This window comes from Leucoraja erinacea, chromosome 10 (assembly GCF_028641065.1).
Source record: "Leucoraja erinacea ecotype New England chromosome 10, Leri_hhj_1, whole genome shotgun sequence".
Lineage (NCBI taxonomy): Eukaryota > Metazoa > Chordata > Chondrichthyes > Rajiformes > Rajidae > Leucoraja > Leucoraja erinaceus.
This window is the reverse complement of record NC_073386.1, coordinates 5684679-5756767: the sequence shown is the minus strand read 5'-3', so window position 1 is coordinate 5756767 and position 72089 is coordinate 5684679. Positions and strand designations below refer to the sequence as shown.

At 47.8% G+C, this 72089-nt stretch overlaps 1 protein-coding gene across 3 annotated transcripts; it reads right to left on the bottom strand.

The window, feature by feature from the left end:
- Positions 1–20311: 20311 nt before the first annotated feature.
- On the bottom strand, positions 20312–46246 carry LOC129700727 (LIM domain transcription factor LMO4.2). 3 transcript variants are annotated; one of them, XM_055641349.1, is made up of 5 exons: positions 45500–46236; positions 44117–44412; positions 34738–34834; positions 30416–30571; positions 20312–21059 (listed from the first exon to the last, which is right to left on the bottom strand). In XM_055641349.1, exons 2-5 carry the CDS (start codon positions 44353–44355, stop codon positions 21051–21053), a joined length of 501 nt encoding a protein of 166 aa, XP_055497324.1. In that variant the 5' UTR covers positions 44356–44412; positions 45500–46236; the 3' UTR covers positions 20312–21050. The 3 variants fall into 3 exon arrangements, with proteins under 3 accessions (XP_055497324.1, XP_055497322.1, XP_055497323.1); XM_055641347.1 differs by lacking the exon at positions 20312–21059 and adding an exon at positions 23559–27558 and having other exon boundaries at positions 45500–46246; XM_055641348.1 differs by lacking the exons at positions 20312–21059; positions 45500–46236 and adding exons at positions 23559–27558; positions 44670–44808.
- Positions 46247–72089: the final 25843 nt, after the last annotated feature.

Genomic DNA, 72089 nt, shown 5'->3' with positions numbered 1-72089 from the left:
ATGCAACCGGTCAGCATGCTCTCTACCGTGCACCTGTAGAAGTTAGAGAGAGTCCTTCTTGAGATGCCGACTCTCCGTAATCTTCTCGGGAAGTAGGGGCGCTGATGAGCCTTCTTTATGATTGCATCAGTGTTCTGGCATCAGGGGATTCGACAGATGCGGCACGGTGCTGTGGTGGTAGAGTTGCTTCCTTTTCAAGGGGTTCAAGAGAGAGCTTCTTTCAAGAGAGAGTTACGGGCCTGTCCCACTTAGGTGATTTTTCAGCAGACTGCCGGGTAATTTTTCTGGTCGAGACCCTTCATCAGTCTGTCTTTAGACTTCCCTCTGAAGACTTTAGTCTGAAGAAGAGTCTCGACCCGAAACGTCACCCATTCCTTCTCTCCAGAGATGCTGCCTGTCCCGCTGAGTTACTCCAGCTTTGTGCGTCTATCTTCGGTGTAAACCAGCATCTGCAGTTCCTTCCTACACAAGGGCCTGTTTCCCCTCGACATGACTCTATGACTCTAACCGCAAGAGGTGGTAGTGGAGGCAGGCACCATTACAACACTCACAGGACACTTGGACAGGTACGTGGATACGACAGGTTTAGAAGGATATGGGCCAAACCCGGGCAGGTGGGACCAGCATGTTGGTCGGCGTGGGCAAGTTGAGCCGAAGGCCCTGTTCCTGAGGAAGGACATTATTGCCATAGAGGGAGTGCAGAGAAGGTTCACCAGACTGATTCCTGGGATGTCAGGACTGTCTTATGAAGAAAGACTGGATAGACTTGGTTTATACTCTCTAGAATTTAGGAGATTGAGAGGGGATCTTATAGAAACTTACAAAATTCTTAGGGGTTGGACAGGCTAGATGCAGGAAGATTGTTCCCGATGTTGGGGAAGTCCAGGACAAGGGGTCACAGCTTAAGGATAAGGGGGAAATCCTTAAAAACCGAGATGAGGAGAACTTTTTTCACACAGAGAGTGGTGAATCTCTGGAACTCTCTGCCACAGAGGGTAGTTGAGGCCAGTTCATTGGCTATATTTAAGAGGGAGTTAGATGTGGCCCTTGTGGCCAAGGGGATCAGAGGGTATGGAGAGAAGGCAGGTACGGGATACTGAGTTGGATGATCAGCCATGATCATATTAAATGGCGGTGCAGGCTCAAAGGGCCGAATGGCCTACTCCTGCACCTAATTTCTATGTTTCTATGTTTCTATGTTTCCTGCACCATATTATAACTCTATGACTAGGTTACCGTGACATACACCTGGGCGTAGTGACCCTACTCAACGGAGGTCACGGGGCCCACCCAACAGCTCTGATTTACATCAGCAAGGTGTGGCGCTTGACGTGCTGCTATTAGTTGCGTGCCTGGTGGCAGAAAAAAACCCACTGAGGGGAACTGCAGGGGTAGTGGGGTGGGGGGGTGGACCCCAGATGTTAATGGATCCAATTTCAAGCCTCCTATTCCTTCATCAGCCATATGCATTACTGATAATGAATGAAGGTGTTCAAAGGCATTGGAAAAAAAGATCAATTATTTTAAGTTATTTTCCTCCTGGGTTGCTTGCAGGAATGTCCCGCAGATTAATCTTTAATGCCTGGAGACTGCGGGGCAAACCTGGAGCGCTCCTGCTACGGCTGGCTGTAAATACCGCTGCTGTTGACCAAAACACGAATAAAGTCTGAATCTCGGCTCATTAGTTTCGTCTCCCTGTCTAATTAAAAAACCAAAACATTGAAGGAAGCAAATATTTATTAAGAAACACCCTACTGTAAATCGCAGTTCTCTCCCCGGAGACGAGTTGATATTTCATTCTGTTGCGGCTATTGTAATTTAAAAAGAAAAATTCAACCTAATTTCTTCGAGAAGAAACGAGCCTGTTCGACTGGATGCTGGAGGTGTGCACAGAATGCTGGAGTGGCTCAGCGGGTCAGACGGCATCTCTGGAGAAAAGGGTTTCGGGTCGAGACCCTACGGGTCTGTCCGATGAAGGGTCTACCACTATGCTGCCACCGATTTAGGATACTATGATGATACAGATTTAGAGGGATTATGGACCAAACACATGGGAGCTCAGGTAGTCAACTTGATGGGCACGTATGATTGGGGATAGTACGCATGGCTTTGTGTGTGGGAAATCATATCTCATGCATGAAGTTAATTGAGTTTTCTGAAGAGGGGACCAAGGAGATTGATAAGGGCAGTGTGGTGGTCATTGGCTAAATGGACTTTAAACAAGGCCGTGACAAGGTACCGCATGTGTAGGAAGCAACTGCAGATGCTGGTTTACACCAAAGTAACACAAATGCTGGAATAATTCAGCGGGTCAGGCAGCATCTCTGAAGAAAAGGGATAGGTGACAATAGACAATAGACAATAGGTGCACTTCGAGGCAGCACCGCCGTTCCATGCGATCATGGCTGATCATCCCCAATCAGTACCCCGTTCCTGCCTTCTCCTCATATCCCCTGACTCCGCTATTTTTAAGAGCCCTATCTGGCTCTCCCTTGAAAGCATCCAGAGAACCGGCCACCACCGACCTCTGAGGCAGAGACTCGCCACTTTCTGTGAGAAAATGTGTTTCCTCGTCTCCGTTCTAAATGGCTTAATCCTTATTCTTAAACTGTGGCCCCTGGTTCTGGACTCCCCCAACATCGGGAACATGTTTCCTGCCTCTAGCGTGTCCAAGCCCTTAACAATCTTATATGATTCAATGAGATATCCTCTCATCCTTCTAAACTCCAGAGTGCACAAGCCCAGCCGCTCCATTCTCTCAGCATATGACAGTCCCGCCATCCTGGGGATTAACCTTGTAAACCTACGCTGCACTCCCTCAATAGCAAAAAAGTCCTTCCTCAAATTAGGGGACCAAAACTGCACACAATACTCCAGGTGTGGTCTCACTAGGGCTCTGTACATCTGCAGAAGGATGTTTCAGGTCGAGACCCTAGACTGATGAATAGTCACCTATCCCTTTTCTCCAGAGATGCTGTCTGACCCGCTGAGTTACTCCAGCACTTTGTGTCGATCTACAAGGCACCGCATGGTATACTGGTCTGGAAGGTTACATCACATGGGATATAGGTTTGAGCTGGCCAATTGGATACAAAGTTGGCTTGAAGGTAGGAAACAGAGGGTGGCGGAGGAGGGAGATTTTTCAGACCAGAGATTGGTAGGTTCTTGATTAGTACGGGTGTCAAACATTATGGGGCAAAGGCAGGAGAATGGGGTCGAGAAGGAGAAATAGATCAGCCATGAGCGATTAGCGGAGTAGACTTGATGGGCCAAATCACCCAATTCTGCTCCCATGTCTAATGAACTCATGAAAAGAACACAACTAATTAGCATTAATGAAACTTCAGTATTCGGAAATTTAGCGGGGGCTAAACAGTCTTTTAGCTCCTGGGGAGAGTCATTAGTTTCAGTTTCAGTTTTAGTTTCGGAGATTAGTTTTACACACTGGGGACAATTTACAGAAGCCAATTAACCGACAAACCTGCACATATTTGGGGTGTGGGAAGAAACTGGAGCACCCGAAGGAAACCCGCATGGTCATAGGGAGAACGTACAAACTCCGTACAGGCAGTACCCGTTGTCAGGATCGAACCTGAATCTCTGGCGCCGTGAGGCAGCAACTCTACCGCTGCGCCACCGTGCTGCCCACTTGGGCTATTGAAACTCATGGTTGGCTGGGCCTAACATCTAGTTTAGTTTAGTTCAGAGAGACGGCACCCATAGGAGGGATCGAACCCGGGTCTCTGGCGCTGTAAGTCCCTTTGTAGTGTAAGGCAGCAACTCTAACATACCATACCAATACCATACCATTTATTGTCATTTCAGCCTCAGTGAGGCTCAAACGAAATTCCGTTTCCACAGCCATACAAACAAAGACAATATCCTACAGACATACACACAATTTAATTCACACAAACATCCATCACAGTGAACCCACTGCGATGGAAGGCAAAGTCTTTTCTCTCCCCTGTTCTCCATGTCTCTCCCGATGTCCAAGCCCCAGGCGGGCGATGATAAGTCCCACGGCCATTTTTAGGCCGTGCCGGGCGATTTAGGGCCCCGCTCCCGGTCTAAAAGTCACAGTGTTGGAGCCTGCGCCTCCGTGCTGCACCTAAGTGGGTGAGAGAGTGGCGAGGCTAGTGAGAGACATGGGAGCGTGTACGGGGGGGGGGAGAGGGAGCACAGGGAAGAGAGTCGCGCTGTTAGTGGCAATGCTAGTGAGCATTGTGTGCCCTTGATGATAATGCATTAATGCATGACTCTTTCATCATGCTGGCACCACCTGCAACTCTTTTTGAAACAATGCACAATTAAAAAAAATGCTGTGCTTTAAAGGTGAATGCAAGCACTCAGCAGGAACAGGGAGAAAAGCAGTTGAACAAAGTTCCCCTGCTGTTCCAACATGCAAGCCTCACCCACTTAAAAGCCTGAGTGATTACTCCACTCATTGTTGGGAGTTGTTGGTCCTATTGTATTGTAACAAGCCACAGTCCCTTTGTAGTGATACCTTCATTAAAAATGCTAATCTACGCTCACAAGTTAGATTTAATGCAAGCCCTCTTTGAAGTTGCTTCCCCTAATTACTTTTCTGCCGTCAGTAATACTGCCGTTGCCCAAAGCTCGGCTCAAGTGCAACTGATAACAACTTGTTAGGGTTTGTGTCACTTTTATCTCAGGATTCTAAGGATTAAGATGAACTTGAGTTGCTGGGTAACTCAGAACAAGGAGCATCATTTTAAATAAAAGCATCTTTTTTTTAAACCGGTCAGCATGGATTCAGCGGGCCGAAGGGCCTGTTTCCAAACTTAGCGTTTGGAAAGAGTTAGCACAGCGGTAGAGTTGCTGCCTTACAGCGCCAGATACCCGGGTTCAATCCTGACTGCGGATGCTGTCTGTACGGAGCTTGTACGCTCTCCCACGTCACCTGCGTAGGTTTTCTCCGGGAGCTCTGGTTTCCTCCCATATTCCAAAGACAATCCAGGTTTTGTAGGCTAATTGGCTTGGTAGAATTGTTCCTAGTGTGTAGGATAGTGTTAGTGTGCAGTGACCCGACTCGCAGTGTAATCAGCGTTGCGGGGGAACAGTTTGTGTTAATAAATTATAATTCTGAAAACGAGGAGAAGATTGTCCCCAAATAACTTTTATTTTTACGAGGATGTTTCCGTAACCGGCTTCCGTCTCCGCACTAGTATCCTATGGGATCTATGGGAAATGGGGCCGAAAATTACCCATCAATCTGCCCATGACCGTACTACGTCTTTTTCGTCGAGTGATCTATCTTGCTCGCCATAGGACCTTTGGTCTGTACTGTGTTTGTACGTTCTCCCCGTGACCTGCGTGGGTCTTCTCTGGGACGTCTGGTTTCCTCCCACACTCCAAAGACACTTACAGGTTTGTAGGTTAATTGGCATTGGTATAAATATAAATTGTCCCTCATGTTGCTGCGCAGACCAGTTCCGCCAAGATGCAGCACAGAACGCCACAGGAGATCATTTTTCCCTGTGGCTAGCAAACCGTACAACTCCTCCCCCTTCTGTCGTGGGGTAGACTGACTCCCCTTCCCCATCACCAATCTTTGCACATCCCAAGTCCCGGATCTTCCACTCGCCACTGTAATTTCATCTTTCATGTGTCTTGTGTTTTGTGACTGGCAGACCAATATCCCTCCTTTTATTTTGTATCAAAAAATAATTTATTTAAATTCCAACACGATACAAAAATCAAAAAAAACCAAAACCGTGATGACGCACCCACCACCACCATGTTACAAAATCATCAAACAACTATTTTACAAGTATTCTAATAACTACTGTACAACCCCCGGTAAAGGGGCAAGCATCTGGCTCGGGCAAAGCCCTCTTCCGCCTGGCCTTGTGACTCGCGGATGGCCAGCTTGGCCAGGCCTAGTAGCAACCTAGGCTAGGCAGCAACCCTGGGATGTCTTCAGCCCTGGCCACTCCCTAGATCCCGTCACCAGTCCTTCGGTCACTGACAGCAGAGCCATTCCTCCCCTACACAATAGACAATAGACAATAGGTGCAGGAGTAGGCCATTTGGCCCTTCGAGCCAGCACCGCCATTCAATGTGATCATGGCTGATCATCCACAATCAGTACCCCGTTCCTGCCTTCTCCCCATATCCCCTGACTCCGCTATATTTTAAAACCCTATCTAGCTCTCTCTTGAAAGCATCCAGAGAACTGGCCTCCACCGCCCTCGGAGGCAGAGAGTATGACCCTAGGTGGAGTGATGGTGCCCCTTGACCTCCGGACCACCAATATCCCTCCTGGGTTAAATGACGTTCCATCGTATCGTATCGTCTCGTATCTTAAGGGGTTGGACAGGCTCGACGCAGGAAGATTGTTCCCGATGTTGGGCAAGTCCAGAACAAGGGGTCACAGTTTAAGGATAAGGGGGAAGTCTTTTAGGACCGAGATGAGAAAAACATTTTTCACACAGAGAGTGGTGAATCTCTGGAATTCTCTGCCACAGAATGTAGTTGAGGCCAGTTCATTGGCTGTAGTTAAGAGGGAGTTAGATGTGGCCCTTGTGGCTAAAGTGATCAGGGGGTATGGAGAGAAGACAGGATACTGAGTTGGATGATCAGCCATGATCATATTGAATGGTGGTGCAGGCTCGAAGGGCCAAATGTCCTACTCCTGCACCTATTTACTATGTTTCTATGTATCGTAGGCTAGTGTTGGTGTGCGGGGATCACTGGTCAGTGCGGTCCCGTTGGGCTGAAGGGCTTTTGTCCGTGCTGAGTCTTAAACTAAACTTGGATGTAAAACCGTGCCATTTAATGCCAGTAGATGCTCAGACAGCTGCATGCTTTACGTCATGGACTCGGCCACATCAGCAGGAGTTTTATTTCTGTGCTTGTTGTGACAAAGAATGTCTTCCTGCCCAGCATTGCCAAAGTAAACGGTGCACAAATCACGGACACTCCGGAATTAATTTCAAGGCTTCGGCCATTGTTATCCTTGTTCACCGTCTGGCTGCCTGGTATCACTGATTATCACAAGTAAGAAGGGTCTCGCCGCGAAACGTCACCCCGTTCCTTCCCTCCAGAGATGCTGCCTGTCCCGCTGAGTTACTCCGGCAATTTGTGTCCATCAGTTTGGTTTGGAGAAGGGGGCGGCACGGTGGCGCAGTGGTAGAGTTACTGCCCTACGGCGCCAGAGACCCGGGTTCGATCCTGACCGTGGGTGCTTGTCTGCACCTGCGCGCTCTCACCGTGACCCGCATGGGTTTTCATCCAAGATCTTCGGTTTCCCTCCCACATTCCAAAGACGTGCAGTGTTGTAGTTTAATTGCCTTTGGTAAAGACGTCTGTGTCTCAAGCTCTTGGGATTACGCCCTTGGAGAGCCAACAATAGATTTACCAGGCACCGCCCTGCCTGAAGTCATTTGTGGCTGGCCTTGGTCTTTTCTCACCTCCAGCACTTTGCCCACAACCCCCCCCCCCCCCCCCCCCCCCCCCCCCCCCCCCCCCCCCCCCCCCCCCCCCCCCCCCCCCCCCACTCCGGGAATACCCAGTCCGGAAAGGTCCCAGTCCGAAACGTCACCCATCCTTCACCTCCAGAGATGCTGCCTGACCCACCACGTTACTCCAGCACTTGCGTGAGAAAGAACTGCAGATGCTGGAGAGACACAAAACGCTGGGGTGACTCAGCGGGAGAGGCAGCATCTACGGAGAGAAGGAATGGGTGACGTTTTGGGTCGAGACCCCTTACTCCAGCGCTTTGTGTCTATCTTTGGTGTAAACCAGCATCCGCAGTTCCTCGTTTCCACAATAACAGAATGGCCTACTCATGCGCCTATTGTCTATTGTATATCGAGCGCGGGAGGAAATCCGGAGTACCCGTGGAAAACCCACGCGGGTCACGGGGAGAACGTACAAACTCCGTACAGGCAGCAGCTGTAGTCGGGATCAAATCTGGGTCTCTGTCGCAGTAAGGCTGCAACTCTACTGCTGGGCCACCGTGACACACTAGTATCTACATCATTGGGATCTATTCTGGGGCCTGTGTCCACGCTGTATGACTCTATGACTCTAAGTAGGAAAGGTGGGGGAGGGATTTTTATCATCTCACTCACATCTACAGTGCCTCTTATGATAATACACTTTTTTCCTGAATCTTAATAACGTGGTACTCCTGTATTTACAGGCATTGGTCTTCAATTTTAATCTTGAAAATGTAGCTTTTATCCAGCTTACCAAATTCAGACTGATACTCCACTGGAATATTAAAGTGGGCAGGTTTATAGTCACACTGTCTAGGGTGGCACGGTGGCGCAGCGGTAGAGTTGCTGCCCTACAGCGCCAGAGGCCCGGGTTTGAACCTGACAACGGGTGCTGTCTGCATGGCGTTTGTGCCTTCTTCCCGAGATCTGCGTGGGTTTTCGGTTTTCGGTGGGCGCTGCGGATTCCTCCCACACCCCAAAGACGTGCAGGTTGGTAAGCTAATTGGCTTGGCAAAATTGTAAGTTGTTCCTAGTGTGTGGAGGGCAGCGCGGACTCGGTGGGCCGAAGGGCCTGTTGCTTGTTCTGCACCTCTGAACTAAACTAAACACTCACCTTGGTACAAAGACAATAGACAATAGACAATAGGTACAGGAGTAGGCCATTCGGCCCTTCGAGCCAGCACCGCCATTCAATGTGATCAAGGCTGATCATCCCTAATCAGTACCCCATTCCTGCCTTCTCCCCATATCCCCTGACTCCGCTATCATTAAGAGTCCTATCTCGTTCTCTCTTGAAAGTATCCAGAGAACGGGCCTCCACCGCCCTCTGAGGCAGAGAATTCCCCAGACTCACAACTCTCTGTGTGAAGAAATGTTTCTTTGTCTCCGTTCTAAATGGCTTACCCCTTATTCTTAAACTGTGGCCCCTGGTTCTGGACCCCCCCCCCCAACATCGGATCGGGACAACATCGGCAACAACAGACACAAAAAGTTGGAGAAACTCAGCGGGACAGGCAGCAGCTCTGGAGGGAGGGAATGGGTGACGTTTCGGGCCGAGACACTTCATCAACTCCATTTTGCTACAATGTCTCTGGGAACCTCGTGAGTTTCACCGATACTCTTCCGAACATGGAACAGTGCCCAGCGATGGACCCTGCACTCCATTTGCGTGGGGAGAAGTTGGGGGGGAACGGGACCACTGTTTAATTGCAAATTCCCACATCCCAGTTACAACCGAATACTCAAGCTGATGGGAAGGCAGCTGGTTTCTAAACAACGCTGCTCTGTATTGCATCTGACAGAGCTCAAATTATTTCAAACAAATTTATTCAAGCTGCTCAGATGCAGTTTTTTCAGATACATTACTATTAGGAGAGGGGGCTGGAGAGCATTGATTAGCAAGCTGCTCCCGTCTGCCTGTGTGGTGCTTTCCGCAACCATCGCAAACAAATTAAGTATTAGGTAAAGATCGGGACGCCTCGGTTTTTTTTTTCCAGGTGTAGGGAATGCCAAATAAAATGTCGCAATTGATTTTCTGTTCAGCTCTCAGTTACCGAGCAGCACAGCTAAAATAAATAACCTGTTAACACAGCGCAAATACCAGAGTCTCAGTGGGAACAGGACTGGGAGAATGGTAACCCGTAGCATCATAGAGTGAGACAGTGTGAAAACAGCCGCTTTGGAAATGAAGGGCCGAAGGGCCTGTTTCTCCCCACTCAAATGAAACAGGCCCTTCGGCCCAACTTGCCGACACCGGCCAACATGTCCCAGCTACACCTGTCCGCGTTTGGTCCCTATCCCTCCAAACCTGTCCTATCCATGTACCTGTCTAAAGTTGGGATAGTCCCTGCCTCGAGGACCTCCTCTGGCAGCTCGTTCCCATCTGATTCCGATTAAATATTTTCGGTGTGGAGTTACACAGCACAAGAGCCAACTGCAGGTATTTTCTCAAACCCTTTATATATTTTTAAAAAACAAATAAAATAAAATGTGAAGATCAAATTCTCGGACGTGCTTGTTTTACACCGAATACCTTTGGTGTAAAGTAGTGAGACGTTCGTTGAAGCCGCAGCTGGAGTACTGTGCACAGTGTTCTGGTTACCATGCTTCAGGAAGGATATGATCACACAGGAGAGGGTGCAGAGGAAATTCGCCAGGATGTTGCCTGGGGTGGAATATTTTAGTTATGCAGAGACTCTAGACACAGAGCGGCACGGTGGCGCAGAGATAGAGTTGCTGCCTCACAGCGCCAGAGTCCCGGGTTCGATCCTGACCACGGGCGCTGTTTGCACGGAGTTTATACGTTCTCCCTGTGACCGCGTGGGTTTTCTCCGGGCGCTCTGGTTTCCTCCCATATTCCAAAGTCGTGCAAGTTTGCAGGTGAATTGGTCTCTGTAAATCTCCCCTAGTGTGCGGCATGCGAGGCAGGGGTAAAATGGACCTCGGGTATCTTGGTCTTGATGGTCGGCGCTGACCCGCTGGGCCAAAGGGCCTGTTTCCAAGCTGTATCTCAAAACTACACAGGGCGGTCTCCACTCCGGTTTCCTCCCACACCCCAATGACGTACAGTTGTAGGTTAATTGGCTTTGGTAAAGATTGTGAATTGTCCCTAGTGCGTAGGATAGTGTTAGCGTGCGGGGATCGCTGGCCGGCGCGGACTCGGTGGGCCGAAAGGCCTGTTTCCGCGCGCTGTATCTCTAAACTAAACTAAACTAAACTAAACTTGTCACCAAAAGAAATGGAAATAAATAAACACATCTGGCCACTTCAGCTCAAGCTACAGAATGAGTTGTTAGTGAATCATAAACTTTGCATTTTATTTCTTTAAACACTGCTTTTTTGTTTACATTAACAGACTAATACATGCTTAAGTCTGGCATTAGCTGCTGCACTGAAATAAAAATTTGTGCAAAGCCTCCAGCAGCACAAAAGCACGCATTATGCCTGGCGGCTCACAACTAAATAAACAGAATGAACTGCAGATTTATGAAAACTAATGCATCCGAGTACTGAAATGACAATACCACTCTGAACAGAATGAGGAATTAAAGCTCTTGAATGAGGCCGTTAGGAAGGCAGATGGATGTGCTGGGACTGGAGGGATATAGATCATTTGTGGGCAGAGGCGCTGTCTGTACAGAGTTTGCACGTTCTCCCCGTGACCGAGTGGGTTTGTTCCGAGATCTTCGGATTCCTCCCACAAAGACGTGCAGGTTTGTAGGTTAATGTGTAAATTGTCTCCAGTATGTGTAGGATAGTGTTAATGTGCGGGGATCGCTGGTTGGCATGGACTTGGTGGGCCGAAGGGCCTGTTTCTCTAAACTAAACTAAAGTGATTAGTTCATCTTGGCATGAGGCTCGGCTCAGACACAGACTAGGTGAATTGAGAAACAGAGGACATAGGTCCCTTCGTCAGACAGGTTTTCTTCAGACAGGGCCTTCAGACACTTCGTCAGACAGGTTTAGGGTGAGGGGGGAAAGATTTAATAGGAATCTGAGGGATAAGATATTCTTGCCATAGAGGGAGTACAGAGAAGGTCACCAGACTGTTTCCTGGGAAGGCAGGACTTTCATATGAAGAAAGACTGGATAGACTCGGCTTGTACTCGCTAGAATTTAGAAGATTGAGGGGGGATCTTATAGAAACTTACAAAATTCTTAAGGGGTTGGACAGGCTGGATGCAGGAAGATTGTTCCCGATGTTGGGGAAGTCCAGAACAAGGGGTGACAGTTTAAGGATAAGGGGGAAGTCTTTTAGGACCGAGATGAGAAAATCATTTTTTACACAGAGTGGTGAATCTGTGGAATTCTCTGCCACAGAAGGTAGTTGAGGCCAGTTCATTGGCTATATTTAAGAGGGAGTTAGATGTGGCCCTTGTGGCTAAAGGGATCAGGGGGTATGGAGAGAAGGCAGGTACAGGATACTGTTGGATGATCAGCCATGATCATATTGAATGGCGGTGCATGCTCGAAGGGCCGAATGGCCTACTCCTGCACCTATTTTCTATGTTTCTAACCCTTTTCACACAAAGGGTGGTGGGTGTATGGAACAAGCTGCCATTGGAGGTAGTTGAGGCCAAACAGTTAAACAGGTACATGGATAGGACAGGTTTGGAGGGATATGGACCAAATACAAGCAGGTGGGACATGTTGGCCGATATGGGCAAGTTGGGTCAACACTGTATCACTCTATGACTCTATGCCATTGTGGGCCGAAGGGACTTTCCCTGCTGTACTTTTAGACTTTAGAGATACAGCATGGAAACACAGAGGCAATGCCAACTAGAGACCACCCTGGCCACTAACACTATCCTACACACTGGGGAAAATTTACCAAAGCCATTGAACCTTCAGACCTGTACATCTTTGGAGTGTGGGAGGAAACCGGAGCACCCGGTGGAGAGCCATGCAGGTCACGGGGAAAACATGCAAACTCCGTACAGACAGCACCCGAGGTCAGGATCGAACCCGAGTCTCTGGCAATGTGAGGCAGCAACTCCAGCATGCTGACCTCGACTGGGCATCACAGAGACTGAAGCATCTGGATAGAGGAGAACAGGGAATCTGTTCCATTGGCATGTGGCCATATAACAGTTAAGGCACAGGCAGCAGCATTATATTTAGTGAATTAACCTTACAATCTAAATTAAATTTAAACCAGAGGACACGTTTAAAGTGATTGGAAAAAGTCACAAGGAGATTTATTTGTCGACTAATGAGTGGCTAAGAAGTGTAGGTTTTCTGATTAAATCATCGCAAGGCTGATCTTCACATTCTGCCCAGGTCTCTTGGCTTCCGCAAAGCACAGGGTGCTGGAGGAACTCAGCGGGCCAGGCAGCATCTATGGAGGATCTCGGCCTGAAACGCCACCTGTCCATGTTCTCCAGGGATCGTGCCTAACCCGATGAGTAACTCCAGCACTTTGTGTTACCCAGAGGGTTGTGAATCTGTGGAATTCTCTGCCACAGAAGGCAGTGAAGGCCAGTTCGCTGGATGTTTTCAAGAGAGTTAGATTTAGCTGTTAGGGTTAACGGAATCACGGGATAAGGGGAGAAAGCCGGAACGGGGTACAGATTCTGGATGATCAGCCGTGATCGTATAGAATGGCGGTCTACTCATCTGTCCCGTTCCGCCCATCGGCTGTTTGCTTTTACTACATTAATTGCCAGAAGATCTATTTTATTTAAATGGACTCTAATCCTCCGACCACACTCCAGTGGTACTCTGAAACGATATCATGTTTTAAATTTAGAAAAAAATTAGGAGTGACATTGTTGAACCCTTGGTTAAATTTGATAGGACTTGGGGAAGCTTTATTCAATATTTTCATACGACATAAATTGTCCCCTCTCCAACCGTTATAATAATTACTTTACCTTTATACGGGGGAACGGACTTGATGGCAAACAGGGACTTAAATTGTTGAAATTCTTTGCAGCCCAGATTCTGGTTTGCTTTTTGTTCTAGTTTAGAGGGGTTTGTTTTTCTGTTTTTTCTTCTTTTTATCGTTTTGTGTTTCTATATACTTTCTCTTTTAAACACTTAACTATATTTACATAGAGACCGGGAGGTCTATACTCAATGTGTTTTTTGACACTGGACTCATATTTAGGTTATACTTGTTATTAATGTAATCCTGATCCCTATGTATCAATATCATTGTTGTGTTTTTCATTATTTTTTTTTGTTGTGTTTTTGTTTTTGAAAAAAACGAATAAAAAGATTTTAAAAGAAAGAAAGAATGGCGGTGATGGCTCAAAGGGCCGAATGGCCTAGTCCTGCACCTATTTTCTATGTTTTGTAAATCAGCATCTGCAAGTGGATCAGACTCATTTATTGTTTCAGCGAGATAATGGCCTAGAGCTAGACCTGTGGGGTCATGGTCCAGGGGTCAGTAGGAGTTGGCAAAGGGTCACGACCCGAAATGTCACCTGTTCCTTTTCTCCCAAGATGCTGCCTGACCCAGCTGAGTTACTTCATGTGTCCATCTCCAGCATCTGCAGTTCCTTGTTTCCACATCTCTGGAGAGAATGGAGGACAGGTGACGTTTCGGGTCGGGACAGTCTGACCCAGAACGTCACCTAACCATTCCGTCTATGGATGTTGCCTGACCCACTGTTCCTCCAGCACTATGTGTTTTTACTCAAGATCCCTTCACCTGCAGTTCCTTTTGTCTACATTAGAGATTAAGATCAAAAGTCCAGCCACCAACAAATTGTAAGCATCACCATGACGCCTTTATCGTGGTAGAACATCTCAAGGCAATTCACAAGAAATGTATCAAACTGAATTTAGCTGCATACAGTAGGGATTTTCCCACCCATTTGAGCCCAGGCATATTTAGCAACAATATCTTCCATACCTTCATCTGACTCATTTATATAAAAGGTTGAAGGCGCATCACTGATCCATATGACAAAACCCTCCTTACATCATGCCAACTTGGAAAACAAAACCCTGTATAGTTTGGAGGTACAGCATGACAACAGGTCCTTCGGCCCACCGAGTCCATACCGACCATCGATCACCTTTCAGTTTAGTTTAGAGATACACCGCTGAAACAGGCCCTTCAGCCCACCGAATCCGCGGCGATCAGTGATCCCTGCACACTAACGCTATCCTACGCACACTCGGGACAATTTACAATTTTACCAAGCCAATTAACCTGCAAACCTGTGCGTCTTTGGAATGTGGGAGGAAACTGGAGATCCCGGAGAAAACGGGGAGAACGTACAAACTCCAGACAGACGTCACCCGTAGTCAGGATCAAACCCAGGTCTCCGGCGCTGTAAGGCAGCAATTCTACCGCTGCGCCACCGTGCTTTGGTTTTCTCCTGTGGCTTGGTAGCTTAAAGGCCTCTGCAAACTGCTCAGACTCGGAGAAATATTCATAATAATTAAGGTTGTGTAGGAAGGAACTGCAGATGCTGGTTTACACCAAAGATAGACACAAAAGGCTGGAGTATGGAGCAACTCACCGGGACAGGCAACATCTCCGGAGAAAAGGAATGGTTGACGTTTTGGGTCGAGGCCCTTCTTCAGACTGAACGCCTCTGATTGCCCCTCAACTCCAGGAACCCAAGTTCAACCCTGATCTGAGGCGCAGTCTATGTGGAGTTTGCAAGTTCTCCCTGTGAACGTATGGGTTTCCTGCCACATCACAAAGCCATGCTGGGCGGTGCATCGACCAAGCGATGCAGGCAAATGGCAACAGTATCGAGGAGTTGTTGATGGGCTTGGAAGAGAACCTAGACTGCGGAGGGGAGATATATAAATACAGCAGGAATAGGATTAATCTGCTGGAGGCTGGCATGGGCTCAATGGGCCAAATGGTCTGCTTCCATATCATAATGGGCTAGTTAAACACACGCTTGTCAGATTCCTGCTACATCAATGTTTCTCTCTGGAAACAAAACATCGGGCGGCCACGGTGGCTCAGTGGTAGAGATGCTGCCTTACAGCATTGGCAGCGCTGGAGGCCCAGGTTCGATCCCGACTACGGGTGCTGTCTGTACGGAGTTTGTACGCTCTCCCCGTGGGGTTTCTTCAAGATATTCAGTTTCCTCCCACACTCCAACGACGTGCAGGTTTGCAGGTTAATTGACTTGGTGCGTATGTAAATTGTCCCTAATGTGTGTGGGATAGTGTCAGTGTGCGGGGGTCGCTGGTCGGTGCCGACTCGGTGGGCCGAGGCGCCTGTTTCCGCACTGTATCTCTAAGCCAAACTAAACATTATTATTTATGGGAATCATACCAATAGATAAGCAACAGCTAAGGTAGACAAAATTGCTGGAGAAACTCAGCGAGTGCCGCAGCATCTATGGAGCAAAGGAAATAGGCAACGTTTCGGGCCGAAAACCCTTCTTCAGACTTCAGTCATGAATGAATGGCGGAATAGACTCGATGGGCCGAATGGCCTAATTCTGCTCTCAATTCTGAAGAAGGGTTCTGGCACGAAAAATTGCCTATTTCCTTCGCTCCATAGATGCTGCCGCACCCGCTGAGTTTCTCCAGCCATTTTGTCTACCTTCGATTCTCCAGCATCTGCAGTTCCTTCTTAAGCAACAGCTAACACTGCTAAAGATGCAAAAATGAAGTCATGAAGGTGTAGCTACATGAATGACCTAGGCGAATAGGACACTAAGTACTGGAGTAACTCAGTCGGGCGGCACAGTGACTCGGTAGAGTTGCTGCCTTAGAGCGCCATAGACGTGGGTTCGATCCTGACGACGGGTGCTGTTTGTACAGACTTTGTACGTTCTCCCTGTGACCACGTGGGTTTTCTCCAGGAGCTCCACATTCCCTCTCACATTCCAAAGACGTGCTAGTTTGTAGGTTCATTGACTTTGGTAAATTCCCCATGGTGTGTAGGATAGAACTAGTGATTGTTGGCCTTCGTGGGCTCGGCGGGCCACAGGGCCCGTTTCCGTACTGTTGACCCTAAACTAAACTTAAAGGTCAGGCAGCATCTCTGGAGAACATGGATAGGTGACATTTTAGGTCAAGACCCTTCTTCAGACCATAGGCCAGTTGACAAACGCAAATCTCACGAGGGGAAACATTGCCATGCCGAGTTACTGTAAATTATACTAATTGTGATCTACCCCAATCATCTCATCGAGAGACGTTTTTGCACTAAATATTTAAAAAAAACCTAGATCTGAGGAAGGTTCGCAACCCAAAGCGTCGACTATTCCTTTAGGACCCGAGTTACTCCAGCAATTTGATTCTATCTTCGGTTTAAACAACCATCTACAGTTCCTTCCTCCACCTAGAAAGACAAGATGGCCTCCCACAACAAGACCTCCATAAAAGTTCGGACGCACTGTTTATTTTGGTATTTTACAGGCTGCCTTGCAATAAGAGCTGCATTTCAGAGGGTTTGAATTAACCATTTTCCAGAGAGGGTCATTCTGGGGCTGGTGAACAGATGTCTAATACACAGATACCGTGTGTTCGAGGTAGTCAGCTGGTGTTATCAAGCAACTGAACCATTCTATCAATAACTAGAGAGCGGTCCCGAGCTACTATCTACCTCACTGGAGACCCTCGGACTATCAGAAATCAGTCTTTACTGGACTTTATATTGCTCTAAATGTCAGTCCCTTTATCCTGTACCTGGGGATGGCTTGATTGTAATCATGTATAGTCTTACCGCTGACTGGTTAGCATGCAACAAAAGCTTTTCACTAAATCGTCCACTAAAACGTCATTCCCTTTATCCTGTATCTGTACACCGTGGACGGCTCGATTGTAATCATGTGTAGTCTTTCCGCTGACTGGTACAATAGACAATAGGTGCAGGAGTAGGCCATTCGGCCCTTCGAGGCAGCACCGCCATTCAATATGATCATGGCTGATCATCCACAATCACTACCCCGTTCCTGCTTTCTCCCCATAAGCCCTTGATTCCGTTAGCCCCAAGAGCTAAATCTAACTCTCTCTTGAAAACTGGTTAGCATGCAACAAAAGATTGCTTCGCTGTACTTTGGTACACGTAACAACAGACTGAACTAAACTGTGTAAACGGCAAAGAATGCATGGAAACACATCAGTGGCTCTGAACACACTTTAAGCACAAGTCCGCCTTCAATTAAAAGTTCCCCCCCCACACACTCCCAAAAGAGAATTTCCTGCTTTCCAGCTTTTATTCATTTTCCCCCAGGGAGCCGATTGTTCAGGCTGGGAGTGTGGGAGTCGAGTCAAAGTAAGGCAATACGCAGTTGAAATTTCTTTTCAAAAGGAAACAAACCGCCATATGTCCATTGTGTGCTTTTGAAGATTTATCCTCATTGAGATGGGGGAGATGCCAATCCAGTTTCATTCATAGTTTTGGGGATACAGCGCGGGAAACAGGCCCTTCGGCCCGTCGAGTCCGCGCTGACCAGAGATCACCCTGTACAGTAGCACTATACTAGTAAATCCGTAAAATGCAATGCTGCAAAGAAATGCAACAAGGAGAAAAGTAGGCGTGATGACGTAATTTCAGTCAATTCCCGTGCTGAAGAACAATCTCGACCCGAAACGCCACCCGTTCCTTCTATCCAGAGATGCCGCCTGTCCCGCTGAGTTACTCCAGCATTTTGTGTCTTTTCTTCTGTGCTACTTTAATCGTTTTTTAAACCCAGAGTCCGCTCTGCCCTGATTCAGAGAGCGGTGCGTTCCCTGTATCGAAACAAAGAACTGCAGATGTTGGTTAATACCGGAGATGATATGCAAAGTGCTGGAATAACTCTGCGGGTCTGGCAGTATCCCTGGAGTAAAAGGATGGGTGGCACTTTCAGTCTGGCGAAGGGCCCCAACCCGAAACCTCACCCGTCTTTTTTTCACCAGAGATGCTGCCTGACCCACTGAGTTACTGCAGCGCATTGTGTGTAACGTTGTGATCCCCTGCTTGTTGTTGGAGATGATCTCAGGCTAACATTGGAACGCACACGTTATTGTAGGAACGCAGAACCACGCACTGCATTTAACGTTGACATGGACTCACACAGCATGGAAACAGGCTCTTCGGCCCAAAGATCCTATAGCGGAGCAAGATAGACCACTCCTTCTAAATGCAATGGGCTGACGTGTAGTACGCAACGGAGCGGAACGTGGGCCTTTTTTTTCATCCATTTCAGTAACCCGACCCGACCCAACCCGACCCGCAGTGTAATCAACATTACGGGGGAACAGTTTGTGTTAATAAATTATAATTCTGAAAATGAGGCGAAGATTTTTACCAAATAACTTTTATGTTTACAAGGATGTTTCCGTAACCGGCTTCCGTCTCCGCACTAGTATCTTTGGGATCTTTGGTGCGGATACGGAAGCCGGTTACGGAAATGGGGCCGGAAATTACCCATGAATCTGCCCATGACCGTACTACCTCTTTTTCGTCGCGTGATCTATCTTGCTCGCTGTAGAATCTTTGCTTCGGCCCAACTTGCCTACACCGACCAACATGCCCCATCTACCCCAGACCCACCTCCCCGCGTTTGGCCCATATCCCTCTAAACCTGTTCTATCCATGTACCCATCTACATGAGTCTTAAACATTGCGATGGTCCCTGCCTCAACTACATCCTCTTGCACGTCATTCCATATACCCACCAGTCTTTTTGTGTTTGTTTAGTTTAGAGATGCAGCGCGGAAACAGGCCCTTCGGCCCACTGAGTCCGCACCGACCAGCGATCCCCGCACACTAACACTATCCTAACACACACACTCCGGTTAATTTAATATTTTATACCAAGCCACTACCCATCAACAAGTTTGTACTTCTTTGAAAAATTTACCCTTCAAGTTCCTACCAAATCTTTCTTCCTTCACCATTTAAGAGATTTTTGGACGGGCACACGGATGTGCAAGGAATGGAGGGATGCATGTGCAGGCAGATGAGAGTTGGCCTTGGCATCTCGTCCAGCACAGACATGATGGGCCGAAGGGTCTGTTCCTGTGTTGCACTTGTCTATATTCTCTGTTTTACGCACTTTAGTTCTCCTGCACCCACGAGATGGGACACTTTGAAAATTGACACCAAAGTGAACTGGACAGCACGGTGGCGCAGCGGTAGAGTTGCGGCCTTACAGCGAATGCAGCGCCGGAGACCCGGGTTCCATCCCGACTACGGGTGGTGCGCTGTCTGTACGGAGTTTTTGCACATTCTCACCGTGACCTGCGTGGGTTTTCTCCGAAATCTTCCGTTTCCTCCCACACTCCAAAGACGTACAGGTTTGTAGGTGAATTGGCTTGGTTTATATGTAAATTATCCCGAGTGTGTGTGTGTGTGTAGGATAGTTTTAAGGGCCTGTCCCACTTTCACGACCTAATTCACGACCTTTTTTACTCGTGGACATTTTTCATCAGGCTAGAAAAACGTCGCAACCTACTTGATGCCACGAGTACCTACGACTAGCATCACGGCCCACCTACGACCTACCTATCACCTCGTGACGACCATGCTGCGAGTACGAGTCAAGGGCAAACTCGGCAGAGGCCGTGAAAGTCGGGGATCGCTGGTCAGTGTCGACTCAATGGGCCGAAGGGCCTGTTTCCTCGCTGTATCTCTAAACTAAACTAAACTCATTTCTACGAAACAGCTTCACGCCAGTTTATTGTGCTTATCTAAATCTGTTAAGAAAACGCAAAAAAACGTATTTCCCCATTTCAAGCTTTTTATTATTTAAATACACCATACTAGAGCAAATGTTTATTTTTGTTTGAAAATATTACAAATAAAATTTCCATTCTTAAAGTCCTACATAAGAGGTGGGAAAGCTAGGATGTTCCCTGATTGGGGAGGGGAAGGGGAGAGGCGGGGGGGGAGGGAGGGGGGGGGGGGAGGGGGGGGGGGGGGGGGGGGAGGGGGGGGGGGGGGACGGGGGGGGGGGGGAAGCAACATTTGACAAATCACATACATGCATGCATACATGTCCTTGTACAGAGAATCACTACAAGTGTATGATAGTGAACTACCACAAAAATCGCTGGATTTTTTTTTTTAATGTCTCTCCCATTGCTGCCTCTTTATTAATGATAGCAAATAAACACGTCCTCTTTACAACACTTAGAAATACAAAGAGCCAACAACATTTTTTTTTTTTTGCAAGGATGTTTTAAAGAAAAATAGAATACAAGAGAGGGAGGGGGGGAACCCAAGGCTTGGTGCCCTGCTAATTATTAATGTAGGTACATAGCATGTTTCAAAAAACCTCCAATAATGAGTTTTATTTATCGTTTTCCCCAAATGTCCTTCAATGGCCATTTGATTGATTTTTTTTTTGTTTTACCTTCCACCCACCCCCCCCCCCTCCCCAACCCCACACCTTCTGAACAGTTATTAACCCCCCCCCCCCCCCCCCCTACCCCCCCAGGAGTTCAGATTCCTTAGTCTGGTGTCCTCAAGTCATTTTGAATGCGAGAAGAGTTGGGTGAGATCGAACTACCGAGGGGGGATACAAGAGTGCGATGTTGTCGTGTACCTGCCGTTTGAAACCAGCCAAAAAACATGACTGACTACTGGAACGCAGTGGGGTCCACTTGCCATGAGCCAGATTGAATAGATGAAGGCACGCTTTCTGCTTTCTGCTTCCAGCCATCTCAGCAAACCTGGAGACGGGGAAAAAAAGAAAGAAAAACACAAACTTGTTATAGTTTTTTCAAGTTTGGGTTCTTGATTAGTACGGGTGTCAAGGGGTTATGGGGAGACGGCACCAAGGCCAGTCTGTTGTCACCTTAACCATATAACCATATAATAATTTACAGCACGGAAACAGGCCATCTCGACCCTTCTAGTCCGTGCCGAACACATAATCTCCCCTAGTCCCATATACCTGCGCTCAGACCATAACCCTCCATTCCCTTCCCGTCCATATAACTATCCAATTTATTTTTAAATGATAAAAACGAACCTGCCTCCACCACCTTCACTGGAAGCTCATTCCACACAGCCACCACTCTCTGAGTAAAGAAGTTACCCCTAAACTTCAGTCCCTTAATTCTCAAGTCATGTCCCCTTGTTTGAATCTTCCCTACTCTCAGTGGGAAAAGCTTTTCCACGTCAACTCTGCCTATCCCTGTACTGTACTGATTAAGGTGCCGTGGAACTCGAATTACCATACAGCCATGCTAAAGGAAAAGCAACAAGACACACAAGAGAAGGCAGGAGAATGGGTTTCGGAAGGAGAGATATATCAGCCACGATTGAATGGCGGAGTAGGCTCGATGGGACCGAATAATTCTACTCCTACCACGTTATGATCATTAGAGATACAGCGCGGAAACAGGCCCTTCGGCCCGCCGAGTCCGTGCCGACCAACGATCCCCGCACATCAACACACATTTATAACCAAGCCAATGAACCTACAAACCTGTACGTCTTTGGAGTGTGGGAGGAAACCGGAGATCTTGGAGAAAACCCACGCAGGTCACGGGGAGAACGTACAAACTCCGTAAAGAAAGCACCCGTGGTCGGGATCGAACCCGGATCCCTGGCGCTGTAAGGCAGCAACTCTACCGCTGCGCCACCGTGCTGCCCAAGTGTGTGGAGATTGCTGGTCGGTGGGCCGAAGGGCTTGCCTCGTAGAAACATAGAAAATGGGTGCAGGAGCAGGCCATTCGGCCCTTCGAGCCAGCACCGTCATTCAATATGATCATGGCTGATCATCCAAAATTCAGTAACCCCGTTCCTGCTTTTTCCCCGGTATCCCTTGATTCCTTTGGCCCCAAGAGCGCAATCTAACTCTCTCTTGAAATCATCTCAGCCACGTATGCCTGAACTCTACTAAACCAAACATGGTGACTGACCCAGTACTAAAGGTTGCAGCAGAGACACTTGTTTCCTCTTCCCTGTCCACCTACAAGTGCCTCTGGCAGTTTCTGTGTGTGTTTAATTTTTTTGCCTTTACATTCGTCACAGCTCCCCTGCTCCAGCCAGGGGCAACCAAGATGACCGATTTGACTCCAACAAAGCGCAGCACTACAGAGATGAGCTGCCTATCGAAGTCAACATCTCCATTACATTAATCCAATACATTCAAATAGATTTCAGGAGTTGCGGCCAGAACTCAGCATTCAGCCCCGTAACATTTATTCAGGGCAGCTGTCAGCTTCTGACTAAGTGGATTTAAATTCCGCATTACTTAAAAATCATTCTGTTTTGAAAATCAGCTGATGTGATCCAAATAAAATGGAAAGCTTTTGATTTTTTTGTTCCCCCACTACCCAATGTCAGATCAAGGTACCAACCCAATGATAACCACAAAATGGAGATCTTGATTTGATTTTGCAGGCAAGCAGAAGGGGACTCGGCAGACTGCATTTGAAGTGCTGCACTATCACAGGCTTCAAACACTTAGCGTGCAAAGATGACCCACAAAAAGAGGTGGCACGGTGGCGCAGCGGTAGAGCTGCTGCCTCCCATCGCCAGAGATCCGGGTTCGATCCTGACCGCGGGCGCTGTCTGTAGGGTGTTTGTACCTTCTCCCCGTGACCCACGTGGGTTCTCTCCGCGCGCTCCGGTTTCCTCCCACACTCCACAAAGACACGCGGGCTTGCGGGTTAATTGGCTTCAGCAAAAATGGTGAGCTGTCCCTAATGTGTAGAAGAATGGTCTCGACCCGAAACTTCACCCATTCCTTCTCTCTTATAGAAACTTACAAAATTCTTAAGGGGTTGGACAGGCTAGATGCAGGAAGATTATTCCCGATGTTGGGGGAAGTCCAGAACAAGGGGTCACAGTTTAAGGATAAGAGGGAAGTCTTTTAGGACCAAGATGAGAAAATTATTTTTTACACAGAGAGTGGTGAATCTGTGGAAATCTCTACCACATAAGGTAGTTGAGGCCAGTTCATTGGCTATATTTAAGAGGGAGTTAGATGTGGCCCTTGTGGCTAAAGGGATCAGGGAGGTATGGAGAGAAGGCAGGGATGGGATACCGAGTTGGATGATCAGCCATGATCATATCGAATGGCGGCGCAGGCTCGATGGGCCGAATGGCCCACTCCTGCACCTATTTTCTATGTCTATGTCTATGCTACCTGTCCCCGCTGAGTTACTCCAGCTTTGTGTCCATCTTCGATTTAAACCAGCCTCTGCAGTTCCTTCCTACACATGACTAATAGGATCGATGGTCGGCGCGCAATTCATTGGGACGAAGGGATTGTTCCCGCACTGTATGTTGAAACTCAACTAAAGTCTAATATGGCAAGGAAATTGCGGCATGCTGCAAAATCCTTCTCCCCGTAAAAAGCAGGAGCGAAATTCCGTCACAATTAACAAAAACACTGTCCCCTTTAACCCTTACAAAACAATATCGTATATTTGTTATCCAAATCATGTCAAGAGCATTTAATTGTCGTAAGGACCGGAAACGGAACCATGATATTCTTACTTATAGCAGCAGAGCACGCCTGTATACACAGCACTCGTAGATACCGCAATAAACAGAATTCTACCTAACCAGGACCCACCAAAGAGTTAACTGAACGCCCAATTAATTAAACAAAATAAAGTCCTACCGTGAGTTCTCACTGGTTAAAAACTTTTAACAGTTTAGTGCATTTCTCTGCTTTCATCAAACCACTAAAAGCCCGAGGTGCATTAGTAATTTGCAACCCCCCACTCTCAGGCTAATTAAACTAGCTGAGGCATTCAGCTTTAATTCCCCAGAGTTTGACCACAATGTGAGAAAGGTAATTTGTCTGTCTTGAACAAAGACATTAGGGAGCAGCCTAGCGCCTATTTAATAAATGAACATCAAATGTCGTCCACTATCGACGGCGACAACACCAATTATGCCGTTTGAACGGAAATGTTTTGCTTATTTTTTTTAATTTAAAAAAACGCAAACTTGTAGCACAGTCCTTGGCAATACTTGCCCCCATTGGAACAAACACAGTCCTGTTCGTTTTGCAAAAATAAGTGTGCACGTTATGAGGTCGGTGAATGTGTTTTAAACATTGAAACCTGTATCTGTTGGCTTTTTTTCCCCATAAAACTCCACATTGCACAAAAGGCTAAAATTTAGGCCGTTGAGGCGGGGGACAAGGGCGTTAAAATTCAAGTCTGCTTTCGCCGCGGAAATGGTGACGGTATTCTCTGTGTTTTAAAGAAAAGCCTCATCTGTTTCACACTTGTTAAAACGCCACACAATTAACCTCCCCAGCCATGTGATGAAATGTACCGGCCGCGATTGCTGGCTGCGTGTGTGGCTGCATTTATTACTCCTGTGTACGGTTATGAAAGAAAGCAGGAGTTGGCAGGCCATTCGGCCCCTCGTGGCTGTCCTGCCACCCCCCAGTAAGATCACGGCTACTCTTGTACCACGGCACCACTGTCCCTGAAGTCTGAAGAAGGGTCTCGACCCCAAACGTCACCCATTCCTCCTCTCCAGAGATGCTGCCTGTCCCGCTGAGTTACTCCAGCTTTTTGTGCCATATCTTCGGTTTAAACCAGCATCTGCTGTTCCTTCCTGCACACTGCTTTCCTGGACTAATTCCACACATCCCTGGATTCACTCTGTTCCCAAAATCTCATCTGTTGTAGATATCAGCGCTGTGTTTGAAATCAGAGAACAAGAGTACATACGGGATCGCTGACCAGTCTCCAACAACCCAATCTTATCTACTCTGCCACACACGGTTGTGGAGGCCAAGTCAATGGATGTTTTTAATTCTTGACTAGTACGGGTGTCAGGGGTTATGGAGAGGGGGGGGGGGGGGGAGAATGGGGTTCAGAAGGAACGATAGATCAGCCATGATTGAATGGCGGAGTATTGATGGGCTGAATGGCCTAATTCTGCTCCTATCACTAACGAATTTATGACTGCCCCTGATGAAACAACTCCGCGCCGACTCTCCTTCTCCCTCCGATTCCCACTAGTGTGGAGTGTGCACAATGAGCCAATGATGACTTCCGCGAGGGTGAAATAGTTAACCACCTCCGATGAAACTCATCAACTTGGGGAAGAAAGCCTATCGCTTGCTTTTGATCCTCAGCTGGGTACTAGAACTCTTCCACACCCCGCCTAGTAACGAGGGGAACATTGTGGATGAAGAAACTGCAATAACCACACCATACCATGGGCGGCACGGTGGTGCGGCTGGTAAAGCTGTTGCCTCACAGTGCCTGAGACACAACTTCGATCCTGACCTTGGGTGTCGGCCGTGTGGAGTTTGCACGCTCTCCCTGTGACCACGTGGGTTTCCTACAGGTGCTCAAGTTTCTTCCCAAAGACTTGCAGGTTTGTAGGTTAATTGGCCCACTGTAAATTGCTCCTTGCGTGTAGGGAGTGGACGATAAAAGTGGGATAACATAGAACTAGTGTGAACGGGTGAATGGTCGGCGTGGACTTGGAGGGCCAAAGGGCCCGTTTCCATTCTGTATCTCTAAACTAAACTAATCCCTGCAATATTCCACGCTGTATCTTTCAACAATATTAAATCCAAAACCTACACAACTACAATGGCGAAAGCTCGATCTAATGTCTTCCTGTATCACGTCAGGTTCAATCCAATGAACTTGACCCCATGTGGAGGAATTCGGGTTTGACGGAAGTACACACATCCACCGTCAACGCTGCGCTCGTGAGCTGCCGCCAAGGCCTAACGTCACACGTCGAGACTCTCGTTTGGAAAGAGAATTTGGGAGGTAAGTAGGTGGAGGTTTAGTTTGGTTATGAGATACAGCGCGGAAACAGGCCCTTCGGCCCACCGAGTCCGCGCCCGCCAGCGATCCCCGCACATTAACACTATCCTACACACACTAGGGACAATTGTACACATACACCAAGCCAATTAACTTAACACACCTTACATTAACATTGGAGTGTGGGCGGAAACCAAAGATCTCGGAGAAAACCCTCGCAGGTCACGGGGGGAACGTACAAACTCCGTACGGACATCACCCGTGGTCGGGATCGAACCCGGGTCTCCGGCGCAGCGAGCGTTCCAAGGCAGCAACTCTACCGCTGCGCCACCGGGCTGCCATAAGGTGTGGGACGAGATCCTGTGGTTCTATTTGCCCCCACTCCACTGGTACTCCTGATCACTCTCTCCGTCCTTAACCACCTCCCTGGAATGACCAAGTGGACCCTACACCTTGGTCAACATTGCACCAGAGCAGACCAGGCTGATGGAGGTCAGTGGGATTGGGCCAGACAACCTACTGGGTCACCACCATCATGCCCGAGCTAGTTTTTACGGTCTTGATGTACTGCGGGGTTTCAGGTTATGGGGCATTTGGACAGGTACATGGATAGGAAAAGTTTAAAAGGATACACCAGTACATCCCTCTGAATACCAATACAACTTAAATCAGGAGTGGCACAGATCTTCCAAGAGAGCGCGGTACACCTCTCCCAAATTTGGGGCGGCACGGCACGGCGGTAGAGTTGGTGCCTTACAGCGCTTGCAGCGCCAGAGAACCCGGGTTCGATCCTGACTACAGGTGCTGTCTGTACGGAGTTTGTACATTCTCCCCGTGACCTGCCTGGGTTTTCTCCAGGAGCTCTGGTTTCCCTCCGGTTTCCTCCCGCACTCCACAGACGTGCAAGGCTTGTAGGTTAATTGGCGTCAGTAAAATTCTAAGCTGCCCGCAATGTGTAGGGTAATGGTTGTGTGCGGGGTGGTCGCTGGTCAGCATGGACTCGGTGAGCCGGATGGCCTGTGTCCGCGCTGTATCTCTAAGGTCTAAAGTTGAAGTAAAGAGAGCAGATGACTAACTTAGGGGTTAATCATGGACTGCCAGGCGTTGGCTATTTGGCAGCCTGATACAAGGGGCACTGGATTACAAGATAGCCTGACCCGAACAAATGGCTGCTGTACGACAGTTTATTAAAGAAGCCTTACAGTTCCCTAAAATCATCCCATGATCATCAAGCACAGTTTAACACCATAACAGTCTACCCATTCATTTATCGTGGATTATTGTTGCGACAGGCTGATATTTGCATATGCTCACTGGCAGTGACTGGGGAGGGATTATTTTTAGTATCTCATTTTTCTTTCATTGGTGTTGTCTTGTTATATGTTGGCATATGTTGTTTTTTATTTATTCTTTTCGTACACTCTCTCTGTTACAAATGGACAACTTTGCACTTTGTTATGTCCTGAAAACGAAATAAAAAAGATTTTGATTTTTTTTTAAAAAATCATCCCATGCAGAGAAACTCCCCCCTCCATTAATGAAAGAGAGAAAATGTGGAATGGCTGTAATATCTGATAAGGAAAGGTCATATTTTTTTTTTCAGTCTGTGTGAGGTGATAATAGGCAGATCGCAAAAGCAATGCAAATCGTTAAGGAACGAGATGAGGCAGCACTTTGCGTGACGTTGAGTCTGTAAGGTGCAGCTCCAGCGGCAAGTGTCTCGTCACAGAGCAACACAGCACGGAAACAGGCCCTTTGGCCTCACTTGCCCATACCGACCAAGATGTCCCATCTGCCTGCGTTTGGCCCACATCCCTCTAAACCTTTCCTATCCTGGGGGGCAGCATGGTGGCGCAGCAGCAGAGTCGATGGCTTACGGTGCCAGAGAACCAGCTTCGATCCTGACTATGGGTGCTGTCTGTACGGAGTTTGTACGTTCTCCCCGTGGATTTTTCTCCGGATGCTCCGTTTTCCTCCCACACTCCAAAGACGTGCAGGTTTGTAGGTTAATTGGCTTTGGTGAAAATTGTAAATTGTCCCCAGTTTGTAGGATAGTGTTAAGTGTATGATGACTGCTAGCCAGCGCAGTTGGTGGGCTGAAGGGCCTGTCTCTGTGCTGTATCTCCAAAACAAAACTAAAAAAGATTATCCATGTAGTTGTGCAAATGCCTTTTAAATGTTATGATAGTACCCGCTTCCTACAGCAGCTTGATCCATACGCCTACCACCCTCTGTGTGAAAAAGCTTGTGTTGGGAGTTAACATAGGAGCGACTGAATCCACTGGTAGGAACCACTTGCTACTTAACGTCCTGAGATCCCACACCACCGTTTGCTCAACTCTTGACTACTTTCAGAGCGTTAATACTTTCCACCAGTGTGATGAAATGTCTCGACCCGAAACCTCACCCATTCCTTCACTCCAGAGATGCTGCCTGTCCCGCTGAGTTACTCCAGCATTTTGTGTCTATCTCAGTTTAAACCAGCGTCTGCAGTTCCTTTCTACACATTTTGTCTGCTCCTCAGTGGAGATTTTAGACAATAAACAATAGACAATGGACAATAGGTGCAGGAGTAGGCCATTCGGCCCTTCGAGCCAGCATCGTCATTCAATGTGTTCATGGCTGATCATCCCCATTTTGAAAGATAACCTGAGCTATTTGGAAAAATAACAAGCATGGAACTACCAAGTTTTAAATGCTTAAAAGCACACATATACAGTATATATAAACTGAGACAGGCTTGAACATGTCAAATCAGCCGACCATCGGGCCAAAAGTGACTTGGGAAAGCCAAAAACAACTTTTATATATTGTTTTGGAAGAAAATAGCATGTTCAGTGCCAGCCTAAAGCCAGTCTTTTCACCAAAAACTCCAAACTACAGCATTAAAAAGACTGGCACACAGCAGTATAAGCAAATTCTAGAATACAGCATTAATCATACGTTAAATAAATGTCATTGTACCTCCGTACAGGCGAAAATAAAGAATGTTCGAACCATTGAGCCAAGTCGAGTCTATCAACAGAACACACGTCTCTCTGTGTGGGAAGGAACTGCAGATGCTGGTTTACCCCGAAGATAAGACACAAAAAGTGCTGGAGTAACTCAGCAGGACAGGCAGCGTCTGAGGAGAGGAAGGATGGGCGACGTTTCGGGTCGGGACCGTTCTTCAGATGAGTGAAGGAAGGGCACCGACCCGAATTGCAGTCCGTTCTTTCTCTCCAGAGAGGCTGCATGCCAGACCCGCTGAGTTAATCCGGCACTTCACCCTGTGCCATTTCCACAAACCTTGCAGCGACAGTCTGAACTCCATTCACCACCATTTTATCTTCTGCCTCATTTGCTACCACCGTTGAAATGTGATGTCTCTGTTTCCCCAGTGGCACAGCGGCAGAGTTGCTGCCTCACACGCCAGAGTCCCGGGTTCCATCCTGACCACGTCTGTCGATCCTGTCTGTATGGAGTGTGTGCCGTTCTCCCCGTGACCTGCGTGGGTTTTCTCCGGGAGCTCAGGTTTCCTCCCACACTCCAAAGACATACAGGTTTGTCGGCTAATAGGCTTGGTTAAAAATTGTACATTGTCCCCAGTGTGTAGGAGAGTGCTCACTGGTTTCTTGGTTTCTTGGTCCTCCAAAATATTCCAAATGGAATTTAAACTGGAGGTGGTGAAGGGAGGGATTAAGCCAGAAAGGGTTATTGGGAAGAAAGTGCTACTTTAAATTTAGTTGCATCTGGTTGGGTAACTATAGTTGGGTGGAGATTATTCCATGCTTTAATTGTGCGGGGGAAGAACGAATTGCTGTACACATCTGTCTTTGTAGCTGGGATCACAAATTGGATCGAATGCCCTCGTCTGCTCCTAATTGGTTTGGGTTTGGTGTAGGTCTTGTAGTCTATATCGAGCTGACCATTTAGCATTTTGTAAAAAACAGGTCAAACGGTGAGCTTCACGTCTGTCTTGGAGAGGGTTCCACCCCAGAGAATTCAGAAGTTTGGTGACATTCGCTTCTCTCTCATAGGTGTTAGTAACAAATCGAGCTGCCTGTCTTTGGACACGTTCGATGGGAGAAATGTTTTTATTTGTGTATGGGTCCCATGCTGCAACTGCGCAAGTCCAAATGAAGTCCAAATGGTCATACTATAACTGCACTATAAGTCTAAAACCAAAAACTGAAACTCTATTTAACACGCTGTGCTGTACGCCCTAGTTGCATTCACAATAGCTACAAACAAATTTCGAACGGCTGTGACCGACAATTTTCCTTCGTGTGGAGAATGGGGAAAAAGGGGGGCAGAGTCCCAAAAGAAGCCTTGCTCACCTTCTGATCAGATAGTAGAGGATTGCTCTGCAGCGGATTCAAATGTCCATTGATAAGAGATGTTGGTCTGTCATGTTCACAAAACAAACTGCCGTTGATATAATGAAACCTGTCTCCGGGGACGAGACGATTTCGGCAGGTGGCACAGGTAAAGCACTGGAGAGAGAGAGGGAGAGAGAGAGAGAAAGAGGGAGGGGAAAGTTACACCAGTCATTAGGGAGCCCAAAACTACAGGGCAAAAACATCAGACACATGGGCTCATAACACACACAGAACATACAGCAAAACATCACAAGGACGGGCCCTTTTTGGCCCACAATAGGTCCGTAAGTGATAGGAGCAGAATTAGTCCATTTGGCACTAATGCACTTATCAAGAAAGCTCATCAGCGCCTCTATTTCCTGAGAAGATTACGGAGAGTCGGTTTGTCAAGGAGGACTCTCTCGAACTTCTACAGGTGCACAGTAGAGAGCATGCTGACCGGTTGCATCGTGGCTTGGTTCGGCAACTTGAGCGCCCTGGAGAGGAAAAGACTGCAAAAAGTAGTAAACACTGCCCAGTCCATCATCAGCTCTGACCTTCCTTCCATCGAGGGGATTCATCGCAGTCGCTGCCATAAAAAGGCTGGCAGTATCATCAAAGACCCACACCATCCTGGCCACACACTCATCTGCCTGCTACCTTCAGGTAGAAGATATAGGAGCCTAAAGGACTGCAACAACCAGGTTCAGGAATAGCTACTTCCCCACAGCCATCAGGCTATTAAACCTGGCTCGGACAAAACTCTTGATTATTAATAACCCATTATCTGTTATTTGCACTTTATCAGTTTATTTATTCATGTGTGTATATATTTATATTATGGTATATGGACACACTGATCTGTTTTGTAGTAAATGCCTACTATGTTCTGTGTGCTGAAGCAAAGCAAGAATTTCATTGTCCTATCGGGGACACATGACAATAAACTCACTTGACTTGACTTGAGGTACCAATTCTACTCCGCCATTCAATCATGGCTGATCTATCTTTCCCTCTCAACCCCATTCTCCTGCCTTCTCCCCATAACCCCCGACACCCGTAAGCAATCATGAAGTAAGTAACTAAGTAGGTTTATTGGCCAAGCATTCACATACAAGGAATGTGCCTTGGTGCTCCGCCCACAAGTAACAACATGACATACAGTGACAGTTATGAATGACTCAGAAATCATTAAACATTAATAATAATGAAACATTCATGATAAAACACCATTGATCCAAGCATGTGAACCAACAAAATACGAGATCAAAGGGAGGCTACAGATTTTTGGCTGTCGGGCAGAGCAACTACTCGTGGATAAAAACTGAAGAAGGGTTTCGGCCCGAAACGTTACCCATTTCCTTCGCTCCATAGATGCTGCTGCACCCGCTGAGTTTCTCCAGCATTTTTTGTGTACCTGCTCGTGGATAAAAACTGTTTTTATGTCTGGCTCTGGCAGCTTTGACAGTCCGGAGTCGCCTTCCAGAGGGAAGTGACTCAAAGAGTTTGTGGCCAGTGTGAGAGGGGTCAGAGATGATCTTGCCCGCTCGCTTCCTGGCCCTTGCTGTGTACAGTTCATCAATGGGGGGGAAGGTTGCAGCCAATAACCTTCTCTGCTTGCAATGAATCTATTTACCTCTGCCTTAAAAAATAAATGTCCATTGACTTGGCCTCCACAGCCATCTGTGGCAATGAATTTCACAGATTCACCACTCTCTGGCTAAAGACAATGTGTGTGTCGATCATGATGCCACAACCAGTGCTTATCTGCCTGTGCATAATCCATATCCATCCATTCCCATATCCACGTGCTGATGCAAAAGCCTCTTAAATGCCACAACCATATCTTCCTCACCCAGGCAACACATTCCAAATGCTCACCACCCTCTGTGTAAAAAACTTCTGTTTTAAATCTTGCCCTTCTCACCTTAGAACTATCAATTTAGATGGCTCTTTAACCAGCGAGTGTAGCTGGAATCTAATAGTTAGTCTAGCTAAAATACCAAACGGAGCATGATTTAATATAAAGGCAAGTACAATAGAAGAAAAAAAGCAATACTAATACCTCCAGTAATGTGGGATGAGGTAGCATTAAGTATGAACCCTTGCAATATAGAAACATAGAAACTAGGTGCAGGAGGAGGCCATTCGGCCCCTCGAGCCAGCACCGCCATTCATTGTGATCATGGCTCATCGTCCCCTATCAATAACCCGTGCCTGCCTTCTCCCCATATCCCTCGGCTCCACTAGCCCCTAGAGCTCTATCTAACTCTCTCTTAAATACATCCAGCGACTTGGCCTCCACTGCCCTCTGTGGCAGGGAATTCCATAAATTCACAACTCTCTGGGTGAAAAGGTTTTTTCTCACCTCAGTCTTTAATGACCTCCCCTTTATTCTAAGACTGTGGCCCCTGGTTCTGGACTCGCCCAACATTGGGAACATTTTTCCTGCATCTAGCTTGTCCAGTCCTTTTATAATTTTATATGTTTCTATAAGATCCCCCCTCGTCCTTTTAAACTCCAGTGAATACAAGCCTAGTCTTTTCAATCTTTCCTCGTATGACAGTCCCGCCATCCCAGGGATCAATCTCGTGAACCTACGCTGCAGTGCCTCAATCACGAGGATGTCCTTCCACAAATTAGGAGACCAAAACTGTACACAATACTCCAGATGTGGTCTCACCAGAGCCCGATATGAACAACTCCGATAAAACAAGATACAGATGAAGGGTCCCAACCCGAAGCATCATCAGTCCATTCCCTCCACAGATGCTGCTTGACCCACTGAGTTACTCCAACTCTTTTTGTGTTTTACAATCAAATAAATGAGCTGGCCCCAATAGCCTCTCTCCGGCATTAATCAGAGCATTGGTTAGTTTGGTTTTGTGTCCTTCTCTAACGACTGGAAAAATCACACTAAGGAGGTAAAGGATGCAACAGTAGCACCATGCATTGATAAGAGGGGAGAGCTTTGCCTTTCTAATCAAGAGTCACAGTGATACAGTGTGGAAACAGGCCCTTAGGACCAACTTGCCCACACCAACCAACAAGTCCCAGCTACACTAGTCCCCCCTGCCAGCATTTGATCCGTATCCCTCCAAACCTGTCCTATCCATGTACCTCTCTACCTGTTTCTAAAATGTTGGGATAGTCCCTGCCTCAACTACCTCCTCTGGCAGCTTGTTCGGGTCCCTGAAATGTCACCTGTCCATGTTCTCCAGAGATGCTGCTTGGCCCGCTGAGTTACTCCAGCACTTTGTGTTTTATCTCTATAACACATCCTTCGTATGGTGTTCTCAATAGTCAGATTTATACAGCGTGGAAACAGGCCCTTCAGCCCAGCTTTCCCACACCAGACAACATGTCCCAGCTACACTAGTTAGTTCCATCTGCCCACATTTGGCTCATATCACTTCAATCCTGCCCTATCCATGTACCTGTCTAAATGTTTCTCAACTACCTCCTCTGTCCTGGGCCTCCTCCATGGCCAGAGTGAGGCCCAGTGCAAATTGGAGGAACAACATTTCATGTTGCTTGGGTAGTTTACACCCCAACGGTATGAACATTGACTTCTCTAATTTTAGATAGCTGTTGCTATCTCCTTCCTTTCCCTCCCCTTCCCAGTTCCCCCACGAGTCATATTGTCTCTGCACCCCCCCCCCCCCCCCCCCCCCACCCCCCCAATATATCAGAAGAATGGTCTTGATCCGAAACGTCGCCAATTCCTTCCTTCCTGCCTCATCCGCTGAGTTTTTCCAGCATTTTATTTGCCTACCTCCAATTTTTTCAGCATCTGCAGTTCTTTCTTAAATAGACCTCCTCTGGCAGCTTGTTCCATACACCCACCACCCTTTGTGTGAAAAAGTCACCCCAGATTCCTATTAAATCTTTTCCCCTTCACCAACGTCCTCTGGTCCTCGATTCCCCTACTCTGGGCAAGAGACTCTGTGCATCTCTCTTTCTCTCATGACCTTATACACCTCTAAAGCTATAAAATTCCTTAAAGCGGGCAAATGCCATCCCAAGGGAGGAGCCAAGGCTGAAGAGGGCCAGGTTTAAAGAGGGACGACCGGAATGGAGGCGACTGCTGCAATGGGCCTTTGTGGCCGACTGCAGCTCGGACTGTACAATGGCGCCTCCTTCATATGGACTCAGTGGGCAGTTCTGTGAGTAACACACTGACCAGGGCAATTGTGCTCGTGTCCGGGGGGGATAGTCTTGACGATCTGTGTGCACGAGTGTGTATTCCACTGTGTCTGGTACACGCAGCAATGCTGAAACCATAAATGAAACGTTGGTACCTTGAGATGATAGACGTTGCCTTGTGCTCTCATGACCAACTCGCTGGCTGGGATCGATTGGCCGCACGCACTGCACGCTCCGCTATTCCCAAACAATCTGCAAGGCAAAGGAGTTGCAAGAGTCACGCTTTGTACAGGGGGCTGTCGGAAAACTTTCATGACCACAAGCGAGGGTCCACTGAGAACGGGGGAAGGTGCATCGCTGCGAGATGCGATGGGTTCCAATGTTTCGCATTAATTATCACGTATGCAAATGGCACTACTGAGCATTTTTCGAATAAATTAGGGGCGTTGCTATGTCAACCACACATCGCCCGCACCCTCCCCTTTCATAAGTGATAGGAGCAGAATTAGGCCATTTGGCCCCTCAAGTCTACTTTGATCATTCAATCATGGCTGATCTATCTTTCCCAGTCAAACCCATTCTCCTGCCTTCTCACCATCACCTCTGACACCCGTACTAATCAAGAAGCTGTCAAATCTCCACCTTGAAACGATCCATTGACTTTGGCCTCCACGTCCTTTTATTCTGAGGCTGTGGCCTCAGGTCCTAAGACTCTCCCACTAGTGGAAACATCCTCTCCACATCCACTCTATCCAGGGCTTTAGCCATCCCTCTCATCCACCGACCCCCAATCTTCCCCCCCTCCCCATCAAAGGAAACCTGATTGTCCCATTCCCAAAATCTAGGCACCTACAATCAAGGTTTAACCATTAACGCAACGCTATCAAAACTCTGAACTAACTTAGTGAGAAACATAAAAGAGATACAAGAGGTAGCAGATGCGGGAATCTTGAGCAAAACACAAAGTGCCGGAGGAACTCAGCGGGCCAGGCGGCATCTGTGAAGGGACTGACGGGTGATTTTTCTGGCCAGGTCCGATCCTCAAAATCTGAAGAAGGGTCGCTGCCCAAAACATCACCTGTCCATTCCCTTCACAGATGCTGCCTGGCCCATTGAGATCTCCGAGCACTTTGTGTTTTGTGATGAGAACATAAAATAGTTAAGGAAAGAGTTTCCTCAGACAAAGTCGTATACAGGGGTGCCTGAGATAGGAGCCGCACTAGTTGGTAAAGGTGTAAATGCTACTGCTAACACTGTCGGGGGAGGGGGGGGAGGGGAGCACTCCAGACCAGATTTAACCCAACCACCTCTATGGGAGTGAATTCAGATAAAGAGGTCAGGTTGGACCCGAATAAAGTCATCAGTCCAACTGAGCACCATAAAAACAAATGCAGACGTCAACAATCCCTCCACTCCAGTCCTCTGCCTCCCTGTTCAATCATACGCAGGTTCAGCCATATCCGAGCAATCCCGCCCCGTAGACCAACGAGTGAAGCGGCACTTCTCCAACACAGTGGAGACCACCATCACCAACAACAGGGTGACACAGCGGTAGAGTTGCTGCCTTACCGCGCTTGCAGCGCCAGAGACCCAGGTTCAATCCCGACCACTGGTGCTGTCTGTACTGAGTTTGTACGTACTCCCCGTGACCTGCGTGAGTTTTCTCTGAGATCCCTCTGTTTCCTCCCACACTCCACAAAGACGTACAGGTGTGCAGGTTAATTGGCTTGGTGCATGTGTAAATTGTCCCTAGTGGGTGTAGGATAGTTTTAATGTGTGGGGATCGCTGGTCGGCACGTACTCGGTGGGCCGAAGGGCCTGTTTCCGCACTGTATCTCTAACTAAACTAAACCTGAACACCTAAGATTGACACAAAAAGCTGGAGCAACTCAGCGGGACAGGGAGCATCTCTGAGAGAAGGAAAAAGGGTCTCGACCTGAAACATCACCCATTCCCTCTCTCCAGAGATGCTGCCTGTCCCACTGAGTTACTCCAGCTTTTTGTGTCTATCTTTGGTTTAAACCAGCAGCTGCTGTTCCTTCCTCATGCCCCTGTCCCACTTAGGAAACCTGAACGGAAACCTCTGGAGACTTTGCGCCCCACCCAAGGTTTCCGTGCGGTTCCCGGAGGTTGCAGGGAGTGGAAGCGGGTAGGGAGACTGACAAAAACCTCCGGGAACCGCACGGAAACCTTGGGTGGGGTGCAAAGTCTCCAGAGGTTTCCGTTCAGGTTTCCTAAGTGGGACAGGGGCATAAGCCTGAACCTAACCAGACTGGAACGGGCTTCCCATCCTACACTTGGCTTGTGCCATAGATTAGGTGGGATAGCTTGTCATGATACCTAACCATAGCATGCAATCACCCAGCGTGATAACAGGCCCTTCGGCCCAACATGACCCATCTACACCAGTCCTATCTGCCAACGTTTGGCCCATATCCCTCTAAACCTAACCTTTCATGTTCCTGTCCACATATTTTTTTTACCTGCCTCAATTACCTCCTCTAGCAGCTCATTCCATATACCCACCTCCCTTTGTGGAAATACGTTGCCCTTCAGTCTGAGGTAGGGCCTCGACCCGAAACATCACCCATCCTTTCTCTCCAGAGATGCTGCCTGTCCCGCTGAGTTACTCCAGCATTTTGCGCCTATCTTCAGTGTAAACCAGCATCTGCAGTTCCTTCCTACACAAACAGCTTGCTATTATATCTCTCCCACCCCCCCCCCCCACCTTAAACCTATCTCCTCTGGTTCTTGACTTGGGGGCTATGGGAATGGAAGGCAGGAGAATGGGATTGAGAGGGAAAGATAGGTCAGCAGTGATTGAATGATGGGGGTAGCCTCGATGGGCTGAAAGGCCTACTTCTGTTCCTAGGACTTAAGAACTGCCTTACCCGGGCTAAAAGACCCTGTGCATTTACCCTATCTATTCCGCTCATGATCTTAGAGGCATGAGGGAGGGGAAACTGGCAGAGGTCACAAGAAGAAAATATCGTCTCCCCAACAACATGTACCTTCTGACACCCCCCCCCCCCCCCCCCTCCCCCCCCCACCCCCCCCCTCCCTCAAATTCCCCCCCCCCCCCCACCCATCCCCTCCCCATGCCAGATGCACCTGTGAAAGTGCGCCCTTCACGGCTCAATAATGGCCAGCGCTGGCCATGTCAAACACACCACTGTGCTGTCGCCACCTTATTGCAAACAGCCTCTTAAGTTGTTATTAAAAGTATCGACGAGGTGACACGCCGCAGTAAACCTGCCCGCTTAAGATAGCTTTTAATAAAGAGGCCGAGAAACAAATTTTACACCAGCATCGATTGCCAGGGTTCAATCAAAACTCCATCTCAAAACTAATTAGTTTACATACACGGCCCATCGACACGTTGGCCGCGGAATTGTAATGGGCTTCGCGAAGGAGGCACTGGAGCCAGGAACGCTGCAACAACTTGAAGCAAAAGGGTGATGAAGTCTGATGAAGGGTCCCGACCCGAATCGCCACCTACTCCCTTTCTCCAAAGATGCTGCCCGACCCGTTGGCTTATCTAGTTTGGCAAGACCACGGGGATAAATCGCGGTCTGTGGCCACACACGCAGTTTGCAAATGAAATGTCACCTCCTCGGGTCGTTAGCGTCCATTCAGTAGCGCAGCTGAATCCCAAGCCTAGGTTCGTTTTTAAATTGAGATACAGTACGGAAAGAGGCCCTTCGGCCCACCGACCAGCGATCGCCCCGCACACTAACACTATCCACACACACACACACGAGGGACAATTTGCATTGTTTTTTTTTTTTCAACCGGCGCCGATGAACCTACAAACCTGGTTCGGTTGTAAGGAGGAAACCGGAGCTCCCGGGGAAAAAGCCACGCGGGTCACGGAGAGAAGGTACAAACTCCGTGCAGGCAAGGACAGTCGGGATTGAAGGCAGGCAAAAATGCTGGAGAAACTCAGCGGGTGAGGCAGCATCTATGGAGCGAAGGAAATAGGGAGTCGTTTCGGGCCGAAACCCTTCTTCAGACTTCAGTCAGGATTGAACCCGGGTCTCTGGGGCTGTAAGGCAGCAACTCTACCGCTGCCGCTGCCGCTGCCGCCCCCCTCTCTCTTGTCTCTCTCCTCCGTGTTCAGCCCCGGGGTGCAGCGAGCCGACAGGAGTCTCGTTGCTATCGGGGGCGTTGAAAGAGCGGACCCAGTGGCCGAATCATCCAACCTTCATCAAACCCAGGCCGTGTTTCCCCTTCCCAGCAAAGAACACTAATTGAGGTTTACAAGACAAATCGCATTTAAGGCATTCACACGGATTTTGGGAACATTGGATGTCTCGGCAACCGGTTCCAAACAACCACGTATTTAAAATGTAAATGGCGGAGTAGATCGAATCGCAAACATCAGGGGTCGATGTTTGGACTAAAAACTCCCGTGCTGGGTTTGGGAGAACGGCTTGTTTTGAGGTAGTTAGGACAAACGTGGTTCATTCTTGGTGGATGCAAACGAGAGAGGGAAAGTGAAGGGGGGCGGCGATGGCGGGGGAGTGATTAGAGTGGAGTTGCTGCCTTACAGCGGTTCGATCCTGACTCCCGGTGCTGTCTGTACGGAGTTTGTACCTTCTCCCCGGGTCCTGCGTGTGTTTTCTCCGAGATCTTTGCCCCCCTGCCCCCCCCCCCCCCACCCCCCCCCACCCCAACCCACACCAAAGACCCACAAAATGCTGGAGAAACTCCAAAGAACGTGCAAAAAACAGTAACGTTCACAAAATGCTGGAGAAACTCAGCGGGTGCAGCAGCATCTATGGAGCGAAAGGGACTTGAATAAAGATATCAACGTTTAAGTCCCGCGAAAACGTTGACCTATATTCCTTCGCTCCTATCGCTCCATAGATGCTGCTGCACCCGCTGAGTTTCTCCAGCATTTTTGTGTACCTTCGATTTTCCAGCATCTGCAGTTCCTTCTTAAAACAGGTTTGTGGGTTAATCGGCTAGGTATACATGTAAAATTGTCCCATGGTGTGTGTGTGTGTGTGTGTGTGTGTGTGTGTGTGTGTCGGACCGTGTGTGTAGCGGGCATCGCTGGTCGGCAGGGACTCTGTGTTTCCGCGCTGTTTCTCTCAACTAAAGTTCGCAGGTCGCCGTGGAGAGACAGTTCAGGGTCAAATGTGTAACATCTGGTATGAGGAGAGAGAGATAGAGGGAGGGATAGAGAGAGAGAGACCTAGAGAGAGAGGTTGTGAGAGAAAGGGAGAGAGAGAGACCTAGAGAGAGAGGTTGTGAGAGAAAGGGAGAGAGAGAGAGAGGTTGTGAGGCGGTATGGAGAGAAGGCAGGTACAGGATACTGAGTTGGATGATCAGCCATGATCATATTGAATGGCGGTGCAGGCTCGAAGGGTCGAATGGCCTACTCCTGCGCCTATTTTCTATGTTTCTATCATCCGAAAACCTCTCACTTGTTGGGGCGCTGCCAGACTCGAATGGAATTAACGCCCAAAAAAAAGGGGGAATATTCATAAAATTCATGTAATGGACTCTGATGGAACTTCAAGAACCTGCGGGGCGCAATTAAGTTTCCATGGCCAGTGTCGGAAGGAACTGCAGATGCTGGCTTAAGCCGAAGGTAAGACACAAAATGCTGGAGTAACTCGGCGGGACAGGCAGCATCTCAAGTCTGAAGAAGGGCCCTCATCCATTCCTTCTCTCCAGAGATGCTGCCTTGTCCCACTGAGTTACTCCAGCATTTTGTGTCTGTTTTCGGTTTCTATCTTGCGACTGAGTCGCTTCTGCCCACAGCTCCGAGCGAGGGGGGAACACACTATCCTTAGTGCCGGCTAATTAATACAGGGGGAAGGGGGGTGGGGGTTTAATCTTCCCCTTAGACTGTGACGATCGAAAATTGGTTTCAATTTTCTCTCCCGGGCTCCTGGTCCGAGAGGTCGTTAATATTTCAACAAGCCGGCAACCCGATCAATCACTACATCAAGCCAGGGACCCAAATGAGATGGAACTCTTCAAGCGTTGAAATAGCAGAGGGAGGAATTGAGTGTAAACCGGCGCTTCCTTTGCGAGAGGTGCGGCGTCGGTGGAGAGGAGAGGGGAGGGGAGGGGAGGGGGATAGACTATAGGTGCAGCAGTAGGCCATTCGGCCATTTGAGACAGCATGCCGGGACAGAAAAGGTAGCGAAGATATATATATATAATATATATAGTAGAGAATGAGATATGTCGAGAGAGGGGGGGGGAGTAGAGATATATAGAGAGAGGGGTCGTAGAGAAATAGGGGTGGTAGAGAGGGGGGGTGTGGGGGGTAGAGAGAGAGGGTGGTACAGAGAGAGAGGGGGGTACAGAGTGAGGGTCGAGAGAGAGGGGGGTGTACAGAGAGGGTGGAAGAGAGTGGTGGGGGGGGTACAGAGAGAGGGGTACAGAGAGAGAGGGGGGGGGGGGGGGTTAGAGCGGGGAGAGCAGTCTGTTTGCCAAATGCGCGTGTTTAATGCAGAACCTTTTTCTCCCCGAGTGAATTGGAGACTTTGAATTAATTGTTGTGACAAATGAAGATAAACGTCCCCGCAAATTACACGCGGTTTAATTAATTCGAAACTACTTGGGGTCTTTTGTGCCAACCCCTCTCGCAACTCGCTCGGAGTCTCCCGCTGTCGTGGGAGTGGGTAGACTAGGGAAGTGTCACTAAGTGACAGAGAGAGAGAGAGTGAGAGAGGGAGAGAGGGAGAGAGAGAGAGAGAGAGAGAGAGAGAGAGAGAGAGTGACCCGAGAGAGAGGGGGGAGAGAGAGAGCAGGGGGGAGAGAGGGGGGGGGGGGGGGGGGGGGGGGAGAGAGAGCAGGGGTGGGGGGGAGGGGGGAGGCAGAGAGAAGGCTTTCATTTAATTTCGTGCCTGAGAAGTAAAAACAGAGAGGGCGAGCGCCAGACAAGTTGGTAATAATCCTACTCTCAAAAGCCAATTTTCCTAATTAAATTGTTTTTTTTTATCCCTGTTCGTTGGCTCTTAAACGACGGCACTATTCATTTTTGAACAAGTCGGTCTCGTCCGCCGTCCAGACCACAAACCCCGACTCTCTTCGCATCTCATTACGTATTTAAAATTAATAAAAATGTGGTGGGTTTTTGCGTGCGAGTAGAGGGGGTCTATCGCTAATTAACCGTTTTGAAATGGTGCCGACTTACATACAGTCCGCTGGCCATGAAAGATCTGAAGCCCTCGGGTCGAACTGGTGCCGCGCCTCTCCCACGGACCCGCCGCTTATTAAGAATACACCCCCCAAACCTACCCCCCCCCCCCCCCCCCTCGCTAGGGAACACCCAAAATAAAACGAGCGGACCCAGGCTGAGTTTAATTCACCCGGGAAAGCCCCACTCCCCCCCCCCCCCCCCCCCCCCCCCGCCAGCCCCCCGAAGCCTGATACCGCCACTGGGAAAAGTGTGCAATTATAATTGGTTTCCTTATCGTGGCGAAATCGAGCATCTCTCCTACTTGCCCCCCTCCCCTCCTCTCCTGTTTTCCCTGGCGCTCTCATTCGGGCCTCTCGATGATGTGTTTGACATGCTTACTGCCACTGATACCTACAGCGGCAAACTTTAACGCGAACTCTCCAGGGCTCCTGCACGCTTGTAAAGCGGGTCACTTCAAAACTTCACTTCAAAACATGCTCATTTGGATAGTAACCGCTCCGTCTTTCTCGCCCCCCCCCACCCCCCCCCCCTTCACCACGTTAAACAAAACACCTCAAGGGATTAAAAACATATCTGAAAGTTTTGACATATGATGAATAAAGCGAGAATCGCGTGGGGTTGGTTGGACGATCTCTGAACTTTCAATCCAAAACACTCTCTGCCTTCTAGTTATCTTATAGTTCACTTTACAGTTCTCTCCCCCCTCCCCGCAGTTCCCCCGAGCAATGAATCCGTGAGTCAGCATTGTCTGGAATTGATCCCACCTCCTCACACCGATACTTATGATTCTTTTTGGAAAACATTACACAATTCTCAACCTCCCTCAGATATGCCTTCTAGAACACCAGGGCAACAAAAATGTGCTCTATCATATTAACGCATCTCGCATTCGCAACACCACCATATCAAGATTAGTCGTGTGTATGTAGGAAAGAACTGCAGATGCTGGTTTACACCGAAGATAAAGCACAAGATACCGGAGTGACTCAGCGGGGACAGGCAACATCTCCGGAGAGAAGGAACGGGTGACGTTTCGGGACTGAAGAAGGGTTTCAGCCCGAAACGTTGCCTATTTCCTTCGCTCCATAGATGCTGCTGCACCCGCTGACTTTCTCCAGCACTTTTGTCTACCTTCGATTTTCCGGCACCTGCAGTTCCTTCTTAAACACCCATTCCTTCTCTCCAGAAATGCTGCCTGCCCCGCTGAGTTACTCCAGCATTTTTTGAGCCTGTCCAAAATCAGTGACCCTATTCTATTGAAAAGCTAGGAAACTAGTCAGGATCATTTATAAGATTGAAAAACGACAGCGGGATTGAAACGAGACGCGTTCAGCCCCGGTAGCGCGAGTGTTTATCTTTTCTGTCTGTTTCGAATCAATTACTATTCCAGCGATTGGGGGCGGGGAAACGCAAGATTGATCGACTTATTTTAATAACATTCCACATAGACCTCGGTGGAATTAATTTTTCGTTGCTACGAAGCCAAAAAGCCGATAGGTTGGGGTTTTTTTTTAAGAGATACAGCACGGAAACAAGTCTTTCAGCCCACCAACACCACCACACCACACCGATCAACTTTTCTTCACACTAGTTCTATTTTATCCCACCTTTCTCATCGATAACTGACAGAGAGGTCAACGAACCTACAAATTGTGCAAGGAAACCGGAGCACCCGGAGCAAACCCCGGGCGGCCACAGGGAGAAACCTGCAAACTCCACACAGACAGCAGCCGGGTCTCTGGCGCTGTGAGGCGGCAACTCTGCCAGTTTTCCTAGCGGTCTCACTCCAGATTACAGGGGGGTTTAAGGGGGGGGGGGGGGGGGGGGGGGGGGGAGAGAGCCCTTTGCGTGGAACTTTCAAATATAAAAAAACACCCTACTGAGAGTTGGGGGAGAGTTAGGGTAGATCGGCCAATAATTCAACAAGGTCATTTCTGTTTGTGTTTTAATCCCTCCCCCCCCCCCCCCCCCCCCGCCCGCGACAGGCGAACTGTCCCCAGGAGTTTTTTAAGTCTAGCTTTAGAGATACAGCGCGGAAAAAAAAACAAGCAGGCCCTCCGATCCCCACACACTAACATTACCCTACACACGCTGGGAACCTACAAAACCGCACGTCTTTGGAGTGTGGGAGGAAACCGGGAGCTCCCGGAGAAAACCCTCGCAGGTCCCCCATCGCGGGGAGAAGGTACAAACTCCAATACAGATAAGCGCCGGGAGTCAGGGTCGAACCCGGGTCTCTGGCGCGGTGAGGCAGCAACTCTACCGCTGCGCCACCGTGAAGCCCTTGTTTGATTCGTCTCGGTATAAAGTTGTGAGTTAATTAATCGTGGGATGGGGGTGGGGAGAGGAGAGCGAGTTGTGAGTATTACCTGATGTAATCGTTCCGGCACAGGATCATCCCGCTCTTGGTGTAACAAGAAGTGCCGATTTCCCCGAGTTGAGCGTGACAACAGGAGCACTTGAGGCAGCGACTGTGCCAGTAGGTGTCCATTGTGTAGAGGAGAAAGCGGTCGGCGATCTTACCCCCGCAGCCAGCGCACGTCTTCCAGGCCAAACCCGCGCGGTTCACGCCGGCTGAGGGCGTCTGCGAGTTCCCGTTGTTCACCATGATACCTTCGTATGCTTGCTTTTTCTTTTTATTTATTTATCGCAAAACCCTTCGAATCTGCATTGAAGTGGAGAGAGAGGGAGAGATGGGGAAGGGGGGTTGGGAGAAAAGGAGCCCGTAGGTTAGAAAACACGGGATATTTCATGCGAGCTCACAGTATTATTAATTTCCCTAACTGTCGGCCGCTTGGAGGTGGCAAAAGCGATCTGAAATCAGGCCCAGGGCGGCAGTGGCGTGACAAATATCCCCCCCTCTCTCCCCCCTCCCCTCCCCTCCCTCCTCTCTCCCTAACCCCGATTAAGTGGCATGTTAACCTGTTACGCGAGGCTTGTGTTTAGGGTCGGTCTACTCTGTCCGCGATCGGTAATCCAGCAATCGGCACTGCTGCACGGTAGATGAACGCGCCTCTCTCCCTCTACATGAAGACATAGAGAGGGGAGGGGAGAGGGAGAGGGGAGGGAGGAGAGAGGGGGAGCTGTTAGCTGCCCTGCACATGTGCCTGATGTACCGAGCGTTGGAGGCTTCCCTCGCCGTATTTTTGTGCAAAACACATAAAACAGGCCGACGCCGGTCTTGATGCGGGGCCGCGGCGACTGTACAGAGAGAGAGACAGAGACAGAGAGGGACAGGGAGATTGGAAGGGAAGTCAGACGATCCTGGAGACGGATTATCTCAGGGATCTCTCCCCCCCTCCTCTCCGAACTCGGGGTGATTAAATCTTCAAAATAAACCAAATGGGTTGGGAAATATTCTGCTCTCCCAGAAACACAAAACCCCCCACAGGATCCCATGGACAGGGCGACACCAACTTTTCCTCCAAAGTGGGTAATAGGGAGGAGAGAGAGAGAGAGAGAGAGAGAGTTGGGGGGGGGGGTGGATAAAACATTTTTTTTGTGTGGGGAGGGGAAAAAAGCTTGAAACTTAACAGCAAATGTAGGTCTCGGCAGCGCTGCCGAGAGAGAGGGGGAGATGCCGCGGGCCAACTACTGTACATTTTTTAAAAAAAGCAATGGTACGAGGAAGGGTGGAAATGGGCAAAGCGGCGGGGAATACGAGACCGAGCCGCAGAGAATCTAAACGTCTCGCTTCTCCTCCTCCTCCCCTCCCCTCCCTCCCTCCTTTGGCTTCCGCAAGCAAGCCTTACCTTCTCCCCGCTCGGCAGAGTAGCGAGAGTGGATGAGCTTGCGTGTGTGTGGAGTGGAGAGAGGGTTTTTTGGTCTCTCCCCCCACCTTCAAACACGATCGCTTATCAGATGTGTTGCGATGATCTTGAAAGACGAGCCTAGAATTTGATTGCAAACGATGAGTTTCCAGCGGCAGAGAGAGAGAGTCCTCTCCACCCTCGCACGGCGCCTCCACACACACACACACACACACACACACACACCGGCCTTGTGGTATTTCAATCGGCCGCTGTCTGGAAATAGCACGAAAGCTCTCGTTCTCTCTCCCTCTCTCTGGGATTCGCAGCCGACGGTGCAAGGTGAATCGAAGTTGCTGATAAAATGTCCGGCTGTTAACTTCTGTGCCAGCGGAAGGTCGGTGTTTACTCGCTGTTCTGGTCTGGAGAAAAACACCAGGCGGACGGAGGACGACGGAGAGGGTTTCTTCCCTTTTATAGAGGGAGTGAGTAGACGCTCTCTCTGTCTCTCTGCCTCTCTCTCTCTCACACACACACACAGACAGAGCGGCTGACTTGCTTCTCCGCTGCAGCCCCTCGCATGTGCTGGTGACAGCGGCGACACGAACACACACACACACACCCGCCCGGAGCAGCGCGTCAGCCCACAACCACCAACCAACAACGCACGATTCAGGCGGAATTAGAGAACCATCCAATCGTCAGTTCCCAAGGACAGGCAGGGCTGGATCCCACCGCTTGTGCGGCTGGAAACCGCCGCACAAGCCGATTCTGGGAAACGCACAGAGCGTGAACGCACACGCACACACACACACACACAGACAGATAGACAGACACACACGCATACACACACTCACCCAGACAAACACACTCACCCACACAGACACACTCAAACAGACACACACACACAGGCACAGGCACAGACACGCACACACTCTCACCCACCCACACACACACACACGCAGACAGACAGACACACACACACGCATACACACACTCCACACACAAACACACTCACCCACACAGACACACTCACACAGACACACACACAGGCAGACACACACACACACACACACACACACACACACACACACACACACACACACACACACACACACACACACACACACACACACACACACACACACAAACACACACACACACAGGCACACACACACACACACTCACACACACAGGCACAGACACACTCCCCCCCCCACACACACACACACACACACACACACACATACACATATACACACACACACACTCGCATATATACACACCCACACGCAAACACATATATACACACGTATACATACAAACACGCACATATACACAGACACACACACACACACATATATATATAGAGGCATGCATACATACATACATACAAACACGCACAGACACATATGCACAGACAAACACACGCGCACACACAATACATATACACAAAATATGCATTAATACACACACGCACGCACATACACACGCATCACACACAGACGCACATACATACACACATGTATACACATGCACACACACATGTATGTGTTCTCTACATCACGCTTCAAGGGGATAAAACAGGTCTGTTTCCCTCATGCTACATTTGGAGATTGAATTAACGTCACCCATTGCACTTCCCCAGAGATGCTGCCTGCCCCGCTGAGTTACTCCAGCATTCTGTGTCTATCTTCGGTGTAAACCAGCATCTGCAGTTCCTTCCTACACATCTCTGAAGAACTTGGGTTGGACGACGTTTCGAGTCGGTTTTGCTACCCTTCAAATCTATCCCTTCATCTGACTCAAGGCAGTTTGGGTTTAAGGAAAGAGAGAGGGGGGGGGGGCAGGGGTGTGAGAGAGGGGGGGGGGGGGGGGGATGAGGGTGTGAGGGAGGGGGGGGAGAGGTAGAGAGAGGGAGGGAGAGATGGAGAGAGAGAGAGAAATAGAGAGAGAAATAGAGAGAGGGAGGGAGAGAGAGAGAGTCGGGATTGACTATGTGAGTGTATTGAGCGAACGTGAAAGCGCATCTGTTTAGAACATTTCAAAGACGTGTGGGTTTGCAGGTTAATTGGCCTCTATAAATTGTCCCTAGTGTGCCAGTTGTAGACTACTACACTGAAGCCAGAGTGAACGAGTGATCGATCAGATGATGATCAGTGTAAACTCAGCTGGGCTGAAGGGCCTGTTCCCATGCAGTGTCTCTAAACTAAACCCGAATCTTTAAATCTGCACGTTTAAAACATCCAGGTCGTTTCAGAGAGTGTTTAAGAAGGAACTGCAGATGCTGGAAAATCGAAGGTACACAAAAAATGCTGGAGAAACTCAGCGGGTGCAGCAGCATCTATGGAGCGAAGGAAATAGGCAACGTTTCGTCCCGAAACGTTGCCTATTTCCTTCGCTCCATAGATGCTGCTGCGCCCGCTGAGTTTCTCCAGCATTTTTGTGTACCTTCCGTTTCACAGAGTAACGGGTCACAAGGTAGCAACAAGCCGGCATGTTCAACGTGACCGCCGAACGTTACTTATCTGAAGAAAGGGTCTCGACCCGAAACATCACCCATCCCTTCTCCCCAGAGACGCTGCCCGTCCCGCTGAGTTACTCCAGCATTTGTGTGTCTAACTTTGGTTAGTTTATTGTCACGTGTACCGAGGTACAGTGAAAAGCTTTTAGTTGCATTCTGTCAGGTTAGTGGAAAGACAAAACATGATTACAATCGAGTCATTCACAGTGTCCAGATGCACGGTAAATGGAATAACCTTTACCTTAAAGGGGTCACAGCTTAAGGATAAGGGGGAAATCCTTTAAAACCGAGATGAGGAGAACTTTTTTTCACACAGAGAGTGGTGAATCTCTGGAACTCTCTGCCACAGAGGGTAGTTGAGGCCAGTTCATTGGCTATATTTAAGAGGGAGTTAGATGCGGCCCTTGTGGCCAAGGGGATCAGAGGGTATGGAGAGAAGGCAGGTACGGGATACTGAGTTGGATGATCAGCCATGATCATATTGAATGGCGGTGCAGGCTCGAAGGGCCGAATGGCCTACTGCTGCAGCTAATTTCTATGTTCCTATGTTTCTATAACGTTCAGTGCAAGGTAAAGCCAGCAAAGTCCGATCAAGGATAGTCCGAGGGTCACCAATGAGGTAGATAGTAGTTCACTTCTGCTCGACAGTTGTGGTTGGATGATTCAGTTGCCTGATAACAACGTAACCAGGTTTTTACAAAAAAAAACAACACAGCTTACACTTGAGTACCAAATAAAAATTTAAAGTGGATATCATTGCCTACTTGGCGAATCGTTTACATATGAATAGTTGATTGTTGGAACGGTTTGGTGATTCTGGAGTGCGCCATAAAAGCAAGCAAACATATAGTCTATCGGGCTTTTGAAGAATAGAGGTTAGATTTTTTTTTGACCTTTTTGTAATACGGCGTTGCTTTAAAAAAAAATTCTCTGCTATCCCAGCGGATCTGACTCCCTGAGTCAGGTGGATTTTAGGTACGATCGCACTCTCGAGGTTTGGGTAGATGTTTTTTAACCAAAAATAAATTGAATCAATTATTTATAGTAATATGTGTACAATACAAACAAACCCACCACCATAACACAAGTAAAGCAAATATTCCTAGATAACTATTTCTCCATCCCACAGTATGTATGCAAGAGAGAGTTAGAATGTATTCAAGAGTTAATAGATGCAGAGACTTAGAGCATATGGGGAGAAAGCGGGAACAGGGTACTGATTCTGGATGATCAGCCATGATCATATAACCACATCACCATATAACAATTACAGCACGGGAAACAGGCCATCTCGGCCCTTCAAGTCCGTGCCGAACACTTACTTTCCCCTAGTCCCATCGACCTGCACTCAGACCATAACCCTCCATTCCTTTCCCGTCCATATACCTATCCAATTTATTTTTAAATGATATAATCGAACCTGCCTCCACCACTTCCACTGGAAGCTCATTCCACACAGCTACCACTCTCTGAGTAAAGAAGTTCCCCCTCATGTTACCCTTTACCCTTAAACTTCTGTCCCTTAATTCTGAAGTTATGTCCTCTTGTTTGAATCATATTGAATGGCAGGTGTTGGCTCGAAGGGCCGAATGGCCTACTCCTGCACCTACTTTCTATGTTTCTTATTTAGGATGCCCCCCCCCCCCCCCCCCCCCCCCCCCCCCCCCCCCCCCCCGAAGAGCCCTCTTCCGCCTGGCAACATGACTCGCAGTCAGCCAGCGTGGCCAGGCCCAGGAGCAACTCAACCAAGACATCTTCAGCTCTTCCCTCTCCCCTATGCACAGGGTGTCCAAAGATGAGTCGATATTTCAGTGTCGTATTGAGGGAGATACTGCTCAGTCAGAGGCAAAGCCTTACACTGTGTCCTCGTCATGAGTTCATAAGTGATGGGAGCAGAATTAGGCCATTCGGTCCATCGAGTCTATTCATGCTGATCTATCTTTCCACCTCACCCCCCAATTCTCCTGCCTTCTCTCCATAACCCCTGACACCCGTACTAATCAAAAATCTTATCATTCTCAGCATTAAAAATATCCATTGATTGGCGTCCACAAGTCTTTTCTTTGCCCACGGTTCAAGTTGGTGAAACATCTCTCTCCGTCCCTCCCCCACTCAACTCGTTGTTCTAGCTACAAAGTTATCTTGTTGACTTTCATTGTCTGTAACTCGTTTTCACATAGACCAGAGCCACCAATGGCCTAGCCTCCACTATCTGTTACATTTTTTGCCCGTCTTTCATTCACTTGATCTATATCTCTCGTTTCCCTTTCCCCTGACTCTCAGTCTGAAGAAGAGTCTCGACCCGAAACGTCACCTATTTATTCTTTTCCTCCAGAGATAATAATAATAATAATAATAATAATTTTATTTATAGAGCACTTTAAAAACAAACATAGCTGCAACAAAGTGCTGTACATCACTAATCATTGACAAAAAAGTTAATACACACCAAAAAAAAACAATCAAAAGAAATAGTAGGAAAAGACATGTAAAATAAAGAAACATCAAAAACACCACAAACAGAAGCAAAGCCTCAGGCATGGTCAAAAGCCAGGGAGTACAAATGTGTTTTAACACTGGATTTGAAGATGGACAGTGAGGGGGCCTGTCTGATGTGCAACGGCTGCCCTGACCCGCTGAGTCGCTCCAATTTTCTTGTGCCTATCTTTGGTGCAGGTAACATTGTTTTTTCTTGGTGTTGTGTTAGTGCTGAGAGTCACATCTGTTTTATAGATTCTGATATTTGGGGTATGACATCATGATGCAAACCAGCTACCCGCAGGAGAAAGGGGACAACTCATTAATGTTGGCATCGATGTACTGTCACGACCTTTGTGCTTTGCCAGTCAGGAATGAACATCTAATCAAATGAAGCATAGAAAGCATAGGAACAGGCTCTTTGGCCCACAATGTCAGTGTCGAACATGATACAAAAACTAATCTCCTCTGCCTGCCCATGGTCCATATCCCTCACTTCACTGTTTTGCCCCATTCCTATCTAAAAACCCCTTTAAAGGCCACTATCGTATCTGCTTCCACCACCACGCCTGGCAGTGTGTTCCAGGCACTGTCCATGCACAAGCGATCTTGCCCCGCACATCTCCTTTAAACTTTGCCCCTCTCACCTTCAAACTATGCCCTCGGCTCTTGCCTTTCACGTTTCCATCTCGGGAAAATATGTGTCATTGGGAGATTAAATGCGGAGCAGAATAAAACCTAGAGCAAAAGCATGCAGGACACTGTTTAGACAAGTACAATTATATCTGGTTTAGTTTTGCCTGCACTATTCCACCCCTTGTCTGAAGCAATCTTGTATCCATTTCCCTACGGCTTGCTGGTTAAAAGCGCCACCTGGTGGGCGGCCAAGGTACAAGATCAGTCGATCTATTTTTTGACTTTTCGACCTTACATTTCCACCTACAATATTAATAGCAGACTGTGCTAAATAACTGCACAGAGCACAAAAGGCGTGTCTGTTTTTTTCAGGAATCATCAAGTGCAGATTAGGAGCTTTACGTGTAATGAGATGTACACAGAGTACTGGAGTAACTCAGCCAGTCATGCAGCATCTACGGAGAACATGGATAGGTGGCGTTTTGGGTTGGGACCCTTCTTCATGCTTCCATTAAGTTCTATATCATGGATGAACTGAAGCAATTCGACACAGCGGCTGACGGGAACAAATACCGAAGATTGACACAAAATGCTGGAGTAACTCAGTGGGACCGGCAGCATCTCTGGAGACAATGGTGAATCTCTGGAATTCTCTGCCACAGAATGTAGTTGAGGCCAGTTCATTGGCTATATTTAAGAGGGAGTTAGATGTGGTCCTTGTGGCTAAAGGAATCAGGGGGTATGGAGAGAAGGCAGGTACAGGATACTGAGTTGGATGATCAGCCATGATCATATTGAATGGCTGAACGGTGCAGGCTCGAAGGGCAGAATGGCCTACTCCTGCACCTATTTTCTGCGTTTCTATGTTTCTAATAGACAATAGGTGCAGACGTAGGCCATTTGGCCCTTCGAGCCAGCACCGCCATTCAATGTGACCATGGCTGATGATTCCCAATCTTAAGGATAAGGGGGAAATCCTTTAAAACCGAGATGAGAAGAACTTTTTTCACACAGAGAGTGGTGAATCTCTGGAACTCTCTGCCACAGAGGGTAGTTGAGGCCAGTTCATTGGCTATACTTAAGAGGGAGTTAGATTGGCCCTTGTGGCTAAGGGGATCAGGGGGTATGGAGAGAGGAGAGGTACGGGATACTGAGTTGGATGATCAGCCATGATCATATTGAATGGCGGTGCAGGCTCGAAGGGCCGAATGGCCTACTCCTGCACCTAATTTCTATGTTTCTATGTTTCTATCAGTACCCCGTTTCTGCCTTCTCCCCATATCCCCTGACTCCCCTGACTCCGCTATTTTTAAGAGCCCTATCTAGCTCTCTCTTGAAGGCATCCAGAGAACCTGCCTCCACCGCCCTCTGAGGCAGAGAATTCCACAGACTCTCCACTCTCTGTGAGAAAAAGTGTTTCCTCGTCTCCGTTCCAAATGGCTTACTCCTTATTCTTAAACTGTGACCCCTGGTTCTCACTGTATAGAGAGAAGGAATTGGGTGACGTTTCGGGTTGAGACCCTTCTTCAGAATCAGTGGGTGACGTTTCGGGTCGAGATCCTTCTTCAGAATCAATGGATGATGTTTCGGGTCGAGACCCTTCTTCAGACCCACTGGCCACCAAGTACGTAGACACGGAGTGCCACCCTTTGCCACGTGTGGTGGCAGGTCTGGTTCACCACCGCGGAGATGGACCTGGCAGGCCGTTGCCTATGTGGGGAAACCCCGAAGACTGGAGAGTCAAGGAGGGAGCTGCTGGCGGCAATGGACGGTTAGAGGGAGAGCGGTGTCAGGTCAAGTCAAGTCAAGTCAAGTTTATTCGTCACATACACATACGAGATGTACAGTGAAATGAAAAGTGGCAATGCTCGCGGACTTTGTGCAAAAAGACAAACAAACAAACAACCAAACAAACTACAAACAGAATGGGACAGAATCACATGTTCTTTTACATATTAAATATTGTGGGCGGAAGGAAAAAGGGAAAAAAAACAGCAATTTTAAAAAAAAGCAGTAGAGTGGTTCAGTAAAGTTAGTCCCTGGTGGGATAGGAGTTTACAGTCCAAATGGCCTCTGGGACCTCTCCGTTCTCACAGCATGGCAACTGAGGCGTTTGCCTGACCGTAGCAGCTGGAACAGTCCGTTGCTGGGGTGGAAGGGGTCTCCCATGAATTTATTGGCTCTGGAGTTGCACCTCCTGATGTTTAGTTCCTGCAGGGGGGACGAGTGAAGTTCCCATAGTGCGTTCGGCCGAACGCACTACTCTCTGCAGAGCCTTCTTGTCCTGGGCAGAGCAATTCCCAAACCAGATTGTTACATTTCCAGACAAGATAAGGTAATGTCTCCAGCACCTTCAAGGTTGGATGCAGAAGGCGCTCCTGGGTCACAGAGGTGGTCGGGCGAGGGGAGGGACGTTGGGTCGCTGGCCTGCAGCAGCCTGGGGTTTACCTGAACTTACCTGGACTGGGGATCATCCAGCACTTCCAGCATGTGGACCAGACATTGGACCTTGGGCTGCTTCTTCTTTGTAAATGGCTGCCAAAATATGGTGTTGGTATACGTGTCGGTATAGAACAGAAGGCTGTGAAGGCCAAGTCAGTAGACTTTTAAGGCAGAGATAGATAGATAGATTCTTGATTAGTACAGGTATCAGAGGTTATGGGGAGAAGGCAGGAGAATGGGGTGAGGTGGTAGAGATATGGCAGCCATGATTGAATGGCGGAATAGACTTGATGGGCCGAATGGCATAATTCTACTCCTATCACCTTATGACCTTATGAGAACCATTGAACCATTGAAATTCACTCCGTAGGCCTAGAGGTCATCAATAGTCAACTTCAACGGGTAACTTTAATCACAGTCACCCTAGACATGTGAAAGTAGTGGCATACATGATCTTCTGGTCCAGTTAATGATGGTCCAGGTGTGATCAGCAGAGGTAGACCAGGTGCCGAGAGGGAACCGATGGGAGAGCTACGATGTTCTGACTGCACCCTAGATGATAGGATAATGGAGGTACTTGCGAAAAAACAGAATCTGGTGCCAGAACAAACTGCGAATAGACTTGAATACTGAATAGTTGCAAGAAGTGCCAAGAGTTATTAAATCACAAAGCGGATATAATATTCTTAGGGAGATGGGAAAATGTTATTGAAACTGTGTGAATTTTGGACTGGGCACTGGGAACTAATTTAGTTAGACCAGTGAATGAAGCAATATTATTTCAGTTCTGTTATTCCATCTTTAATTTCTTGAAGGACTTGTCCATGATACTTCATAACTTCATTAGTTCTAGGAGCAGAATAAGGCCATTCGTCCCATCAAGTCTACTCCGCCTTTCTATCATGGTTGATCCATTATTCCCTCTCAACCACATTACCGGGGTGGGTGGAACTTTAGGCTGTGCATGCCATACGCAAGAGGAAGAAGAGAACCCCATTCTCCTGCCTTCTCCCCATAACCCCTGACACCCATTCTAATCAAGAATCTGTTAATATCTGCCTTAAAAATATCCATTGACTTGGCCTCCACAGCCGTCTGTGGCAATGAATTCCACAGATTCACCACCCTCTGACTGAAGAAATTCCTCATCATCTCCTTTCAGGGGGGTGTCGGGGGGTTATGGGGAGAAGGCAGGAGAATGGGGTCGAGAGGGAAAGATAAATCAGCCATGATTGAATGCTCCATTCCTCGAACGTATGGACTTCCTAAAATTTCCTGGTTCCACATTTCTAACACCACATTTTAGTGAACTCTGAAATATAACAGTAACAATGCCACCAACGTTCTGAACACCCCACAACTGTTGTCGAGATCCCTTGCCACACAGTTTTGTGTTTAGCTCAGAGATACAGCATGAAAGCAGGCCTTTTGGCAGACCAGTCCATGCTGTCTCGGGTCTCGAGCCGAAAACGCCACCCCTTCCTTCTCTCCAGAGATGCCGCCTGTCCCGCTGAGTTTCTCCAGCATTTTATTTCTATCTCCTGGCCATTCATCTCCCGTTCACACTGTGCACTTTCCTTCAGCTGGGTCTTCCTATTTCTCAATGTTAAATATTTCCAGTGATTCCACATGGAGGCAGTTATGATCGTGGCATTTAAGAGACTTTTGATTTGGCGTATTGATATGCAGGGAATGGTGGGTTAGGGATTACGTGCAGGTAGATAAGAGATTGGCTTGGCACCACAGACATTGCGGGCCAAAGGGCCGTTATTCTGTGCCGTGCTGTTCTACGTTCTATACAGATGTGTATACATGTGAGACACACAATTAGTATTAATCTTATATAAAGATGTTGCATTTAGTGGCATCTTTTACAGGATAGTGCTATATTTCAAAATGCCAAACATTGTCACTTGTGTTAAATAGTATAGTATAGTGCAATAACATAGTGTTGTATGATATAGTATAGTACAGTACAGTATATAATAGTAGAGAAGCATCCTCAGTGATGTGACCTGGGGTCATCGGGTGTTTCGGGACTCGCAACATCACACACCCTCGCCCAGCCGGGGTTGATCAGGCCCCGACTTGCATCCCACCAGCAACCGCCCACGGATCAGCCATCTTAGTAACTACTCTGCAGAAATTGGGAGACTCTAGTGCGTGGAGGGACTGGGCTCTGTGGGGGTGAGTCCTGGCCAGGCTCCTCCCGCGTCTCACCAGGTTCAAGGCCTGTGCGCTGCACCTCTTTCTCCTTCTCCGAGCATTTCATTCTCGCCTGATGGAATTTTAGGCCACAGTGGTTCATTAAGCCTTTCCCTAGCTTTGTTGGGTATCTTTCTCATGAAAGACCCAGATTGGGGCGCTAACCCAGCCTGTCCCGGGGGCCGTCACCTGTCTCTCCAGTACAGTATAGTATATATAATATAATAATCTTATTTATATAGCACATTTTTAGTCAACTTGCATTGACCCCAAAGTGCTTCACATAATTACATTACATAGAAACATAGAAAATAGGTGCAGGAGTAGGCCATTCGGCCCTTCGAGCCTGCACCGCCATTCAATATGATCATGGCTGATCATCCAACTCAGTATCCCGTACCTGCCTTCTCTCCATACCCCCTGATCCCCTTAGCCACAAGGGCCACATCTAACTCCCTCTTAAATATAGCCAATGAACTGGCCTCAACTACCCTCTGTGGCAGAGAGAGTTCCAGAGATTCACCACTCTCTGTGTGAAAAAAAGTTCTTCTCATCTCGGTTTTAAAGGATTTCCCCCTTATCCTTAAGCTGTGACCCCTTGTCCTGGACTTCCCTAACATCGGGAACAATCTTCCTGCATCTAGCCTGTCCAACCCCTTAAGAATTTTGTAAGTTTCTATAAGATCCCCTCTCAATCTCCTAAATTCTAGAGAGTATAAACCAAGTCTATCCAGTCTTTCTTCATAAGACAGCCCTGACATCCCAGGAATCAGTCTGGTGAACCTTCTCTGCACTCCCTCTATGGCAATAATGTCCTTCCTCAGATTTGGAGACCAAAACTGTACGCAATTACATTTACACACAGGCAAAGGTGGGTGAAGTGTCTTGCCCCAAGGACACAACGACAGTATGCACTCCAAGCAGGATTCGAACCGGCTACCTTCCGGTCGCCAGCCGAACACTTAGCCCATTGCGCCATCTGTCGTCCCGTATAGTTTAGTATAGTACAGTATAGTGTAGTATAGTGAATTGGAATGTATTTTCATCACTAGCATCCAATACTATGTTAAAAGCCCCACAAAGAGATCGGAATCCACTGCTCCTGCTAACTATTAGTGCCCAAATACATTGACCTAGTCTGACAAATTGGCTCCAACAGGCTTAGAGATGATTATCATGGGAAAGTCAACACAAAAGTGCTTTAGGAGCTTTTCTTCTGTGGTTAGGGTTAACTCAGACCTGATTCATTTGGTGACCCTCTCAACTCTGAGTCAACTTTATAGGTCTTTTGGTTAGGCCACATTTGGTGTACCGTGTGCAGTTTTGGTTGCCCCCTCCTATTCATTACAGGAGGATGTGGAGGCTTTGGGGAGGGTGCAGAAACAGTTTACCAGAATGATGTGGAGGAAGGAACTGCAGTTGCTGTCTTACACTGAAGATAGACACAAAAATGCTGGAGTAACTCAGCGGGGCAGGCAGCATCCCTGCAGAGAACCCACTCCTTCTATACAGAGATGCTGCCTGTCCCGCTGAGTTACTCCAGGAGTTTGTGTTTATCTTCATCAGAATGATGCCTAGATTAGAGGGTTTTAGCTACGGGGAGAGGCTGGACAGACTTGGATTGCGTTCTCAGGATTGACGGACGCTGAGGGGCGAGCTGATGGAAGTAAATAGAATTACCAGAGCCATAGATATTTTAGACAGTCCCAGGTTAGAAATGTCAAAGACCAGAGAGCATAGCATTATGAGAGGGGTAACGTTAAAAGGAGATGTGCAGGGCAGGTTTTTTACACAGAGGGTGGGGGGCGAATGGAATCCGCTGCCAGGAATGGTGGTGGAGGCAGATACGATAGTGGTATTTAAGAGGCTTTTAGATATGCATATGGATTGACGGAGAATGGAAAGGTATGGATCACGAGAGATCAGTCTGTCTTCCTGCTGAGTTTCGCAGTTTGCATCACTCATTATCACCTTCCCCACAGCCAACAATGGACCATTGTGGGCTCCACCTTTCCTTGATCATCGTTGCTGGCTTTGATCTGTTTTTTTGCGTGCCTTTCATTATTTGTTCTATGTGCCTTTTCACATCTCTCGGTTCTCTCACCACTGACTCTCAGTCTGAAGAAGAGTCTCGACCCGAAACGTCACCTATTCCTTTTCTCCAGAGATGCTGCCTGACCCGCTGAGTTACTCCAGCTTTCTGTGTCAATCATCAGTGTAAAATGGCATCCGCAGTTCCTTCCTACACATATTGTCTTAGAATCCTGTTGGGCACAGACATTGTGGGCAGAAGGGCCTGTTCCTGTGCCGTGCTGTTCTATGTTCTGTGTTCTGAAATTGTGGATTCACGCCCCATTCTGGAGTATGGAACCCCACACGACTACCTTATTGTGCTGAACAGTCAGTTGATGCAGTACAGCAGTGTTATGGAGTAATAGTCATGGAGTCAGCGTGAAAACAAGCCATGAAGCCCAATTTTCCCATGCCGACTAACATGCCCCATCTACACTAGTCCCACCTGCCCGTAGTTGGCCCATATCCCTCAAAACATATCCCATCCCATTATTCCCTTTATCCTATATCTGTACACTGTGGATGGCTTAATTGTAACCATGTACATAGTCTTTCCACTGACTGGATAGCACACACCATATAACCATATAACCATAAGACAATTACAGCAGAAACAGGCCATCTCGGCCCTACAAGTCCATGCCGAACAACTTTTTTTCCCTTAGTCCCACCTGCCTGCACTCATACCATAACCCTCCATTCCCTTCTCATCCATATGCCTATCCAATTTATTTTTAAATGATACCAACGAACCTGCCTCCACCACTTCCACTGGAAGCTCATTCCACACCGCTACCACTCTCTGAGTAAAGAAGTTCCCCCTCATGTTACTCCTAAGATTCTGTCCCTTAATTCTGAAGTCATGTCCTCTTGTTTGAATCTTCCCTATTCTCAAAGGGAAAAGCTTGTCTACATCAACTCTGTCTATCCCTCTCATCATTTTAAAGACCTCTATCAAGTCCCCCCTTAACCTTCTGCGTTCCAGAGAATAAAGACCTAACTTATTCAACCTATCTCTGTAACTTAGTTGTTGAAACCCAGGCAACATTCTAGTAAATCTCCTCTGTACTCTCTTTATTTTGTTGACATCCTTCCTATAATTGGGCGACCAAAATTGTACACCACACTCCAGATTTGGTCTCACCAATGCCTTGTACAATTTTTACATTACATTTAACATTACACCAACAAGCTTTTCACTGTAACTCAGTACATGTGCCAATAAACTAAACTAAACTAAACAACCTGTCCAAAAGTCTTGGAAACATTATAGAAACATAGAAAATAGGTGCAGGAGTAGGCCATTCGGCCCTTCGACCCTGCACCGCCATTCAATATGATCATGGCTGATCATCCAACTCAGTACCCTGTACCTGCCTTCTCTCCATACCCCCTGATACCTTTAGCCACAACGGCCACATCTAACTCCCTCTTAAATATAGCCAATGAACAGGCCTCAGCTACCTTCTGTGGCAGAGAATTCCAGAGATTCACCATTGTCTCCAGAGATGCTGCCGGTCCCACTGAGTTACTCCAGCATTTTGTGTCTATCTTCGTCTCTGTTCCCGTCAGCCGCTGTGTCGAATTGCTTCAGTTCATCCATGATATAGAACTTAATGGAAGCATGAAGAAAGATTCACCACTCTCTGTGTGAAAAATGTTTTTCTCATCTCGGTCCTAAGCGATTTCCTGATAGTACCTGACTCAGCTACCTCCTCTGGCAGCTCGTTCCATACACCCTTTGTGTAAAAAGGTTACACCTCAGGTAGCCTTTAAATCTTGACCCCCCCCCCCCCCCCCCCCCCCCCCCTCCCCCCCCCCCCCCCCCCCCCCCCCCCACCACCTCCCACCTTAAACCTATGTCCTCTGGTTTCCAATTCCCCTACTCTGAGCAAAAGACTGTGCATTTACCTTATCTATTCATCTCATGATCTTGTATGCGGTTGGCAGTGTCTTTGGATGCACTTTGCTACATGAAGTCCTGTGTGCCCGTCAGGTGGTTATACAGAAGCCCATGCATCTTTTCGGCTGAAGAGTGGGACCTGCAGAGGTCAACAGCACTGAAATAAGTGATCTTACAAAGTTCATAAGATTTAGGAGCAGAATTAGGCCATTCGGCCCATCGAGTCTACTCCACCATTCAATCATGGCTGATCTATCTTTCCCTCTCAAACCCATTCTCCTGCCTTCTCCCCATAACCCCTGACACCCTTACTAATCAAGAATCTGTCAACACCGCCTTAAAAATATCCATTGACTTGGCCTCCACAGCCGTCTGTGGCAATGAATTCCACAGATTCAGCAACCTCTGATTGAAGAAATTCCTCCTCCTCCTTTCTAAAGGTAAGTTAGTTGTTGCATTTCCTGCAACAATAATAAGTCAAAAATACCAAAACATGGATCAACCCGAAGCTTTGAAAATTACTTTTTTTCATCCCTAATATTCTTATTCAGAGTTTTTTTAAATGAATACAAAACCGAAAAACTGTGCAAATATTCCTCAGGCATTCTCAATAACTATACATTCATTAGTGTCATCGTTAGCCGTGTTCGCAGCTACGTTTAAACAATACAAAACACCTTTGCCGCTCACCGAGACCACACCTGGAGTATTGTGTGCAGTTTTGGTCACTCAATTTCAGGAAGGACATTCTTGCTATTGAGGGAGTGCAGCGTAGGTTTGCAAGGTTAATTCCTGGGATGGCGGGACTGTCATATGTTGATCGAATGGAGCGGCTGGGCTTGTACACTCTGGAATTTAGAAGCATGAGAATGGATCTTATTGAAACATATAAGATTATTCAGGGCTTGGAGACGCTAGAGGCGTGAAACATGGTCCCGATGTTGAGGGAGCCCAAAATCAGAGGCCACAGTTTAAGAATAAGGGGTAAGCCATTTAGAACAGAGATGAGGCCATTTTTTTTCACACGGAGATTTGTGAGTGTGGAATTCTCTGCCTCAGAGGGCGGTGGAGGCCAGTTCTCTGGATGCTTCCAAGAGAGAGCTAGATAGGGCTCTTAAAGATAATGGAGTCAGGGGATATGGGGAGAAGGCAGGAACGGGGTACTGATTGTGGATAATCAGCTATGATCGGATTGAATGGTGGTGCTGGCTCGAGGGGCTGAATGGCCTACTCCTGCACCTATTGTCTATGGCTGGAATAACACAGCGGGTCAGGCAGCATCTCTGGAGAAAAGGCATAGGTGACGTTTCAGGTCGAGACCCATCTTTAGGCCATTCTTGAGTCTGATGAAGGGTCTCAACCCGAAACGTCACCCCTTCCTTCTCCCCAGAGATGCTGCCTGACCCATAGAGTTACTCCAGCTTTTTGTATCCACCTTTGATGTAGCTATAAACCAGCATCTGCAGTTCCTACCTATACCTTTGCCACATATATATGGCCCCCTGGCATTATATCCCTTCCCTTGTTCGGGGGTGCCCCCATCGACTGTGACCCCCCTCCCGATGTCGAGCAGCGGAAAGTCCCGAGATGATGGCCCTCCCACAGTGGAAAGGACTGAAGAACAGCCAGTGTTTATTTCACATTAGAAAATGGCGCACCTTCCAATACGTGGGAGTGTATGAGACTGGCAATGGGAGCATGAACAGGGAGGTGTTCCATTTCTCAGCATTCCTCACCTGGATAAGTGCATTGCTCCCGCAGTCTGTCAGAGAAACAATGCTGCCCTGGCTGTTCTTTGGCCTTCGGCCAGAAATGTACAAGCAGGTGGCAAACACTTACAAACAGAGCGAGGAATGTGGCCCTTAGATCCGCGACTTCGGGGGTGAAACTAAATATCTGAGTGGGCTGGACCCCAGCTCGATCTCCACACCGGTCTCCTGGGATCCAGCCTGTCCAACACATTGCAACTTGCTATTTAATCTTTAGAACTGTATCCTGCAAAAATAAGACCACCTCTCTCTTCGCCACTGCCCCATGACTCGTTACACACATACACACCCGCAAAAACATACACACGTACCCACACACACACAAACATATGCACAAACACATACACACAGACAAATGCGTACACATGCACATGTCCACACACACACACACACACCCTCATACACACACATGTCCACACACACACACCCCATCCCCCCCACACACACACACACAAACACACACCCACGCACACACACACACACACACACACACACCCACACATGCACACCCACACACACACACACACACACACACACACACAAACACACACACACACCCACACACATACCCACATACACACACACACACACACACATACCTCCTCACACATACACACACAAACATACCCACAACACACACACACACACCCAACACACACACACACACAACACACACACGTACACACACACCATTAATAAAAACACACACACACTTATTTGTATGTTGTAAATGGTGAGGGTTTTGGTGTTACCAAGGATTGCAGTGAAAGTTATTTTTACTTGTTATATTGGGCCCCAACTGTGCAACCTCTTTGAACCTGTAAGATGAACCAGTATGAATGCAACTTAGTAAGATTACACCGGAGCAACTCATCTGGACGGTTTAACAATCCCCAGCTTCCTTTAATGATCTGACAACGCACTAAACAATCTGACATCAACACGAGGAAGGGAAACAATACGGGACTTTGCAACTGATGGCAGCTCCCAGCACCGTTTGTCAACGCGCGGCCCTTATTTCACTCGGAGAGCTGGGGCAGGAGATCAGAGTGCCGCTGGGTGCCTTGAAACAGTCAGAAGCCCCGGCTGTCTTGACCATTGCCATTCAACTCCACCTGAACCCTTCCAACCTCATCTACTGTATCCGCTGTTCCAGGTGTGGACTCCTCCTGTATATATCGGCGCCACCTGGGGTGGGAGATTGCAACCTTCACGTGGTCCGCCCTGTTTCGACTAATGCAATCAACCCGGCGTGCACAATCAAATAAGATCAAATAGAACACGTTGTGTGACAACTTTAGGCTGTGCAAGCCATACGTAAGAAGAAGAAGAAGAAGAAGAAGGCGCCACCAAGAACAGGCTCGGCGATTGTTTCGCTGAACACCTCCGCTCATTCCGCCAAGTCCTGCCTAATCTGTCGGCTGCTAAACACTTTAACTTCCCCTCCCATTCCCACATTGACCTTTCTGTCCTGGGCCTCCTCCACTGTCAAAGCGAGGCCCAGTGCAAATTGGAGGAACAGCACCTCATATTTTGCTTGGGCAACTTACAACCCAATGGTATGAACATTGAGTTTAAGAAGGAACTGCAGGTGCTGGAAAATCGAAGGTACACAAAAAAAGCTGGAGAAACTCAGCGGGTGCAGCAGCATCTATGGAGCGAAGGAAATAGACAATGTTTCGGGCTGAAACCCATCTTCAGATCTGAACATTGACTTCTCTAACTTCAAATAACCCTTGCTTTCCCTCTCTCTCCATCCCTCCCCCTTCCTAGTTCTCCAACCAGTCTGGCTGTCCCCTCTGATTAAATGTATCCCTGTCTGCTTCGTTGTCACCTTCCCCTAGCTAACAATGATCTATTTGATGTCTCATTTTCACACCTTACCCTTCCTTATCTCTGTGTCTCCCTCTCCCCCTGATGCTCAGTCTGAAGGAGGGTCTCCACCCGAAACGTCACCCATTCCTTTTCTCCAGAGATGCTGCCTGTCCCGCTGAGTTTAACACCAGCATTTTTTTGTGTCTATCTTCGCCTTGAACCTAATGTTACTCTCAGAAACAGGGGAGGCAGTCACACCTGCAACTTGCCACCCGCCGAAGCCCTCTGTAAACTTGGCTTTTAACCAAAGAAGCAAAGAAATATACATATATATATATTATGTTACATCGCCGAGCCCAATATATAATTTGCTTTGATGTTGCTCACTTTTGACAAAGGGGTTACATTAACTTTCCTGAGTGAAATCTTGATAATGTCGTCTCTTTTGTAATCTGTGATGAATGTTTGATTCAGTGTTGCGTTTGACTGAATATTGCCTGCTACCTAACCGTTCCACGTTGAGCTGCAACACAGGGATGAAATATGACAGGTTTTTTTTCTCCCCCCCTTAAAGAAACGGCGAAGCTAAATAATTCACAATTAATAAATCAGTTGGGAATTAACCAGAGTCTCGCTGAAGCGCAGAACAAACACATTTTATTTCAAACGGGCAACGTGTAAGCAACTCTTGTTTACGGAGATTGCCGGGCGAAAATAGAGAGACATGCTTCTGTTAAAGTCTGATGGATGTGAATGTGATGCGGGCTTTAAATGGGTTTCTGTCTTCAGGTAACATCAAAGGGGTTAGCGTGTTCCCAAGAGAGCGGGTGATGCATTCTCGCCCTAATGGCATCTGGACCTGCCATTGTTTTTAATCTAATTTATCATTTCCTCAGACACACGCTGTCAAACGCGCCTCCATGTTCATTAGATTACAGGGCGCGGATAAAGGACCCTCTGATTGAGATCTGACTGTATAACACGTCTGATGTACACGACGTTTAATTTAGTCTTCGAACGACTGCTGTGAAGTCAAGTTAATCACAGTGTTAAGGGAAAAGCTATTTGCAATACAAATAACCAACACATGACGTTATTTGTCAAGGTAGGCTCGGTTGTTATTGGATCCGCAGTTTTAGGACCGTTTAGCAGGACATTCTAATACTTAGAGAAGTTTGTACTCGCTAGAATTTAGAAGATTGAGGGGGGGGATCTTATAGAAACTTACAAAATTCTTGAGCGGTTGGACAGGCTAGATGCAGGAAGATTGTTCCCGATGTTGGGGAAGTCCAGAACAAGGGGTCACAGTTTAAGGATAAGGGGGAAGTCTTTTAGGACCGGGATGAGAGAAATATTTTTCACACAGAGAGTGGTGAATCTCTGGAATTCTCTGCCACAGAAGGTAGTTGAGGCCAGTTCATTGGCTATATTTAAGAGGGAGTTAGATGTGGCCCTTGTGGCTAAAGGGATCAGGGGGTATGGAGAGAAGGCAGGTACAAGGATACTGAGTTGGATGATCAGCCATGATCATATTGAATGGCGGTGCAGGCTCGAAGGGCCAAATGGCCTATTCCTGCACCTGTTTTCTATGGTTCTATAAGACACAAAATGCTGGAGTAACTCAGCCAGCGGGTCAGCTAGCATCTCTGGAGAAAAGGGAATAGGTGACGTTCCGGGTCGAGACCCTTCTTCAGACTGAGAGTTGGGGAAAGGGAAAGGAGAGATATAGATGGTGATGCAGGGATATAGAACTAATGAAAGTAGACTAAAATGCTGGAGAAACTCAGCGGGTCAGGCAGCATCTATGGAGCGAAGGAATAGGTGACGTTTCAGGTCGAGACCCTTCTTCAGACGTTTCAGGTCTCGGCCCGAAACTTCACACATTCCTTCGCTCCATAGATGCTGCCTCACCCGCTGAGTTTCTCCGGCATTTTTGTCTACCTTCGATTTTTCCAGCATCTGCAGTTCCTTCTTAAACATTCTTAGAACTCATGAACGAAAGGTATACAAAAAAAGTAACGATGATCAAGGAAACAGGCCATTGTTAACTGTTAGGTGAGAATGAGTTACAGACAATGAGACTCAACAAGACGGCATTGAAGCTGGTATGTCTTAGGTGGGGGAGGGATGGAGAGAGAGGGAATGCAGGGGTTACTTGAAGTTAAAGATATCAATATATTTATACCATTGGGTTTGTAAGCTGCCCAAGCGAAATAAGAAATACTGAAGACATAGAGATATGGAAGTCTGAAGAAGGGTTTCGGCCCGAAACGTTGCCTATTTCCTTCGCTCCATAGATGCTGCTGCACCCGCTGAGTTTCTCCAGCATTTTTGTGACCTTAGAGATATGGAGGGTAAGGTGTAAAAACACAGGTCAAAGGGGGGGGAGGGGGGGGGGACGGGGGGACAGGGAACATTTTCACACCTTACCCTTCCATATCTCTATGTCTCCTTCTACCTCTGCCCTGACTCTCAAAGATGCTGCCTATCCTGCTGAGTTAATCCAGCATTTTGTGTCTACCTTCGGTGTAAACCAGCATCTGCAGTTCCTTCCTACACTCATTTTATGTACTAATTTTATCTAATTCCTACTAAATGTTATCCTTTGTTGTCACCTCCCAGCTAACAATGATCTATTCTACATTTTCGTGATCTGCATCACCTTTGATGTCTCGTTTTCACACTTTACCGTTCTTTATCTATGTGCCTCCCTCTCCCCTGACTTTCAGTCTGAAGAAGGAATAGGTGGATGTTTCTGGTCGAGACCCTTCTTCGGACAGAGTCTGGGGAGAGGAAAACAAAAGGTATTCTATGGTGTATTCAGAAATTGGATAAAGTCATTGGAGGTAGGCCAAATTTCCCGAAGAACCTTGACCCCGAAACGTCACCTACACCTTTTCTACAGAGATGTTGCCTGACCCGCTGTTACTCCAGCTTTTTGTGTCTATCTTTGATTTTATTTAATTATCGGACGTTGCTTTAGGAAGGAGATGAGAAGGTATTTATTTAGTCAGAAGGTGGTGAATCTGTGGAATTCTTTGCCACAGGAGGCTATGAAGGACAAGTCAATGGATTAAGAAATGTCGGTCAGAAGTCTGTCACCTGCGATGGAGATAGTGAGGTCAAGGAATGGTAGGGAAGTGTCGTAAATGGTCCAGGTGTATTTGAGTGCCGGATGGAAGTTAGTGGTGAAGCGGATGAAGTCAGTCAGTTGTGTGTAAGATGGGTTTCGGCCCGAAACGTTGCCTATTTCCTTTGCTCCATAGATGCTGCTGCACCCGCTGAGTTTCTCCAGCATTTTTGTGTAACCAAAAGCAAAAATATATAGATTCTTGATTAGTGCGGGTGTCAGGGGTTATGGGGAGAAGGCGGGAGAATGGGGTTAGCAGGGAGAGATAGATCAGCCATGATTGAATGGCAGAGTAGACTTGATGGGCCGAATGGCCTAATTCTGCTTCTATCACTTCTGACCTAAATGGTCTGGCATCCATTCGGTGATGTCCCATTGTAAGACTTAAAACAAAGAGGACAAAAACAAAACCAGTCAAAGACAGGGCCACACAAAACAACATTCTGGCCATTAGATTGGACACATCATTAGATCCAAGTCAGTCCAAGCCGCTGAAGGATGTTCACCAGACGCCGATGATCCAGCTTCGCGGCAGAGGGCCTGAAAACACCGGGTTGGCTGAAGAGGCCAGATATAGGCCCCGACCTCGGGTGGACTATGAGGGGGAGAACTGGATATTTTTTTTGCCTTCCCTCACAGTGAATTCTGCTGTGGGGGGACGTTTCATGTTGATTTCTATAGTGTACTGTTCTGTGTCTTTTTTTTCTTTTTCTCTTTTTTGTTTTGTATGGATTTATTGACATTTGATCTGTTCAATTAATTTAATCAATCTCTGTAAAGCACTTTGGTTCAAATACTGGTTTTGTTGAAAAGTGCTATATAAATAAACATTATTATTATTATTATTATTATTATCATTTGGTTTAGCTTTAGTTTAGAAATACAGCATGGAAAAAGGCCCTTCGGCCCACCAAGTCCAAGTCGACCAACGATCACCCGTACACTAATTCTATCTTGCTGTATTCTGTTGCTGAGAGAATGGAGTATGCACTAATTCTATGCTGAGAGAATGGAGCGGCTGGGCTTGTGCACTCTGGAGTTTAGAAGGATGAGAGGGCATCTCATTGAAACATATAAGATTGTTAAGGGTTTGGACACACTAGAGGCAGGAAACATGTTCCCGATGTTGGGGGAGTCCAGAACCAGGGCCCACAGTTTAAGAATAAGGGGTAAGCCATTTAGAACGGAGACGAGGAAACACTTTTTCTCTCAGAGAGTTGTGAGTCTGTGGAATTCTCTGCCCCAGAGGGTGGTGGAGGCAGGTTCTCTGGATGCTTTCAAGAGAGAGCTAGATAGGGCTCTTAAAAATAGCGGAATCAGGGGATATGGGGAGAAGGCAGGAACTAGTGGTACTGATTGGGGATGATCTGCCTTGGTCACATTGAATGGCGGCGCTGATTCGAAGGGCCGAATGGCCTACTCCTGCACCTATTGTCTATTGTGTATTGCCTTACACACTAGCGACAATTTACAGAAGACAATTAACCTACAAACCTACGGAAGACACAAAAAGCTGGAGTAACTCAGCGGGTCAGGCAGCATCTCTGGAGAAAATGGATGGGCGACGTTTTGGGTCGAGAAACCCCTTCAGACTGAGAGTCAAGGGAACGGGAAATCTACAAACCTATGTGTTCAAGAAGGAATTGCAGATGCTGGAATATCGAAGGTACACAAAATGCTGGAGAAACTCAGCGGGTGCAGCAGCATCTATGGAGCGAAGCAAATAGGCAACGTTTCTACAGGGAGGGAACCGGAGCACCCGGAGAACACCTTCGCGGTCACCGGGACAACTTAAAAACTCATGAACAGACAGCACCCGTGGTCAGGATCGAACCCGGGTCTCCGGTGCTGTGTAAGGCAGTAACTCTCCCGCTTCGCCGCCTGTGTTATTTATATGTTTGCACTCGATTTGTCGAGCACATCCTCTTATCGTCGATGCGACATATTCGGGAGAAGTTGCATCTCTCTCCAATTCAGGGGTGTGTGCCAGGTCTGGGGGCTAATTAATGAACTGGGGTTGGAGTGAGACAACACTCACTCGATCACCGGTAGACACTGCGGCATGTCGGTTGCGCCTTCTTAATGAACTTTCCCCCCGCACAGTCAGACTGCGAGAAATTAAAAAAAAACCCTCGCGATTTTGGAAGCGGCCCAAAAAAGGAATAATTTATATAAAACAGATGCTCCGGAGTGCGTTAATAGGCTCTAGCGCAATCTGGGTGAGCAATTGATATCTTTCTTGTGGTTCGTGGCTCCGTCAGTTGTGCTACAATACACAATGCAGCGCGTTCACATCACAGGCATCTGTTTTTGTGCAACTGAACCGAGTCAAAAATCCGCTCACGGCCCATTCTGTGCAGAGACCCCACCAAATGCTGGAGTAACTCAGCGGGACAGGCAGCGTCTCTGGTTGAAATGGAATGGGTGAAGTTTCGGGTCGAGACCCTTCTTCGAAAAGAGGTGCCATTCGGCCCGTCGAGCCAGCACCGCCATTCAATGTGATCATGGCCGATCATCCAACATCAGTACCCCAGTTCCTGCCTTCTCCCCCCCATATCCCTTGATTCCGTTAGCCCTTCCAGTCTGAAGAAGGGGTTCGGGCCCGAAACGTTGCCTATCCCCTTCGCTCCATAGATGCTGCTGCACCCGCTGAGTTTCTCCAGCATTTTTTTATACCTTGGATTTTCCAGCATCTGCAGTTCCTTCTTAAACACTTCTGCCCTTCCAGCTATATCTAACGCTCTTCAGAGGGGGAGTTGAGAGAGGGAGACACAGTGATGTGGTGTGAAAACGAGAGATCAAAGAAGGAAGTGGGATCATTTCCAATTGATCTTCCTTTTCCTTGAGCTGTGACCCCTTTGATGTCTCGTTTTCACACCATACCCTTCCATATCTCTGGTTTCCCTCTCCCCTGACTCTCAGTCGTTTTAAGATAATAAGATAATAAGATTTAATAGGAATCTGAGGGGTAATTTTTTCACACAAAGGGTGGTGGTTTTATGGGACAAGCTGCTGACAGAGGTAGTTGAGGCTGGGACTATTCCATCATTTAAGAAGTAGTTAGACAGGTACATGGATTAGATTTGGAGGGATATGGACCAGGTGGGACTAGTGTAGATGCAACATGTTGGCCGATGTGGGTAAAGTTGGGCCGAAGGGCCTGTTTCCACACGGTATCACTCTATGACTCCAAGGGTCTTGACCCGAAACATCACCCATTCCTTCTCTCCGGAGATGCTGCCTGTCCCGCTGAGTTACTCCAGCATTTCGAGTCTATCCGGTGTAAACCAGCATCTGCGGTGGCGCATTCCTAGAAGGAATGGGCAATGTTTCGGGCCGAGACCCTTCGTCAGACTGAGAGTCAGGGGAGAGGGAAAGGAGAGATATGGAAGGGTAAGGTGTGAAATCGAGAAATCAAAGGGGAAATGTAGAACAGATCAATGTTAGATGGGAAAGGTGACAACGAGACACACACAGTAAAATTTTAATCAGGACAGGCAAACATCCGGGTGCATAGGGCATGTATTAGAAGGGCAATAAGTCACCAGATCCCCAGATTCCCCCCTTTGTTTTTAATTAATTTATAGTCAAGAGTGTTTAAATGTCATATGGGTCGATAAATTCTTACTGGCAGCAGTTTAACAATCATGTAAGTAAGAATTTAAGGGTGGTATGGTGGCGCAGCTGGTAGAGCTACTACCTCACAATGCAAGAGACCCTGCAGGGTTCCATCCTGACCTCAGGGTGCTGTCTGTGTGGAGTTTGCATGTTCTCCCTGTGACTGTGTGGGTTTCCTCCGGGTGCTCCGGTTTCAATCTACATCCAAAAGACGTGCGGGCCTGTAGGTTAATATCCTTACAGGGAAGTTTGCAAAGGTTTTAAACTGACTGATTTGGTGGGAGGGATGAGTGGGTGGCCAGAATGATAGTGGTATAGCAGGTGGGAAGATAAAATGTGGAGATGAGATGAGAAGAACTTTTTTCACACAGAGAGTGGTGAATCTCTGGAACTCTCTGCCACAGAGGTTAGTCGAGGCCAGTTCATTGGCTATATTTAAGAGGGAGTTAGATGTGGCCCTTGTGGCTAAGGGGATCAGAGGGTATGGGGAGAAGGTAGGTATGGGATACTGAGTTGGATGATCAGCCATGATCATATTGAATGGCGGTGCAGGCTCGAAGGGCCGAATAGCCTACTCCTGCACCTAATTTCTAAGTTTCTATGTTTAGGGCAGTGCAGACAGGGCCGTTAGCAGGCTTGGGAGAGCTGGCGAGCTTTATTGCAAGGATAGACGAAAAATACTGGAGCAACTATGCGGGACAGGCAGCATCCCTGGAGAGAAGGAATGGGTGACGTTTCGGGTCAAGACTCTTCTTCAGATTGAGAGTCAGGGGAAAAGTAGTCTAAAGATATGGAGGGGTAAGATGTGAAAACAACAGGTCAAAGCAGACATGCCTCATGTAGGACAGATGATCTTGGAGCACCCAGATCGACCTACCCTATCTATGCCTAGAAAAAGTTCTGACTGTCTACCCTATCTATGCCTGAAGAGATTCTGACTGTCTTCTCTATCCATGTCTAAAAAAGGTTCTGACTATCTGCCAGATCTATTTAATATGGAGACTGGAATGAGAAACTATGCGGAAAAGCAGTCAATATGAAGGTCAGGACGGTTCGGACCCGAAGTGTCACCCATTCCTTCTCTGCAGAGATGCTGCCTGTCCCTGTGAGTTACTCCAGCACTATCTGAAGGTAGACAAAAATGCTGGAGAAACTCAGCGGGTGAGGCAGATTCTATGGAGCGAAGGAATAGGTGATGTTTCGGGTCGAGACCCTTCTTCAGACTTGCATCTGCAGTTCTTTCTTAAACATTGTGTCTATCTGAAGGTCACTTCTGTTGTGCACACAGACACACATAGTCACACAGTCTCTCTCACACACATATACAACACTGTCTCGCTGTCACACTCTCTCTCGCACACACACACACACACAGCTGATGAACAGGCACAGCTGTCACATACTCGAGCACGCAGAATCACACACACACACACACACACACACACACACTCACACACACACACACACACACACACACGCAGAGCCACACAGTAGGAGAGCAGCTATAATGAGGGTTTAGTAGCTTTCGTGGTATTTCTAATTTTCGATAGTCCTAAGTACCACTTGAGCCAAATAACACAACTAAATCTAAGCAAAGTACGGAGTATTTCTTTCCTTGTAAAAATATACAGAATTTCTGCCTCACTCAAAGTGACTACTGTCATCTAAATGAGCACTGCCAAGCTCCAAGTGCGTTTAGCAGCCCGACCTGACCACGTACTCTACTGATTTTTAAATCATCCTCCCCTGATTTATTACTGTATTTCGAATAGATGATTATTTTCCAACAGTCTCCGAATAACGGGTATTCCAATCCAAAAATAAGAAGGCATCAGTGTGTCCAGTGGGCAGTGAAACCTCTGAAATCTACATATACCCAAAGGGTATTGGTATCGGTAACTCTGGTGCTAAATCAGTACGACAGGGCAAAACACACAGGGCTGGAGGAACTTCAAGTCTGAAGAAGGTTCCTGGCCAAAACATAATAGAGTCATAGAGTC

What these genes read in the sequence shown, in the direction of transcription:
- LOC129700727 (XM_055641347.1), bottom strand. Translation starts at nt 44,355, where the DNA reads ATGGTGAACAACGGGAACTCGCAGACGCCCTCAGCCGGCGTGAACCGC. An exon ending in GCAACGTCTATCATCTCAAG is followed by an intron (nt 30,572 to 34,737) that starts GTACCAACGTTT and finishes CTCTCTCTCCAG; the next exon opens with TGCTTTACCTGTGCCACCTG. An exon ending in CTCTACTATCTGATCAGAAG is followed by an intron (nt 27,559 to 30,415) that starts GTGAGCAAGGCT and finishes TTTCGTTTTCAG; the next exon opens with GACATAACAAAGTGCAAAGT.